At 46.1% G+C, this 72089-nt stretch overlaps 1 long non-coding RNA gene and 1 pseudogene across 1 annotated transcript; both read left to right on the top strand.

Annotated features, from left to right (window-relative positions):
• Positions 1-26380: 26380 nt before the first annotated feature.
• LOC140185176 (zinc-binding protein A33-like) lies at positions 26381-42041 on the top strand (annotated as a pseudogene).
• Positions 42042-54874: 12833 nt separating this feature from the next.
• On the top strand, positions 54875-61213 carry LOC140185208 (uncharacterized). Its single transcript, XR_011882522.1, has 2 exons — positions 54875-57754; positions 59552-61213. It is a non-coding gene; the product is annotated as an uncharacterized lncRNA (long non-coding RNA).
• The last annotated feature ends 10876 nt before the right edge of the window (positions 61214-72089 follow it).

Here is a 72089-nt window from a genome sequence, read left to right as displayed (position 1 = left end):
AGGAGGAGCTTCAAAACCCCAAGCCTCTAGCCTCGCCTCAAGTCTCTAGCCGAGTCTCGCCTCGTCTCCAGCCGAGCCTCGCCTCAAGCCTCGAGCCTCGCCTCGCCTCAAGTCTCTAGTCGAGCCTCGCCTCCAGTCTCTAGTCGAGCCTCGCCTCCAGTCTCCAGCCGAGCCTCGCCTCCAGTCTCCAGCCGAGCCTCGTCTCCAGTCTCTAGCCGAGCCTCGCCTCAAGTGTCTAGCCGAGCCTCGCCTCCAGTCTCCAGCCGAGCCTCGCCTCAAGCCTCGAGCCTCGCCTCGCCTCAAGTCTCTAGTCGAGCCTCGCCTCCAGTCTCTAGTCGAGCCTCGCCTCCAGTCTCCAGCCGAGCCTCGCCTCCAGTCTCCAGCCGAGCCTCGTCTCCAGTCTCTAGCCGAGCCTCGCCTCAAGTGTCTAGCCGAGCCTCGCCTCCAGTCTCCAGCCGAGCCTCGCCCCAAGTCTCTAGCCGAGCCTCGCCCCAAGCCTCGCGCCTCAAGTCTCAAGCATCAAGCATCAAGTCTCTGGTCTCCGGCCTCGCCTCAAGTCTCTGGTCTCCGGCCTCGCCTCAGGCCTGAAGACTCCAGCTCGTCCTGCCTGCCAGCCAAGTCTCGTCCTTGCCCAGTTCAGGGGTCCGAGCCAGAGGCAAGATCTAGTTACTAGTTCCTTGTCCAGTCTCTGGCTCGGAGTCCAAGCCCGGGCTCCTAGCTCTTTTGTCCAGTCCTGTTCCGGGTTCCCGGTTTTCGTGTCCATGTCCTTGCCATCACCCTGTATCCTAGTCCTGTTCCTAGTACTTCAGTGTCTGTGTCTTGCACTTGGGTTCGTCCCGAGCCAAGCCCTTATGACACCTTTACATTCAGCTGCCTATAAGATACACAAACACCCAATCTAAGATAGAATTCTCCTGAATATACTCAAGCAGAAACTGCTACAAAGAGCCATCTCGTAGGCATTCCAATAAACCCCTGTCTTGAGATCTGACACAAACCTGATTTTCCCAATCGATTTGAATATTGGACCCAAATACAACTGTGACATTACCGATTTTGCATGCCTTTTGAAGCTCAATACTGTGAATCAACTTAAAATCACACCCATAATGTTTTAAACCGCAAAGATTGAACTGAAGACTGCGTTTGCTTTCATACAAGCTTATATGCTTGACACTGGTAAAACCTGCCCGCAAGAATATTGGTCACCGTCTGTTTCAAGTGAAACCCGTCACTTTTGTGCAGATCACACCTGCCCCAGAAGACGCCCCAATTATCCCGAAATCTGAATGTCTGCCCTCTGCTCCAATTCTTCAGCCAGGCATTTATCTGCCACTTTATTCTATTCCTCTGCTCATTGTCGTGTGCGAAGACAACAATCCTGCTCCTCATCTGCCTTCCTAACTAACTATATTCTGTTTTCAGGACCTCCTCCCTTTTCTACCTATGTCCTTGGCACCTATATGTGCAACGACTTCTGGGTGCACACCCTCCCTTTTCAGGATATTGTGGACGCGTTCAGAAACATATTGGACGCCGGCACCTGGGAAGCAACGGAATTTGTGTTTCTTTTCCGTGTCCACAGAATCACCTATCTGTCATAACGATAGAGACCCTTACAATTGCTGTCATCCGATTCAGTTGCAGAGGCAAGGCAACTGTTGCTTTCCCCTGGTATTCGTCCACCCTCCCCCAAAAAAGTACTCAAAAATGGAGTACTTACTGCAGAACGGTATGGCTACAAGCTTGCTCTCCACTGTCCAATGTTATCACTTCCCTCCCCTGACGTTCACCCTTATTTCTGTCTCACGTAGGCAGAGGGTGACTACCTCCCTGTACAGTGGCATACAAAGGCTTGGGCCCCCTGGGCAAAAATTCTGTTACTGTGAATAGCTAAGCAAGTAAAAGATGACCTGATTTCCAAAAGGCATGAAGTTAAAGAAGACACATTCCTTTAACATTTTAAGCAAGATGTTTTTTATTTTTATTTCCATCTTCTACAGTTTCAAAATAACAAGAAACAGGAGAAAGGATCGAAACAAAAGTTTGGGCACCGTGCTTGGCAGTACTTAGCAACACCCCCTTTGGCAAGTATACAGCTTGTAAATATTGTTTTGTAGCCAGCTAAGACACCTTCAATTCTTGTTGGGGGATTTTCACACACTCTTCCTTGCAAAGGGCTTCTAGTTCTGTGAGATTCTTGGGGCGTCTTGCATGCACTGCATTTTTGAGGTCTATCCACAGATTCTCGATGATGTTTAGGTCGGGGGACTGTGGGGGCCATGGCAAAACCTACAGCTTGCACCTCCTGAGGTATTTCGATCCACCCCCGTGCTTAACAGTTGGAGAGGTGTTCTTTCCATGAAATTCTGCACCCTTTTTTCTCCAAACATACCTTTGCTCATCTCGGCCAAAAAGTTCTATTTTAACTTCATCAGTCCACAGGACCTGTTTCCAAACTAATGAAGTTAAAATACAACGGGGGTGTCTCGATCATGCTTTGGGCTTGTGTTACAGCTGGTGGCACGGGGAACATTTCACTGGCAGAAAGAAGAATGAATTCAATTAAATATCAGCAAATTCTGGAAGCAAACATCACATCGTCTGCAAGAAAATGAAACGAAGATGAAACGACAATGGCTTCTACAGCAGGATAATGATCCTAAACACACCTCAGAATCCACAATGGACTACCTCAAGAGGCGCAAGCTGAAAGTTTTAAACATAGAACATAGAATAGTACAGCACATTACAGGCCCTTTGGCCCACAATTTTGTGCCGACTCTCAAACCCTGTCTCCCATATAACCTCCCACCTTAAATTCCTCCATATACCTGTCTAGTAGTCTCTTAAACTTCACTAGTGTATCCGCCTCCACCACTGACTCAGGCAGTGCATTCCACGCACCAATCTCTCTCTGAGTAAAAAACCTTCCTCTAACATCCCCCTTGAACTTCCCACCCCTTACCTTAAAGCCATATCTTCTTGTATTGAGCAGTGGTGCCCTGGGGAGGAGGCGTTGGCTATCCACTCTGTCTATTCCTCTTATTATCTTGTACACCTCTATCATGTTTCCTCTCATCCTGCTTCTCTCCAAAGAGTACAGCCCTAGCTCCCTTAATCTCTGATCATAATGCATACTCTCTAAACAAGGCAGCATCCTGGTAAATCTCCTCTGTACCCTTTCCAATGCTTCCACATCCTTCCTATAGTGAGGCAACCAGAAATGGACACAGTACTCCAAGTGTGCCCTAACCAGAGTTTTATAGAGCTCCATCATTAAATCGCGACTCTTAAACTCTATCCCTCCACTTATGAAGGCTACACTCCATAAGTTTTCTTAACTACCCTATCTACCTGTGAGGCAACATTCAGTGATCTGGGGACATGTACCCCCAGATCCCTCTGCTCTTCCACACTACCAAGTATCCTGCCATTTCTTTCTACTCTGCCTTGGAGTTTGTCCTTCCAAAGTGTACCACCTCACACTTCTCCGGGTTCAACTCCATCTGCCACTTCTCAGCCCACTTCTGCGTCCTATCAATGTCTCTCTACAATCCTTGACAATCCTCTACACTATCTACAACACCACCAATCTTTGTGTCGTCTGCAAACTTGCCAACCCACACTTCTAACCCCACATCCAGGTCGTTAATAAAAATCACGAAAAATAGAGGTCCCAGAACAGATCCTTGTGGGACACCACTCGTCAGAATCCTCCAATCTGAATGTACTCCCTCCACCACCATCCTCTGCCTTCTGCAGGTAAGCCAATTCTGAATCCACCTGGCCAAACTTCCCTGTATCCCATGCCTTCTGACTTTCTGAATAAGCCCACCGTGAGGAACCTTGTCAAATGCCTTATTAAAATCTATATAGATCACATCCACTACACTACCGTCATCTATATGCCTGGTCACCTCCTCAAAGAACTCAATCAGGCTTGTTGGACACTATCTGTCTTTCACAAAGCCATGCTGACTGTCCCTGATCAGACCATGATTCTCTAAATGCCCATAGATCCTATCTCTAAGAATCTTTTCCAACAGCTTTCCCACCGCGGACGTAAGGCTTACTGGTTTATAATTAACCGGGCTATCCCTAGTACCTTTTTTGAACAAGGGGACAACATTCGCCTCCTTCAAATCCCCTGGTACCATTCCCGTGGACAACGAGGACATAAAGATCCTAGCCAGAAGCTCAGTAATCTCTTCCCTCGCCTCATGGAGCAGCCTGGGGAATATTCCGTCACGCCCCGGGAACTAATCCGTCCTAATGTATTTTAACATTTCCAACACCTCCTGTGCCTTAATATCAACATGCTCCAGAACATCAACCTCACTCATATTGTCCTCACCATCATCAAGTTCCCTCTAATTGGTGAATACCGAAGAGAAGTATTCATTGAGGACCACCCTCACTTCCACAGCCTCCAGGCACATCTTCCCACCTTTATCTCTAATCAGTCCCACCTTCACTCCTGTCATCCTTTTGTTCTTCACATAATTGAAGAATGCCTTGGGATTTTTCTTTACCCTACTTGCCAAGGCCTTCTCATGCCCCTTTTTTGCTCTTCTCAGCCCCTTCTTAAGCTCCTTTCTTGCTTCCCTGTATTCCTCAATAGACCCATCTGATCCCTTCTTCCTAAACCTCATGTATGCTGCCTTCTTCCACCTGACTAGATTTTCCACCTCACTTGTCACCCATGGCTCCTTCACCCTACCATTCTTTATCTTCCTCACCGGTACAAATTTATCCCTAACCTCCTGCAAGAGATCTCTAAACATCGATCACATGCCCATAGTACATTTCCCTGCAAAAACATCATCCCAATTCACACCCGCAAGTTCTAGCCTTATAGCGTCGTAATTTGCCCTTCCACAATTAAAAAAAAAATATCCTGTCCTCTTTGATTCTATCCTTTTCCATGATAATGCTACAGGCCAGGGAGCGGTAGTCACTGTCCCCCAGATGCTCACCCACTGAGAGATCTGTGACCTGACCCGGTTCATTACCTAGCACTAGATCCAGTATGGCATTCCCCCTTGTCGGCCTGTCCACATACTGTGACAGCAATCCGTCCTGGAGACACTTAACAAACTCAGCCCCATCTAAACCCTTGGAACTAATCAGGTGCCAATCAATATTAGGCAAGTTAAAGTCACCCATGATAACAACCCTGTTATTTTTGCACCTTCCAAAATTTGGCTCTCAATCTGCTCATCTATATGTCTGCTGCTACCAGGGGACCTATAGAATATCCCCAATAGAGTAACTGCTCCCTTCCTGTTCCTGACTTCCACCCATACTGCCTCAAAAGACGATTCCGCTACATTACCCACCTTTTTTGTAGCTTTAATAGCATCCCTGCCCAGTAATGCCACCTCTCCCCCCCTTCTCCCCACCCCTATCCCTTAAAAGCACTGAAATCCAGGAATATTGAGAATCCATTCCTACCCTGGTGCCAGCCAAGACTCTGTAATGGTCACTACATCATAATTCCACGTATGTATCCAAGCTCTCAGTTCATCACCTTTGTTCTCGATTCTTCTTGCATTGAGGTACACACACTTCAGCCCTTCTACCTTACTGTCTTTACACCGTTTATTCTGCTTCTCTTGTCAAAGCCTCTCTATATGTTAGATCTGGCGTTACCTCATGCACTTCTTTCACTGCTCTATCGCCCCAGGTCGCATCCCCCTTGCAAATTAGTTTAAACCCTACCGAACCATGCTAGCAAACCTACCTGCAAGGATATTGCTCCCCCTCGAGTTCAGGTGCACCCCATCCAATGTACAGGTCCCACCTTGCCCAGAAGAGATCCCAATGATTCAAAAATCTAAAACCCTGCTCCCTGCACCAACTCCTCAGCCAGGCATTCAACTGCCATCTCCTCCAATTCTTACCATCACTGTCACGTAGCACTGGTAGCAATCCTGAGAACGCCACCCTTGAGGTCCTGTTCTTCAGCCGTCTTCCTTGTTCCCGAAACTCACACTTCAGGACCTCTTCCCTCTTCCTGCCTATGTCGTTGGTACCAACATGTATCACGACTTCTGGTTGTTTTCCCTCTCGTACCAGGATGTCATGCACCCGGTCAGAGACATCCCGGAACCTGGCAACCGGGAGGCAACAAACCATGCGGATGTCCTTCTCACGTCCACAAGATCTCCTGTCTGCTCCCCTGACTATAGAGTCTCCAATGACGACAGCTCTCCTCTTCTCTGTCCCACCCTTCTGCACCACCGGGTCAGACTCAGTGCCGGAGGCCCTGCCACCGTGGCTTACACCTGGTCAGTCGTCCCTGCCAACAGTATCTGGGGCGGTAAACTTATTATTCAATGGAATGGCTACAGGGGTGCTCTGCACTACCTGTCTGCTCACCTTCGCTTTCTCTCCTCTGACTCTCACCCAACGACCTGCTTCCGACAGCCTAGGTGTGACTACCTCCCTGTTTTGCCATGGCCCTCATAGACCCCGACCTAAACATCATCTAAAAACTGTGGATAGACCTCAAAGGAGCAGTGCATGCAAGACGGCCCAAGAATCTCACAGAACGAGAAGACTTTTGCAAGGAAGAAATGGCGAAAGTCCCCCAAACAAGAATTGAAAGACACTTAGCTGCCTGCAAAAAAACGTTTACAAGCTGTGATACTTGCCAAAGGGGGTGCTGCTAACCACTGACCATGCAAGGTGCCCAAACATTTGCTTCCGGCGCTTTTCCTCTTCTGCTACAGTATTTTGAAACGGTTAAAAATGGAAGTAAAACAGTAATTTTGCTTAAAATATTAAAGAAATGTGTCGTTTTTAACTTTATGCCTTTTGGAAATCAGTTCATCTTTTACTCGCTTGGCTATTCACGGTAACAGAAATTTTGATAAGGGGTGACCACACTTTTGCATGCCACTGTATACTGGAAAGTCGTACTAGTGCTGGAACAGTCAGTCAGACTGGACTCGTCCAGTGGACATAGTTATTACAGGACCGTAATGTCGTTGTTAACAGAGTTAGCAGTACGAACATTCTAGCAGGCAATTTAACTTACCGGGTCAACCTCATGAGTGTCGGACGACAGTGGTACAAATATGGAGTGGACCACTCAGTCCCATTTTAAAATCAGGAGAGGAAAGTAACGTCATTCGACCAGGAAGTTCATCTTTAAGGATATTTTAAATTAGATTAGATTAGATTAGATTATGAGGACACGCAGTCCTCTTTTATTGTCATTTAGTAATGCATATTTGTTGCTGGATCGTCATCAATTCAGGATGGAGAGAGACTTACAGGATGTAGTATGTATGTGCAGGGTCAGGAAGGTGTAGAGATGGAAGTTGTTTCAATCACATTACAAACAACAATGAGTGCACAAGCGACAGAGTTTGCTGCTATAGCTTTTGTTGTCAGCCATCCAGACAGATATCCTTCAGGATCAGTCATACACTCAGATAGTATGTATGTTTGTAACAGTTTGACTGAATGGTTATCGTAATCGGAAGCGAGAGATTATGTCTGAGCAGATCGTACACCATTACCAGCAGAACCCTTGTTGAAGAACTTATTTGAGATGACAAGAAGAAAAACTGATGGAGTTAAAAAGGTGAGGCTCACTTGAAGCCATCCCCGTCAGGGAACAGGAATGCTGATGGGTTTTCCAAACTGAGAGCAAGACGTGGGAATGGAATCCAGATGTGGAGGGAGTGACGTCACTGAAACCAGCAAACAGTGTGTCCATAGACAGAGTCACGGTACAGCAACAGGACCAGCAGTGGGCAAAGGTGCAGAGAGGAGAGAATTCAGCAGAATATGGGAAATATTCGGGAATACGGATACGGAATAGATTGTACTTAATAATGGTAGATTTGTACTGCCAGAAAGTGAAAGAAACCAGATGATGCATTGGTAGCAGGACATTTTTGGGCACAGATAGAACTATGGAACAGGTGAAGAATCTGTGTTGGTGGCCAAAAAGGCGAAAAGATGTAGAACATGATAGAAATAATTGTTTGATTTGTGTCCAGTATAGCCCAGATTAAGAGTCAAAGTCTGTCCCCAGCCTTTGTGACCCATCAGGCCGGTGCTTATGCCGGTTTCTGTGGCGTGAAGCGACTGTGAGTACGAGACTTCCACCCACCCTCCCCACCACCGGATAGGACGCCGGTCTATCGCGAGGTAAACCCCTAGCATTTGCCGGTACCCATTTTCAGCTGGGTGGACTGGAGCAGTGTGTGGTTATGTGCCTTGTTCAAAGACACAACACGCTGCCGTGTCCGAGACTCGAACCCACGACCTTCAGATCATGAGCCCTACGCCCTAACCACTTGGCCAGGCGCCACACAGATAACCCAGATAAAACCTATAAAAAGCAGTTTTACACACATACATGGACCACGGGTTCACCTGTAGATCGATATTTTAGGACTTTTACCTCCATCCCGACGAGGACTGTAATATATCCCAATGATAGTGGATATTTCTACCAAGTGGATAGAGGCTTTCCAAACTAGAAATAAGGAACGAGATCATGGGTCAGCATCTATCCCAGGCAACTCAATCCCGGTCGCTGTTGAGCCACAAGATCTTCTGTATATACAGAACCTTGTCCCACGGTGGAGTCGACCACAACTGATACCACAGCCATTGCGGACCCAACTGTTCCTTGTTCCACGATCAGTTTCAGACAGATGCAGCAGGAGTTGGACTTGAATTAGAGGAAACGGAAGGACAAATTGCTCTAGTACCAACATGTAGGAATTACTCTCGTAGCAGAGTAAGGATTTTGCACCAGTCTTCAGTGCAGACAACACTGAGAGTACACCGGAAATTTGAGAGTATCAGGGGGCAGAAGTGAGCGCAGTTGCTGGCACGCCGCGCTGGATGCCTGGGAAGGTGAAAGGTCTGAAGGTAGATGGATCACCTGGACCGGATGGACGACATCCTATGGTTCTGTATGAGGTATCGGAAGAGATCGTGGAGATACTGATCCTTCAAATTCCACAATATTCTAGAATGCTTCCCGAGGTTTTGAAAATTGCGACCTGCACACTTTCAGAATGGAGGGAGGCAGAAGAAAATAAATTATAGGACAGTTGGCCTTGCCGGTGGTTGAAAAGTGACTGGATTATTTTATTCAGGATGAGCTTTCGGGGTACTTAGAGGCGCATGAGAAAATAGGCCAATCAGCAGCGATTTCGAAAGGGGGAATCTTTCCTAGCCAAAGTTCAAAGTGCATTTATTATCAAAGTGTGTGTAGATAATACAACCCTGAGATCCATCTTCTTGCAGACAGCCACAAACCCAAGAAAGGCAAAACACACTTTTAAAAAATCAGTGAACCACCGAAGGTAGCGAGAGAGAATTATAACAGATCATGCACACAATATAAGTGAGCAAATACCATTCAGGAAGTCTGGAGTAGCCGGAACAGGCCACGGCTCAGCCTCAGTTCACCACAGAGGCGAGTAAACATCGCGGAGCAGCTTATAGAACCCGCCCGTCTCTCACCTCTGGTTTCAACACCTCCTGTTTTCAGTCCATCTGGACTGGCATTTAAATCGTCTAAACATCGGTTCGTTCCTTTCTCCTGAACCCTGGCACTGCCGCTCTGGGACTAGATCTCGCCGTCACGTTTCAGCCCGTGCCCGATCTTTCCAAATCGGCCCTGTGCTTAGAGTGACCGAAGCTCGCTCGTGGTTTAGGTGGCTGTGCCTCCCTGGCTCTCCTCTGCTCTGACTTGCTTCATGTTCCTCAACCTCGCCGAGATGTCACGTCTCACACATATACTTCAACCCTCAACTCATCTTCACTTTCACTCACCTCTCCGTTGTTCGCGGTGATCGGCAACCATGAGTTCTACAAGTAAAACTATGATGAATAACGTTTTATTCGCAGTCTTCGTTTTATTGGCCGCCAGTAAGTAATTGCTGAGCTTCATGAGCACCATTGTAAACTGAAATCAGTCAGGGCATAACAGATAGGATTGACAAAGGAGAGTCAGTGCATGTTGTGCATTTGAATTTTGATAAGGTGCCATACGTGAGGCTATTTAAAATAAGAGTCCATGGTAACACAGGAAAGGCACTAGTATGCAGAGGAGAACGACTGACTGGTGGAAGACAAAAAAAATGCTGTGAAGGGTACCTTACTTGGTTGTCTGCAGTGACTAGTGGTGTGCTGCAGGGGTCGCTGTTGGGAGCGCTTCATTTCACATTATATATTACTGACTTGGATGAAAGAATCAGCTTCGGGGCCACGTTTGCAGACGATAAGAAGGTAGGTGAAAAGTCTAAACTTGAAAATTGCAAAGTTAATTTTATTGTCAAAGTACATACATGTCACCATATGCAACTCTGAGATTCATTTTCTGATGGGCATGCTCAACAAATCCTTCGATTAATAAGCATAACACAATCAATGAAACACTACCCTACTTGGGTATTCATCTAGAAAACAACAAAATGAGCAAATACAAACGTAAATAATGATAATAATAATAATAAATAAGCGTAAATATCGAGAACATGCAATGAAGAGTCCCTGAGAGTGATTCCATTGGTTGTGCGAACCATTCAATGATGGGGCGAGTGAAGCAGAGTGAAGTTTTCCCCTTTGGTTCAGAGACTGATGGTTCAGGATGTTGGATCTGTTTATTTTCTGAACCCTACCGTTCTTCCGGGATCAGGAATGACAACCAGAATTAATCACATCTATAGTTCACTGCGGACTACAAACTGCTCTACTGCTTTCTGCCGGTGGGTGGGGATGAACTACCACATACTGAAAAGTGCAGGACCTTCTTAAATAGTACAAGTCTTACAAAAATACTATTTAACAACAAGCAGTGTTTTCCAACAAGCTGTAAAAACTATTCCTGAAATGGAGGTGTGAGTTCAGAAGCTCCTGTACCTTCTTCCGGGTGTCAGCAGGGCAAAGTGAGAATGACCAGGGTGGTTGGTGTCCCAGATGGAAACTGCTTTCCGTGACAATGTTTCATGTAGATGTGCTGACTGTGGGAGAGGGCTTTATCAGTGACAATGTTTCATGCAGATGTACTGACTGGGGAAGAGGGCTTTACACGTGACAATGTTTTATGTAGATGTGCTGACTGGGGGAGAGGGCTTTATCGGTGACAATGTTTCATGTAGATCTGCTGACTGGGGAGAGGGCTTTACCCGTGACAATCTTTCATGTAGATGTACTGACTGGGGAAGAGGGATTTACTGTGACAATGTTTCATGTAGCTGTGCTGACTGGGGGAGAGGGATTTACCCGTGACAATATTTCATTTAGATGTGCTGACTGGGGTAGAGGGATTTACCCGTGACAATATTTCATGTAGATGTGCTGACTGGGGGAGAGGGTTTTATCCGTGACAGTGTTTCATGTAGATGTGCTGACTGGGGGAGAGGGATTTACCCGTGACAATATTTCATGTAGATGTGCTGACTGGGGGAGAGGGTTTTATCCGTGACAGTGTTTCATGTAGATGTGCTGACTGGGGAGAGGGATTTACCTGTGACAGTGTTTCATGTAGATGTGCTGACTGGGGGAGAGGGCTTTACCCGTGACAATGTTTCATGTAGATGTGCTGACTGGGGGAGAGGGATTTACCCGTGACAATGTTTCATGTAGATGTGCTGACTGGGGGAAAGGCCTTTACCCGTGATAATGTTTCATGTAGATGTGCTGACTGGGGGAGAGGGATTTACCCGTGACAATGTTTCATGTAGATGTGCTGATTGGGGGAGAGGGATTTTCCCTGTAACAATGTTTCATGTAGATGTGCTGACTGGGGGAGAGGGATTTACTGTGACAATGTTTCATGTAGATTTGCTGACAGGGGGAGAGGGAGTTAACCATGACAATGTTTCATGTAGATGTGCTGACTAGGGGAGAGGGCTTTATCGGTGACAATGTTTGATGTAGATGTGCTGACTGGGGGAGAGGGATTTACCCGTGACAGTGTTTCATGTAGATGTGCTGACTGGGGGAGAGGGATTTACCCGTGACAATATTTCATGTAGATGTGCTGACTGGGGGAGAGGGTTTTATCCGTGACAGTGTTTCATGTAGATGTGCTGACTGGGGAGAGGGATTTACCTGTGACAATGTTTCATGTAGATGTGCTGACTGGGGGAGAGGGCTTTACCCGTGACAATGTTTCATGTAGATGTGCTGACTGGGGGAGAGGGATTTACCCGTGACAATGTTTCATGTAGATGTGCTGACTGGGGGAAAGGCCTTTACCCGTGATAATGTTTCATGTAGATGTGCTGACTGGGGGAGAGGGATTTCCCTGTAACAATGTTTCATGTAGATGTGCTGACTGGGGGAGAGGGATTTACTGTGACAATGTTTCATGTAGATTTGCTGACAGGGGGAGAGGGAGTTAACCATGACAATGTTTCATGTAGATGTGCTGACTAGGGGAGAGGGCTTTATCGGTGACAATGTTTCATGTAGATGTGCTGACTGGGGGAGAGGGATTTACCCGTGACAATGTTTCATGTAGATGTGCTGACTGGGGGAGAGGGATTTACCTGTGACAATGTTTCATGTAGATGTGCTGACTGGGGGAGAGGGCTTTATCGGTGACAATGTTTCATGTAGATGTGCTGACTGGGGGAGAGGGATTTACCCGTGATGGACAGGACATTTTTTTTTTTGGCGTAATACCTTAAGACTCTAAACTAATTCAAAGGAAGATACAGAGTCCTAAATGGGAGTTGCACTTCGAGTTTCCTTCATTAGTATTATATGCTGGTGTGATGATGTTTGCAGTTCACGTATTCGTATATGTTACGTACCTCGCGGATATCTTGTGACCGTCTTATGAGGATGATTTAATGGTCCTGGGGAGTTCACATGATGTCATTCCCCCCCCATGTGAGGTCACGTGATGACCTGTTCTCAACAGGTATATTCTGTATAAGTGTAGACCCCTGGTGACACAGTTAGTTTTCCCAGTTGAGTTTTCAGTTAGATCGTCAGTCTGATACTCCGCTATGATGCTTATTATTCCCATGACGCAGTATAGTTTTAAAACGGAGTTTTACTTTCTATTATCATGTACAGAACTGTTGGGCCGGTAGTTGACCAATCGCTGCCAGGTTTGTTGACGTATCTTTTCAGTAGTATTGGAGAGTGAAGACGGGAACCTGAAGGAGTCGTTCGGTGGTTTTGGAGAGAATCGACCATTATTGAATTCGTTCAAGTAAGAGTGTTCTGCATGAGATAACCTCTGCTAAAAGCAGCAGAAAAGGTTGTGCAGTATCTATTCTACAGAGGAAAAATGACAGCGCCTTTAAAACGTTTTATTTTCGTCGTCGTGAGTCCTGCAGACAAGGCAGGTTTCGGCTGGGATCGGCAGTAACGTCGAGTCCTCGAGGAATTCTTTACTTCAGGAAAGTCAATCCTAATTGACTGTATAAATCTCTTGGACTTTCAAATTTACCATTCTAAGAACTGTGTTCTAATTTACCACTTTAAGACCGTGTTCGCATTTACCGCTTTAAGAACTAATACTGAGTTTAGAGGTTTGTTAAATAGCCGCATAGCAGTTTGCTTCTGGTTAAGGTTTTCGCTTGTTTGAGCAGAGTTTAATAAATGTTCATTTGTTTATAAAACCTGACTCATTTCTATATTCATTGTTGCCAGTTATGTGACATATACATAACCCATAACGAATTATTTAAACAAATAAGAAAGATAAATCAAACAACATATATGCAAGGTTAGTCAAATGTTTCTGAAATATTAAATACACAGCAGTATCCACCACTTTTGGAAGGATCCTCGTAACTGGATTTAAGTGCAGACACAGTACAGGTCCTCCATAATAATAACACAGCAGAATTTAAGGTTGCTGACCGCCTCCAACTGTAATCCCCCGATTAAGTTTGACTTGTGGACCTCCGCTTTCCTTCTACTGAAGTCCATAATCATTTCCTTTGTCCTGATGACATTCAGTAAGTGGCTGTTTTTGGCATCAGTCAGCCAGAGTTTCAAACTTCCTCTTCGATGCTGATTCATCCCCACCTTTAATCCGGCCAACGACAGTGGTGTCATCAGCAAACTTGAATATGGCATTGGAGCTGTGCTTAAATACACAGTCTAACGCTGTGGATCAGGATGTGAAGGGGACGACAGTACTGACAAGTAATTCCGTAGTTAGAGGAATAGACAGGAGATTATGTGGACGTGATACAGACGCCCCGATGGTATGTTACCTCCCAGGTGCTATGGTCATGGATGCCTCAGATCGGCTCCACAAGATTCTAAAGAGTGATCGTGAAGGGCCAAACGTTTTGGTACATATTGGCACCAATAAAATAGGCAGGAAAGCTGAGGAGGTCCTCAAGAGATATTTTCGGAAGCGAGGTAGAAAGCTGAAACCAGGACCTCAAGCGTAGTAATCCCTTGATTGCTACCTGTGCCATGTGCCAGTGAAAGTAAGAATAGGATAATTTTGCAGATGATACAGTGGCTGAGAATCTGGTGGGCGGGGGGGAGGGAGGGTGTTCAGACTCCTGGATCACTGGCGAACCTAGGACCTGAACAAAAGGGGCTGCTTACACCTGAACTCGAGGGCTTCGAATATCCAGATGGGTAGGTTTGCTAGAGCTGTTCGAAAGGGTTTGAACTAATTTGGCAGCAGATGGGAACCGGAGTGATAGGGCGGGAGAGCAGATGGTTTACAAACAGCAGCAGTGTGTAGTGAGACTGCCAGCTTGCAATGCAAAAGGGTGAGAACATCGAAAAGGATGATGATTACAGAACTGAAGGCGTTAAAATTGAATGTGGGCAGTTTACAGAATAAGGGAGATGAACTTGTGTCGCAGTTACAGATTGTCATTATGACGTTGTGGGCATGATTGAATAGTGGTTAAAAGAAGAATATAGCTGGGAGCTTCATGTCCAAGGATACAGATTATCAGGAGGCGTGTGGAGGATCTGTTGGTAAAATATGAAATCAAATCTTCGAAAGCGGTGACATAGTATTGCAAGGTGTAAAATACTGACTTGAAGGGGGTAAATACTTATGCAATCGATTATGCTGTGTTTTATATTTGTACTTAATTTCGATCACTTTGTAGAGAGTTGTTTTCAATTTGACACGTAAGAGTCTTATTTTCTGTTGATCAGTGTCAAAAAAGCCGAATTAAGTCCACTGTGATTCAATGTTGTAAAACAATAAAACATTAAAAAAAATCATGTCTGAGGGTGTGTTGTATCTGTTCACTGTTTGACATTATACTAAATGAAGAACATTGAATGGGAAGGAAGGTTTGAGTATAAGAATAAAGATCTCCTCTGGAGGTATATGGAGTCCTGGTGAGAGCGTACATGGAACACTGTGCACTGGTCTGGTCTCCCGTCCAGAGTCAGCCTGTGGGATGAAGGGAATGAAAACAAGTTTCCAAGATGTATTTGGGAGTGAGGTAGTGTCCCCGGCGAGATTACACTGACTGGGACTGTCTCAAAATTAGAGAAATGGCAAGTTGTCTGACAGAGACAGTCACGATCTCACTGAGTACGGGCTGGAATGATCTTTTCCTGGCTGGGATGAGGATCCAGGGATCACAGATTCAAAATCCAAGATCATCTCAGCTGGACGGAGATGAGGAGATTTTTATTAAATTCAAAAGGGAAATTTAAAGGCTCAGCGATGCTGGTAATGTTGCATAAAAGTCGAGTTGAGGTCAAAGATCAGACATGTTCTGAGTGAAGGATAGAACAGGTGCGAGGGGCCGAAGGTCACACATCTTCCTGTTTCTGATTTTCGCAAGCACGAGTTTACTTTTGCGCCTCGTTCTCCCTTGGCCTTCATCTTGTCGGATTACTCAAGTGCACGGTGAGGTCTCCGGAGACATCGGCAGCCGCTGCGGGGCATCTCCCTTCTCCCAGGAGCAGAGGACGAGTCTGGGACAAAGATCCAGACAAGAAGCCCCGATGCACGGCGGTAAAAGGCCGGGTACCCTCCGTGTAGATGAAGCATCTCACGGAATCACCGTCAGTCTCTTCACCTCTGCCATCGGAAGGTTTCAGCACCCCAGCAGATGTTGCAGCCTTTAACCGAAGTGCCGCTCCCGATCTCCGGCCTCTCCCTGAGTCCACTCGCTCCCGGTTCCAAAGCCCGATCCGCTCTGAACGCTCAGTGTCCCGCCCACTGACACTCCTCAACCAATGAGAGCATGCTTCTCCCAGCGGTGCTCGCTGATTGGCTGTGAGTGTGTCTGAGGACGGGTTGTTGCCGGGAGCTGGAGATGTCAGTCACAGTTTGTTCTCAGAATCAATGGAAGTTCCCCGAAACTCAAAGTTCAAAGTAAATTTTATTATCAGAGTACAGATATGTCACCGCATACAATCCCGAGATTTATTTTCCTGCGGACATACTCAGAAAATCTATAAACAGTAACTATAACAGATCAGTGAAAGATGAACCAGAGTGTAGACGACAACAAACTGTGCAAATGCAAATATAAATAAATAGCAATAAATAACGAGAACGTGAAATAACCGCAGCGGCTGCCGGTGGATCTCCGGAGCTCTCACCGCTCCCCTGTGCAATCTGATGGGCTGAAGGCCAAGGGAGAACAAGGGGCAAAGGTAACTCCCGCTGCTGAGAATAAGGAACAGGAGCAGGCGTGGCCATTCGGCCCCTCAAGCTAAATCTGCCCTTCACTCAGAACATGACTGGTATGTATGGAGGTGTATAGAGGGATATAGTCCGTGTGCAGGTCAGTGGGACTTAGCAGAAAATGGTTCGGCACAGCCAAGAAGAGCCAAAAGGCCTGTTTCTGTGCTGTAGTTTTTCTATGGTTCTGTGGTTTCTATGACTGATCTTTTACCTGAGTGCCAATTTCTCGCAACGTTCCCATCATCATTGAAACCCGAAATATGTCTTTTGAATTTAGAAACTTTGTGGAGAAAATCCCAAAGATTCACTGCACTGCGGTTGAGGAAATTGCTCCGCATCTCAGTCTGCTGAGGTGAACTCGGGATTTGAGTCTGTGACCCCTGGCTCCACACCCCAGCCGGGGGAAACATCATTCTTGCCGCAACCCTCTGGATATCATGTTAGATTGTGCTTGTCTCTTATTTCTCTAACTCCGAGACAGGCCCAGTGCGATCATTGGCTGTGGGAGCACCTCAATGGATGGGCAAGTCAGTGTATTTATTCTGTATTGTTCTGGAGCCTGGTGGTTGAGGGTAGTGACTGTTCCTGAACCTGGTGGTGATAGTCCTGACGCTCTTGTGCCTTTTACCTGATTGCAGCAGTGAGAAAATAGCTTGGCCTGGTTGTTGAACATCTCTGATGATGGATGTTGCTTTGCTACAACAGCGTTTCATGTCGATGTGCTCAGTGGCTGTAAGGACTCCACCCGTGATGCATTGCGCCGAATCCAATACCTTGTGTAGACTCATCAAGATGGAGAGGAACTGGTTCATTCATCGCGCTCTCGCTGTGAACCTTGTGGTAATGAAACTGGTTCCAGACCAGCAGCTTTGACTACAAGAACAGTGGTCAGTACTGACTGTCCTGCAGTTACTGCAGGAGAAGGAATGGATGGACACAGTGAGGTGGTTCCCTGAGCAGACAGTACAGACCATCAGGCAGAATGCCTCATCACCAGATCTTCAGTGAGCGATGTCTCAGAAAGGCAACGTCCATTATTAAGCCCTCCAGCACCAGGGCAGTCCCTTTTCTCACTGTTACCATCAGGTGCGAGGTACAGAAGCCTGACGGCACACACTCAGCGATTTGGGAACAGCTTCTTTCTCTCTGGCATCCGATTCCTAAATGCACATTGAATCTTTGGACACCACCTCATTTTTTTTTAAATACAGGATTTCCATTTTGCACGTTTTTAAAATCTATTCAATATATGTATACTGTAATTGTAATACTTGCTTATTTATTATTATTCATATTTTATTTCCCCCTGCTAGATTATGTATTGCATTGAACTGCTGCTGCTACGTTAACAAATTCACGTCACTTGCTGGTGATAATAAACCTGATTCTCATTCTGATTCACCAGCAGCCACCCAGTCCTCACCTGGATGGTGGCGAGAGGGCCCCTCCCAGTCTGATCCTTGCTGCATGCCCGGAGATCACTCCCACAGCGCGCTGCCCCGAGATTACTGCAGTGGAGAGGAAACGGTCACTCACCTGTTTGAGAACTGTGGGCTGGCGAGGATATGTGGAGAAAAATGAAAGGGCCTGTGCCACAGAACCTGTGTGACATCAACTGCTGCTGGAAGATCATCAACTCGGTGGAAGGCGGCCAAAACGTGTTGGTCTGACATCACATCGATTTGGCCGGAGAGCAGGGGCTCCCAGCCTGCGGGCCACCGCCAATGGTATAGGTCTATAGCATAAAAAATGTTGGGAACCCCTGTCGTATAGGAATGTGCCGACCGGTACATTCCAGGCTGCAGGGACACCATTGAAACTATAGGGGCCCTCTACTACTGGGCAGGGAGGGGCCGGGTTGGCTCAGGAAGTTTCTCAATTTTTGCAGGAGTGAAACATCCCAGGGGGCCACCAGAGCGAAATGAGAGTGGGGAGAGAGGGAAGACAGGGAAAGAGGAGAGGGGGGGGGGTGGTGAGAGAAAGAGAGAAGGGGAGAACTAGGTGGGGAGAGAGGGGGAGGGAAATAGGGAGGAGGGGAGAGGGAGAATGGTAGAAGGGATGGAGCGAGGGGAGGGGGGAAGAATGGGAGAAGGGAGGGAGTGAGGGGAGAGGAGAGGGACAGACGGAAGGGAGAGAGCGCAGGAAGAGAGGAGGGAGGAGACAGGGAGGGGAGGAGGAGAGGGAGGGGAGGAGAGGGAGCGGAGGAGAGAGAGGGTGAGGAGAGAGGGGGAGGAGAGAGGGTGGAGGAGAGAGAGGGAGAGAGAGGGAGAGGAGAAAGGGGGAGGAGAGAGAGGGAGGAGAGAGGGGTGGAGAGCGGGGGTAGGTGGAGAGCGATGGGGAGGAGAGGGAGGAGGAGAGAGGGGGGAAGAGAAGGGGAGGAAATGGGGGAGGAAGGAGAGGGGGAGGAGAGAGGATGAGGAGAGAGGGGAAGGAGAGAGTGTGGAGGAGAGAGCGGAGGAGGAAAGAGGGAGAGGGGAGAGGGGAGGAGAGGGGGGGAGGAGAGAGGGAGAGGAGAGAGGGGGGAGGAGAGGGGGAGGAGAGAAGGGGAGTAGAGAAGGGGAGAGAGAGGGGGAGGAGAGAGAGGGGCAGGAGAGGGGGGAGGAGAGAAGGGGAGTAGAGAAGGGGAGAGGGGGAGGAGAGGGGGGAGGAGAGAGGGGGAGAGAGAGAGGGGAAGGGGGAGGAGATAGAGGGGAAGAGAGAGGGGAGGAGAGAGGGGGATGAAGAGAGGGTTATAGAGAGTATGGGCAGAGGGAGAGAGAGAGCAGGGGAGAGAGGGAGAGTGGAGTGGGAGAGAGAGGGGAAAGGTGTAGAGGAGTAGAGATGGAGAGGGGTAGAGCGGTGGAGAGGGAGGAGAGGCGGGGATAGGGGAGGGGCAGAGGGTAGGGGGAGCAAAGGAAAAGTGGGGAGAGGGGGAGGACGGAGAGGAGGGAGACACCGGATGGAGACAGATCAGAGAGGAGAGAGGAAAGGCGAGAGGGGACAGAGGAGACAGGTGAGGAGCAATGGTGACAGAGTGGGGAATTGAGAGGTGGGAATTGAGAGAGGGGAAGGAGAAGGAGGGGGAGGAAAGAGATATGGAGTAGAGAGAGGGAGAAAAGAGGGCGAGGAGAGACAGTGGGAGTAGAGAGAGGGGTGGGAGGTTCGGGGAGGAGGAAGAGAGGGTTGGGAGTTGGAGAGGGGTGGTAATGGGAGAGGGAAAGAAGGAGCGGGGGAGGGAGAGTGGAGTGGGTTGACAGTGAGGGGGTAGTGGTGAGGGAGAGTGGTGAGAGAGGGGTAGGGACTGGGGAGAGAGGAGAGAGGGGAGTGTGCTGGGGCGAGAGTGGGGAGAGCGTGGGGAAAGAGGGGATAAAGGGAGGAATGAGAGGGCAGAGTGGGAGAGGGTGAGAGACAGGGAGAGGTGGGTAGAGCGCACTGATAGGATGGAGGGGAGGGAGAGGGGATGGAGAGAGTGGAGAGAGGAGAGAGAGGACAGGAGGAGGGAGTTGAAAGAAGGGGGGAGGATGCAACGGCGAAAGGGGAGGGGGGTGAGAGGTGCGAGCATAAAGGGGGTTGAGGGTGAGGAGAGTGGAAGAGTGGCGAGAGGGAGAAGAGGGTGGGGAGGGTGGAGAGAGAGGAAGCGAGAGGGAGAGAGTGAGAGTAGGGAGTGAGTGGAAGGTGAAGGGGAGAGGGGGTGAGAGGGAGTGAGTGTGTATAAGAGGGGAGCAGAGTGAGAGAGACAAAATGAGAGGAGAGGAGACCAATGGGAGAGAGGGGAGAATGAGGGCAGAATGAGGGGAAAATGAGGGGAGAGTAAGGGAAGTAATGGGAGCGACGAGAGAGGGATAGAGAGGGGAGAGAGGGCAGAGGAGAGAGAGAATTGGAGGGAGGGAAAGCGAGATTTCGAAGCAAGAGAGTGGGGAAGGAGGGAGGGAGAGAAATGGATAGATACAGATTGTGAGGAGACTTACCTCACCCTGATTTGATGATGAATGCTGTTTTCCTCATGTCAAGGGAGTGGTTGATAGATTCCTGATTGGTCCGGGCATGAAGGGATACCAGGAGATAGCAGGAAAATGTGGCTACGGAAAAATGGATCAACCAGAATAAAATAGTGCAGCATGGTCGATGGGCCAAATGGCCTAATTTTGATCCTATATCTTACGGTCTTATGGTCTGAAAGGAACCTCTCATTCACTGGTAGCAAGAACAATGAGCTGATTGTTGACTTTGGAGGAGGAATCTGGTGGTTCAAGAGGCAATCCTCATCAGGGCTCAAATTTGAAGATGATCAGCAAATTTAAATTCCCCAATGTTATCATTTCAGAGGATCTGTCCAGGGCCCGGGATGTAAGTGCAATTACAAGAAAACAGGAACTGTCTCTCCTTGCTTAGAAGCTTTCATGGATTCAGAATGACATATCAGACCTTAACAAACTTCGACAGATATGCGGTGGGGAGCATGTTCAGTGGTTGCATCATGGCCTGGTATGGAAACAGCAAAGCCCTTGACAGGAAACTCCTGCTAGAAATAGTGGATATGGCCGGTACTTCACGGGTAAAACTCTCCTCACAACTGAGCACATCTCGATGGAGTGCTGTGGCAGGAAAGCAGCATCCATCATCAAGGACCCCCACCACCCGGGCCATGATCTCTTCTCAATGCTGCCATCAGGAAGAAGCTGCCTGAGCCTCAGGAGCCTCAACACCAGGTTCAGGAACAGTTATTACTCCTCAACCAACAGGGTCCTCAACAAGAGGGGATAATTTTACTCAGATTAACTTGCCCCATCACTGAACTGTTCCCACACGCAATGGACACCATCAACAAAACTTCATCTCATGTTCTTGATATTTATTTCTTAGTTTTTTCTTCTTTTGCATTAGAATTTTGTTGTCTTTTGCACATAGTTGTTTTGTTTGTCCTGTTGGGTGCGATCTTTCATTTATCTTATCATCGTTCTTGAATTTACTGAATTAACAAAATAATCAAATCTCAGGATTACACGTTGACATGCGTGTACTTTGATAATAAATTTACTTTACACATTTATAATTGTGCATTTAATTTGTAAATATCTCTCTCAAACACAAGAGCGGGTTGTGAGCTCACTCTGCTGGGTAAATTATTTTGTTCTGATCTGAGTGGTCGGCCCAACACTGTGACCCCTCGTTCGAGGCACCCCAGTTACTGGAAACATTCCTGAATTGAACTGGAAAGCCTCGAATACTCTTTTTTCTCTGCTCAAGAGAGCACGCGCACGCACATACACACACACACACACACACACACACACACACACACATACACACACACACACATTTCAGAACGGGGACGATCATACCAGTGCCAAAAAGACCAGGGTGACCTGCCTCAACGACTATCGCCCAGTGACGCTCATTACTGTGATGAAGTGTTTTGAGGGGTTGGTCACGGCTGGAATCATCTCCTGCCTGTTCATGGACCCACTGCAATTTGCCAATCGCCACAATTTTTCAACAACAGATGTAATCTCACTGGCTGTCCCATCAGGATCAGCAGGATAAAAGCAATTCACAGTCAGGGTGCTCATTGCAGCTCAGCGTTCAACACAATCAGACCCTCAATTGTAATCAACAAGCTCCAAACCCTGGGCCTCTGTACCTCCTTCTGCCACTGGATCCTCACCAGGAGACCACAGTCTGTGTGGGTCAGAAATAACATCTCCTCCTTGCTGACAATCAACACTGACACACCTCAACGATGCGTGCTCAGCCCACTGCTCTACTCTCTCTACACCACGTCTGTGTGGCCAGGCTCATCTATAAACTTGCCGATGACACAACTATTGTTGGTGGAATTACAGATGGTGACGAGGAGGAGGACAGGAGTGAGATCGATCAGCAAGTTGAGTGGTGTCACAGTAACAACCTTGCTCTCAACATCATTAAGACAAAGGAATTGATTGTGGATTCAGGAAGGGGAAGTCGAGGGAACACACACCAGTCCTCATTGTGGGATCAGAAGTGAAAAGGGTGAGCAGTTTCCATTTCCTGACTGTCAACATCTCTGAGGAACTATTCTGGGCCCAACATATTGATGCAGTTACAATGAAGGCACAACATCGCCTATATTTCATTCGGAGATTGAGGGGAATCGGTCTGTCACTAAAGACACTTGCAAATGTCTACAGATGTACTGTGGAGAGCATTCTAACTGGTTGCATCACTGACTGGTGTGGAGAGGCCACTGCACAGGATCGGAAAATGCTGCAGAAAGTTGTAAACTCAGCCAGCTCCTTCATGGACACTGGACTCCACAGCATCCAGGACACATTCAAAAGATGATGCCACAAAAAGGTAGTAACCATCATTAAGGACCCCATAACCTAGGACAGGCCGTCTTCTCATTGCTACCATCAAGGAGGATGTACAGGGCCCCGAAGACACACTCACCGGTTCAGGAACAGCATCTTCCCCTCTGCCATCAGATTTCTGAATGGACAATGAACTCCAGAACACTTCCTCAGTATTTTCCCTCGCTTTTTGCAGTGCTCTTCAAATTTAATTTTATACATACTGATTGTAATTTGTAGTTTTTATCACTAGATATTGCAATGTACTGCTGTCACAAAACAACAAATTTCACCACATATGCCAGTGATATTAAACCTGATTCTGATACACAAACACACACAGCTGGGCTCAGACACACAACACTCCCACATTCCTCCCTTTGTGACTCCCTGCTTGCTCCGTGGCCCCCGGTATGAAGCTCAAACTGTTGCAACACCTGCCCTTTAAATTCATGTCTGAGGGTGTGTTGGATCTGTTCACTGTTTGAGATTGATATTAGAGATCTCAAACAGAATAAAGATCTCCTCTGAAGGTATATGGGGTCCTGGCGAGAGCGTGCATGGAACACTGTGCACAGGTCTGGTCTCTCTCCCAGAGTCAGCCTGTGGGATGAAGGGAATGAAGAGAAGGTTTCCCAGATTGATTTGGGGGCTGAGGTAGCATCCTCAGAGAGATTACACTGACTGGGCCTGTCTCAAAATTAGAGAAATAAAAGGTGGTCTGACTGAGACAGACAGAGTCTCACAGGTTATTGATCGGGTAGAGGCAGGAATGATGTTTCCTCTGGCTGGGCTGAGGAACCAGGGGTCACAAAATCTGAGGTCATCTCAGCAGGACTGAGATGAGGAGAAATTTCCTCACCCAGAGTGCAGCGAATCTTTGGAATTTGCTCCACAAGGTTTCGAAAATCAAAGAGCAAATTTAGGGGCCCTGCGATGCTGGGAACGTTGCCGGAAAGTGGCGCTGAGGTCGAAGGTCAGGCATGTTCTGAGTGAAAGGCAGAACAGGCACAAGGGGCCGAATAGCCTGCTCCTGTTTCTTATTTTCTGAAGTCCGACTTTACCGTTGTCCTTTGGCCTTCAGCCAGTCGGATTGCACAGCGGAGCGCTGAGAGCACCGGAGATCCATCGGCAGCCGCTGCGGGGCAGCTCCCGTCTCCCAGCAGCAGGGGTCAGGTCTGGGAGGCAGCTCCGGACAACCGGCCCCGATCCACGGCGGGAACGGCCGGGCACCCTCTGTGTGGCTGAAGCATCTCACTGAATCCCCGCCAGTCTCTTCACCTCTGCCATCGGAAGGGTTCAAGGCCCGGCCGGTGTTTCAGCCTTTACCCAAAGTGCAGCTCCCAATCTCCGGCCTCTCCCCAGTCCGCTCCGAGCGCACACCGTCCCGCCCACTGACACCCTTTAGCCAATGGGAGCAACATTCTCCCAGCGGGACTCGCTGATTGGCTGTGAGTGTGTCTGAGGGCGGGCTGCTGCGGTGAGCTGGAGCTGTCAGTCACAGTTTGTTCTCAGAATCAATGGAAGTTCCCCGAAGCTAAAAGTTAAAAGTAAATTTTATTATCAGAGTACATATAAATCACCACATATAACCCCGAGATTCACTTCCTGCGGACATACTCAGAGGATCTATACAATAGTAACTATAACAGGATCAGTGAAAGATCAACCAGAGTGCAGAAGACAACAAACTGTGCAAATGCAAATATAAATCAATAGCAATAGATAACGAGACATGAAATAACCGCAGCGGCTGCTGATGGATCTCTGGAGCTCTCACCGCTCCCATGTGCAATCCGACAGGCTGAAGGCCAAGGGAGAGAAAGGCTCAAAAATAAACTCGTGTTTTAGAAAATAAGAAATAGAAGCATGCGTGGCGATTCGGCCCTTTGCGACTGTTCTGCCTTTCGCCAGAAACATGCCTGACCTTTGATCTCAGCGCCACTTTCGTTCAACGTTCCCATCACCGCTGAGCGCTCAGATATGGCTGATCAATTTAGAAACCTTGTGGAGAAAATTCCAAAGATTCACTGCACTCTGGATGGGGAAATGTCTCCCCATCTCAGTCCTGCTGAGGTGAGCTCGGATTTTGAGTCTGTGACCCCTGGTTCCACACCCCAGCGGTATGAAACATCAGTCCTGTCACCACCCTGTCGATATCCTGTGAGACTGTATCTGTCTCTTATCCCTCTAATTCTGAGACAGGCCCAATGCGATCTGTCTCAGACAAACCACCTCTAATGTCACTAATTTTGATCCAAGCCCAGTGCGATGATTGGTTGCGGGAGCATCTGAATGAACGGCAAGTGAGTGTTGTTCAAGACCCTGATGCTTGAGGGGTAGGAACTGATCCTAAACCTGGTGGTGCGAGTCCTGAGGCTCTTGTACCTTCCACCTGATTTCAGCAGCGAGAAAAGAGCCTGGCCTGGGCGGTGAGCATCTCTGATGATGGATGCTGCTCTACTCCGACAGCGTTTCATGTAGATGTGCTCAATGGCTGGGAGGGATTTACCGTGATGTACCGGGCCGAATCCAATACCTTGTGTAGGCTCATCAGGAGGGCGATAAACTTCTTTGATCATCGTGCCAAATCTTACCTAGATGGCGGTGAGATGGGCCCTCCCAGTTTGATCCTTGCTGCATGCCCGGAGATCGCTCCCACAGCGCGCTGCCCCGAGATTACTGCAGTGGAGACGAGACGGTCACTCACCTCTTTGCGGACTGTGGGCTGGTGAAGATGTGTGGAGAAAGATGCAAGGGCCTGTGTCACAGCAGCTGTGTGACAGAAGGCTCACTGATCTTCGGGTAAAGGGATTGCACAGTTTATCCTTGTGTATATTTTATGGTGAATAACGTTTATTTCGATCAACTTCTGGGCTCTGTTCAGAGTTGTGGAAACTTGCCTTCCATTGGAGTCGGGACAAAAATGGGTAAATGGAATGTAGAGAGGTGTTTGCTGACCGCACCCTCAGGGTCAGTCGGGCGTTAGCAAATCTGACTGAAAATGGGAATTTTCTTCAGGACTTCACAAGACAAAATAACGTGGAATGTCCAGTCCTGTGCTTTTTTTCTGCAAGGTACTTCCGGGGGAAAGGACTTCCAATCGCAGGGTTGAGGCCTTTGGAGATTCACTTGACGTTTCTGTCGCTCTGGGATTTTACAGGATGCGGTTGCTCGCCCCAAAACCAACCCTCCTCCTTTTGCAGCCGGGCTTGGGTAGTCCACGGCCGAGTTTGTTTTTTTTTTTGTTTTTTGTTTTACTTCCGACCTGCTTAACGTGTTTCCGATCCACACAGGTGTGGAAATCACCACGATTCTTGCCCACTGACACTGTCAGCGACATGATGTTCATTCCCCGAGTCTGCAGCGCGCGTAGTGGACAATCGCAGTACTGCAGGGGATCAGCAGCTCCCCGAAAGTGAAAGCATTCTGAACCAGGAAGTGCTGGGAATTAAGATGGCTTCGGAAGGACGGGCCGAGAGTTTAACCGAGGAGGTAATTTGCCCCGTCTGCCTGGATTTCTTCACTGATCCGGTGTCACTGGAGTGTGGACACAACTTCTGTCGCTCTTGTATCACACGGTGTTGGGAAAGGGAGGAGATAAACTCCTGCCCGGAATGTAGAGAGGTGTCTGCTGACCGCACCCTCAGGGTCAGTCGGGCCTTAGCAAATCTGACTGAAAAAATTCGAAATCTAAACCTGAATCCGAAAGGGAAGGAAAGTAAACTTCACTGCGAGGAACATGAGGAAGAACTGAAGCTGTTTTGTGAAACGGACAAGACACTGATCTGTCTGATCTGTGCAGTTGCGCAGAAACACAGAGAGCACCGCTTCCTGCCGATTAAAGAAGCTGTTAAAATCTACAAGGTAAAACTAACCCGAATTTTATATTCACCCCATCCTCCCTTGTCCTATCCTACATAGCACACGCATATCTTTCACTCCCACAGCTCACCCCACCCATTCCCACAGCTCTCCGCTCTCTACGTAACCACCTTATCCACTCGCTCCTACCCGCTGATCTACCTCCTGGCATTGACTCCTGAAAGCGGGACAAGTGCTACATCTGACTCCAACACCTCCTCCCTCGTCACTATTCAGGCTCCAAACAGCCCCAGTTCCTCCCGTTTCTTCTATGTTCGATTGTCCTCTAGTATTAGATTCCTTCTTCTTCAGCTCTTTACCTCCTCCACATGTTCCCTCTCAGCTTCTCACTTCATCACCCTCCCCCACGTCACCCCTCACGTTGTCTCACCCATCACCTGTCAGCTGGTTCTCATCCCCAACCTTTTTATTCTGGCTTCTGCCCCATTCCTTCCCAGTCTTAATGAAGGGTCTCATCCCGAAATGTCGACTGTTTATTTCCGCTGCATAGATGCTGCCTGACTCACTGAGTTCCTCCAGCATTTTGTGCGATAATCGGGTTTGATCACCTGTTTCTTTTGATCCTTTTTTTTTTACTTTTCCCTTCGCTCTCTGACTTCCAGGTTCAGTTGAAATCTTCCTTTAACTCTCTCACAAAAATGAAATCAGACTTCCAGGAAAAGGAGCAGCAACAGAAAGAGAAGATTTCCGGAGTTCGGGTGAGGCTTCATGAGCGGAATTTCTGATATTACTGTATAGTTTTGCTCCCTTTAATGCAGATTAGCAGAGTATCGCAGCTCCAGTGACCTGGGTTCGATCCTGGCCCCTGGTGCTGTCTGTGTGGAGTTTGCATGTTCTCCCTGTGACCGCGACAGTTTCAGACACATCCCAAGGACATGCTGGAAAAATGGTTAATTACAATTAACCCCGTTAAGGTGGGGGAGGGTGTATGCGAATCAGGTGGGAGTTAATGGGTCAATGAGCGAGAATAGGTTTCAGGAAAACGCGAGGGAATGAGGTTGACGGGAATGCTCTCAGAACTAGCATGGTCTTCAATGGACCGAATGGTCACCTTACTGTCATAAGGAAATACAACACAGCAATACAGTAAATTAATCTTCACCTTTCATTCGACAGGAACAGTCACACAGCCTTCAGTCCCACGTCACATCCCAGTTTGCTGAACTGCGCCAGATTATCACTGAGAAAGAGCAGAGCTTACACAGGGATCTCAGGGAGGAAGAGGCGAGGATTCTAAATCCAATGGAGAAAAATCTTCGAGAGATTCAAAAGAATATTAGGATTATTCAGGAGGAAATCTCAAAGATAAAGGAACAGATGGATCAAAAAGACAGTGTGATATTTCTCAAGGTGAGGGATTATATTTCAATTTATTTCTGTCAAAGGACACTAAATGAACAGTGGAATATTTGAAGTAAACAGTGGCCATTTCTAACAAATCAGTTGCCGCTGCTGGCGACCTCGCACAGATTGTTACACTTGTATGTTGCACCTCCCGATCACTCCAATAATCATGTTCCAAAATGTCGAAGATATGTATTCGATCCTTCAATAGCAACATACAATCTTGAAGCGATGAAACTTCAGCGTTATTGACAGTAAATTAAACTGCAACGAATTGGTCAACAAATGGTATGACATCTGCCCGTCCGCAGCTCAAAACAGCCCAGAACAAAGCCCGAATACCAAACCTTTTCTTTTTCCTTTTACCACACCCCACTCACGTGACTAGTTACCATAATAACCATGTAACTCAGAATACAATGCAGAGAGAAAACAGGTGCGTTGCTCCTACACACAACATTTACAAACGACAGTAAACTGTCTCACCAGACAATTGATACAACTATTCAGCGCTGCTATTGTTTCAAAACTGGACTTCCACAACTTCTGTACATCCCAGGATGGAATCCAATCTTCTCTGAAATGATTTACTCTGATTATAATGCAGAGCTGCTGATTGTGTCCTTGATTATCATGGGACTGTATCCCATTCTCCATCATTAACAGGCCATTCGGACCATATTCTGCTATCAATTTCCGTGCTTCACAAGCCTCCTCCCACCTACTCACCACACCCGGCGACAGTGCTCTGAACTCCACGGTCCCTCATCTGTTTCTCTAGTTTACCCGTGACATTCAATCTCTGCTGTTCCGCTTCAACCACTCCTGTGCCAGTGAGTTCCACATCCTCTTCACTAAATTTCTTATCGGATTCATTATCAAATCCATCACTGATTTGAGTTCGCCCATCTCATCATTCTAACGCTTCATCCAGATGAAAATGCATGACCTGTCCTGTCTTCCTTGCAAGTTTCATCCTCTCAGTAATGGCCCAGCTTTCAGAGAAATACCCTGTAATTTAACCCCTGGTTCTGCATTGTCTGTGTGTGTGAGTGACTGCAGGAGTGGGAATTTTCAACCCCTGGTTCTGTATTGTCTGTGTGTGTGTGTGAGTGACTGCAGGAGTGGGAATTTTCAACCCCTGGTTCTGTATTGTCTGTGTGTGTGAGTGACTGCAGGAGTGGGAATTTTCAACCCCTGGTTCTGTATTGTCTGTGTGTGTGAGTGACTGCAGGAGTGGGAATTTTCAACCCCTGGTTCTGTACTGTCTGTGTGTGTGAGTGACTGCAGGAGTGGGAATTTTCAACCCCTGGTTCTGTATTGTCTGTCTGTGTGTGTGAGTGACTGCAGGAGTGGGAATTTTCAACCCCTGGTTCTGTATTGTCTGAGTGTGTGAGTGACTGCAGGAGTGGGAATTTTCAACCCCTGGTTCTGTATTGTCTGTGTGTGTGAGTGACTGCAGGAGTGGGAATTTTCAACCCCTGGTTCTGTATTGTGTGTGTGTGTGTGAGTGAATGCAGGAGTGGGAATTTTCAACCCCTGGTTCTGTATTGTCTGTGTGTGTGTGAGTGACTGCAGGAGTGGGAATTTTCAACCCCTGGTTCTGCATTGTCTGTGTGTGTGAGTGAGTGACTGCAGGAGTGGGAATTTTCAACCCCTGGTTCTGTATTGTCTGTCTGTGTGTGTGAGTGACTGCAGGAGTGGGAATTTTCAACCCCTGGTTCTGTATTGTCTGAGTGTGTGAGTGACTGCAGGAGTGGGAATTTTCAACCCCTGGTTCTGTATTGTCTGTGTGTGTGAGTGACTGCAGGAGTGGGAATTTTCAACCCCTGGTTCTGTATTGTGTGTGTGTGTGTGAGTGAATGCAGGAGTGGGAATTTTCAACCCCTGGTTCTGTATTGTCTGTCTGTGTGTGTGAGTGACTGCAGGAGTGGGAATTTTCAACCCCTGGTTCTGTATTGTCTGAGTGTGTGAGTGACTGCAGGAGTGGGAATTTTCAACCCCTGGTTCTGTATTGTCTGTGTGTGTGAGTGACTGCAGGAGTGGGAATTTTCAACCCCTGGTTCTGTATTGTGTGTGTGTGTGTGAGTGAATGCAGGAGTGAGAATTTTCAACCCCTGGTTCTGTATTGTCTGTGTGTGTGTGAGTGACTGCAGGAGTGGGAATTTTCAACCCCTGGTTCTGCATTGTCTGTGTGTGTGAGTGAGTGACTGCAGGAGTGGGAATTTTCAACCCCTGGTTCTGTATTGTCTGTGTGTGTGAGTGACTGCAGGAGTGGGAATTTTCAACCCCTGGTTCTGTATTGTCTGTGTGTGTGAGTGACTGCAGGAGTGGGAATTTTCAACCCCTGGTTCTGTATTGCCTGTTGTGTGTGTGAGTGACTGCAGGAGTGGGAATTTTCAACCCCTGGTTCTGTATTGTCTGTGTGTGTGAGTGACTGCAGGAGTGGGAATTTTCAACCCCTGGTTCTGTATTGTCTGTGTGTGTGAGTGACTGCAGGAGTGGGAATTTTCAACCCCTGGTTCTGTATTGTCTGTGTGTGTGTGTGAGTGACTGCAGGAGTGGGAATTTTCAACCCCTGGTTCTGTATTGTCTGTGTGTGTGAGTGACTGCAGGAGTGGGAATTTTCAACCCCTGGTTCTGTATTGTCTGTGTGTGTGAGTGACTGCAGGAGTGGGAATTTTCAACCCCTGGTTCTGTACTGTCTGTGTGTGTGAGTGACTGCAGGAGTGGGAATTTTCAACCCCTGGTTCTGTATTGTCTGTCTGTGTGAGTGACTGCAGGAGTGGGAATTTTCAACCCCTGGTTCTGTATTGTCTGTGTGAGTGAGTGACTGCAGGAGTGGGAATTTTCAACCCCTGGTTCTGTATTGTCTGTGTGTGTGAGTGACTGCAGGAGTGGGAATTTTCAACCCCTGGTTCTGTATTGTCTGTGTGTGTGAGTGACTGCAGGAGTGGGAATTTTCAACGCCTTGTAATGGTTTGGATGAAATTCAGGATGTCGAGAGTCTCAGTCTATTCAGATTTGTGTTTTATTTCTTTCAGGAGGAAGCTCGTCAGAACAGGAGGTAAGACATGCTCTTTACTGAAACCCTGTATGGATTTGTAAAATAGTTTAGAATAGCAGTTTATCACCATCAGTTTACTATTTACAGGATTAATGATGATGTCCCAGAATTGTCAGTGACAGATGAGGCCCTACCGGTGGAAAAATTTGATCACCTCTATTTGCTGAACACAATGCTGAGAGAAACACTTGATGCCATTAATCGAGGTAAAACTTACAAAGATTCATTTCTTCTTGTTTGTGAGATCACAATTAAGTTCAATTTTGAGGCAAAGATTGCTGTAATATTGGGTTGAAGTGGAACTGAAGTCTATTCCACATCAACCCCACCGACTGGGGGGGGGGGGGGGCGTCACTGTCACATGGTCAGCTGGAGATGTCAGACCCCTGAACACACCAGCACAGGGCCACAATACAACCAATACACGGGACTGGCAGATGAACCACTGTGTCCCGATCCCAGGCCACTGCACTTACACACCAAGACATGAGTTTGCATCCTACCACAGGAGCTGAGAAATTAATACTGACTTGATGATATTGTAGGGAATAAAAGTGGGCATCAGTGTGGTCACCGGGCTTGTCAGAAAAATGCACAAGTCCTTTGTGTGCTGTGAGTGCAGACTCTGATTGACGCAGGTCTTCCCCCTTCTGGATCTGCAACTCTCACTGTTGTTCGAGGGAAAAGAGGGGAGCGGTAGTGATTGGGAACTCAGTCGGGAACAGACAGGAGAATCAGTGGATGTGAATGGGACACCCGAATGGTATGTTGCCTCCTAGGTGCCAGAATCAGGGATGCCTCGGTTCGTGTCTGCAGCATTTTAGAGAGTGAGGGAAAACAGCTGGATATGTTGGTATATTTTGGGACAAATAACATTGGAAGTAAAAACAAAGAGGTCCTGAAAATAGAATTTGGAGAGCTTGGTAGAAAGCTCAGAAGCAGTACCTTCAGGTTTATAATTTCTGGACTGCTGCCTGTGCGACGTGCTGGTGAGGGTAGGAGCAGGATAATTTGGCAGATTAAAGCATGCCTGAGAAGCTGGTGCAGGGGGCAGGGCTTCAGGTTTTTGGATCATTGGGATCTTTTCTGGTGGAGAAATGACCTGCTCAAAAGGGATGGGTTGCACCTGGACCCGAGGGAGAACAATATTCTCACAGGGAGGTTTGATAGAGCTGTTGGGGAGGGTTTAAACTAATTTGTTGGGGGGGGGGTGGTTAGGAACGAGTGAAGGGGTAGGATTGATGGTAAAAATGCAAAGATAGTGTGCAGTCAGACTGTCAGATGGGGCAGCCAGATACGAGGACAAAACTGCAGCCAGCTGGGTGAGTATCGGTTCATTAGGGATGCAGAATGAAAAAGGATAGGAAATACAGTACCCAAAGCGTCATATCTCAATGCATGGAGTGTGAGAAATAAGGTGGATGATCTTGTTGCTCGATTACAGATTGTCAGGTATGATGCTGTGGCCATCAGGGAATCATGACTGAAGGATGGTTGTAGTTGGGAGATGAATGTCCAAGGTTACACATTGTATCAGATGGTTAGGAAGGTAGGCAGAGGGGGTGATATGGGTGGCCTGGTAAATCAATAGAAAGATGTAACATAGGATTGGAAGATGTTGATTCCTTGTGGGTTGAGTGAAGGAACTGCAAGAGTAAAAATGACACTGATGGCAGTCACATACAGGATCCCAACAGTAGCTGGATGTGGACCACAGATTACAACTGGAAATAGAGAAGGCCAATGAAACAGACAATGTTACAATAGTCATGGGAGATTTCAACAAGTAGGTCAATTGGGAAAATTAGATTGATAATGGATCTCAAGAGAGTGAATTTGTTGAATGCCATGTGATAACTTTTTAGTGCAGTTTATCATTGAGCCAACTCGGGGAACAGCTCTACTGGATTGGGTGTTATGTATTGAACTGGAGATGATATCTTTGGAAAAAAACCTGAGGAGGCAATGCTCACAACATGACTGAGTTCAACTTGATATTTGATAAGGAAAAAAGTAAAGTCTGACGTTGTAGTATTCCAGAGGAGTAAAAGAAATTACAGTGGTCTGAAAGAGGAGTTGGCCAAAGTAAAATGGAGGGAGATGTTGTCTGGGATGACAGCAGAGCAGAAATGATGTCAGATTCTGGGAAAATGAGGAAGGTGAAGGATAGATATATTCCAAAAATAAATAAATGCTCAAATGGCAAAATAGTACAATTGTGGCTGATAAGGGAAGACAAGTTAATGTAAATGCCAAAGAGTGGGCATACAACAAAGTGAAAATTAATAGGAAGACAGAGAATTGGGAGGCTTTTAAATACCTACTGAGAGGAACTGAAAAAATGAATGGGAGGGGAAAATTGAAATATGGAATTGAATTGAATTGAATTGACTTTATTACTTACATCCTTTCTATAAACGAGCAGGAAAAATCTTCTGTCTAAATGTGCAGTTTATAGTAATTGATGATAAATAATATGTATAACATTCCAGTCAATATAACATAGAAATACAGTTGTCTCAGCACGAGTTAATCAGTCTGATGGCCTGGTGGAAGAAGCTGTCCCCGGACCCTATTGGTCCTGGCTTTTATGCTGCCGTACCAGTTCCTGTATGGTAGCGACTGGTACAGTTTGTTGTTGGGGTGACTTGGGTCTCCAATGATCCTTCAGGCCCTTTTTACACACCTGTCTTTATAAAACAAGTAAGCAAACAATATTAAGCAACACACATCAAAGTTTCTGGCGAACGCAGCAGGTCAAACAAACAAACAATATCAAATTGATTTTCAAGTATGCGAAAAAATAAAATAGAGATGAGAGTGGATATAGGACCACTAGAAAATGAGGCTGGATATATAATAACAGGGGACAAAGAGATGATAGATGAACTAAATGAGTATTTTCATCAGTCTTCACTGTGGAAGACACTGGCACTGTGTCAGGTGTTGAAGAGTGTGAGGGAAGAGAAGTGAGTGCAGTTACTGTTACAAGGGAGAAGGTGCTCACAAAAGGACATAAGTCACTCAGACGAGATGAACTGCACCCTAGTGTTCTGAAAGAGGTAGCGGTAGACATTGTGGAGGCATTTGAAATGATCTTTCAAAAATCATTGGACTCTGGTGTGGTGTCAGAGGACTGGAAATTACAAATGTCACCCAACTCTTAGTCATGAGGAAGGCAGCAGAAATGAAGTTATAGACCAGTTAGCCCCACCTCTGTGGGTGGGAAGACATTAGTGTCAATTGTTAAGTATGAGGTTATGGAATACTTGGTGATACTGGACCAGATAGGACACGTTGGCGTATAATAAGATTGGTGGAGGGGCCGGTAGTGTTGAGGAAACAGGTAGGCTTCAAAGGACTTGGATGAGGAGACTGGGCAAGAAAGTGGCAAATGATACACAATGCTGGGAAATTCATGGTCATGCACAATATGCAGATTATTTAAAATGGGGAGACAATTCAAAAATCTGAGATGCAGATGGATGTGGGAGTGTTTCTGCAGAGCACCCTGAAGGTTAACTTGCAGGTAGAGGCAGTTGTGAGGAAGGTAAATGCAATGTTAGCATTCAGTTCAAGGAGTTTAGCATACAGGAGCAGGGATGTGATGCTGAGGGTTTATAAGGCACTGGTGAGGCATTACCTTGAATATTGTGAACAGTTTTGGGCTCCTCATCTGAGAAAGGATGTGCTGGCATCGTAGAGGGTCCAGAGGAGGTTCACAAGGATGATTCCAGGAATGAAAGGGTTATCAGACTTGAAACGTTTGATAGCTCTGTGCCTGTACTCACTGGAATTTAGAAAGATGATGGGGGATCTCACTGAAACCCTTTAAATGTTGAAAGGCCAAGACAGAGTAGATGTGGGAAGGATGTTTCCCATAGTGGGAGAGTCTGGGACAAGAGGGCACAGCCTCAAGATATAGGGGTGTCTTATTTAAAAACAGAGACGCAGAGAAATTTCTTCAGCCAGAGGGTGGGGAATTTGCAGAACTTGTTACCACAGGCAGCCGTGGAGGCCAGGTCGTTGGGCATATTTAAGGCGGAGCTTGACAGGTTCTAGACTGCACACAGTATCAGAGGTTGTGGCGAGAAGGCCGGGGAGTGGGGCTGAGGAGGAGAAGAAAAAGATCAGCCACGATTGAATGGTGGAGCAGTCACAGTGGGCCAAATGGCCAAATTCTGCTCCTATATCTTATGAGCTTATGGTTATCAGACCACAACATTGAAGCATTGTGAGAATGAGCCCAGACAACGCAACCAGCATTGACATCATTCAGGATTTCATCTCAGGAGAAGCACACACAGCATAACCAGACGGGCAAAACAGCCCGACACACGCATACACAGGAAGGATTGGCAGATTGCAGTCAGAGACGCAGCAATGTACGTTGATATTTCCTTCAATAATCTAGAAACTATTCTCTTCAGACACGGTAATTTATTTATTTAAACAACTCACACATGTCACACATTGTCAGCACACACCAGACATGTAATGACACGCTGTGCCATACAAATATTTCAATGTGCACACTCTCCTTTGAGTGTGTACACACAAGCACACTGATATTTACCACAAACACACACACACACACACACACACACACACACATAATATCTGAGTGTGACACATGGTCAAAGAAATAGGCCCACGTTCCGACTTAGGAATGAAATCTGCCGTCCTTACCCAGTCTGTTCTGTGCACTGAGCTGCCCCCTGATGCGACGTCACATCAACAGTTCACAGACAGACTCCGGGGTGAGATTCCTCAGGAGGATGATCTGGGAGGGTTTGAACCCACGAACCACTTCATACATCTGCAAGACCAAGATGCCTTCTTGAGCATGTCCCCCTTGTGTGTGTTTCCCCATATCCCTCTAACCACTTCCAATCTCTGTACCTGTGTAAGTTCATCTTAAACTATTTTAATTTTACCTGTTTCTACAGCATCTGACAGCAAATTCCATCTGCCCACCCACCTCTCTGTGGGAATGTTGCCCCACAGATCCCTCATAAAAACTTCCCCTCTCACTTTCAATCTGAGCCCTCTGGTTCTGTACTCCCATTTCTCAGAAAAAGGCTCACTTTATCTCAGCCCGTTGTGAATGTATTTACCTCGATAAGGGGTCATTCCTCAACATCCTACACTACAGCTAAATAGCCCAAGCTTAAACACTCTCTACTTTTAACCCAAGCCCCCCAGTCCCGGTAACATCCTCCTGAACCTTCCTGTCCAGTGTAATGACATCCTACACGGGTTGACTCTGTGGTTAAGAAGGCATACGGTGCACTGGCCTTCATCAATTGTGGGATTGAGTTTAAGAGCCGAAAGGTAATGTTGCACGTATATAAGACCCTGGTCAGCCCAATTGGAGTACTGTGCTCAATTCTGGTCACCTCACTACAACTACAGGAAGGATGTGGAAACCAATAGAAAGGGTGCAGAGGAGATTTACAAGGATGTTGCCTGTTTTTTTTTGGGGGGGGGTATGCCTTATGAGAATAGGTTGAGTGAACTCGGCCTTTTCTCCTTGGAACGACGGAGGATGAGAGGTGACCTGATAGAGGTGTAGAAGATAATGAGAGGCATTGATCGTGTGGACAGTCAGAGGCTTTTGTCCCAGGGCTGAAATGGCTAGCATGAGAGGGCATAGTTTGGAGGTGCTTGGAAGGAGATACAGAGATGTCGGAGGTATGTTTTTTATGCAGAGAATGGTGAGTGCGCGGAACGGGCTGCTGGTGGTGGTGCTGCAGGTGGAAACGACAGGGTCTTTTAAGAGACTCATGAATGGCTACATGGAGCTTATAAAAATAGAGGGCCATGGGTAAGGCCTAGGTAGTTCTAAGGTAGGGACATGTTCAACACAGCTTTGTGGGCCGAAGGGCCTGTATTGTGTTCTATGATTTCTGTGTTTCTATGTTTCACTATATTCGAGGAAGTGGACATGCAGACAATACCCGAACTGTGGTCTATCATTGATATCATAGATCTTGCTTAAGTTCATGTGGACAGTGTCGAATAGGCTGATGAATACAGGACTGAAGGTGTTATATTTGAATGCTCCAGTATACGGAATAAGGTAGATGATGTTGTAGCACAGGTAGAGATTGGCAGGTATAACGTTGTTGGCGTCACTGAGTTGTGGCTGAAAGGAGATGCTGGTTGAAGCCCAACATCCAAGGATACACCTTGTATTCAAAGGACAGGCAGGTAGGCATCGGGGCTGGGGAGGCTCTGTTGTAAAAAATGAAATAAAATCCTTAGAGAGAGGTGACATAGGATTGGAAGATGTTGAGTCATTGTGGGTAGAGTTAAGAAACTGCAACGGTAAAAAGACCCTGATGGTAATTATATGCAGGCCTCTAAATAGTAGCCAGGATCGAAATGGGATACAAATTACACTAGGAAATGGAAAAAAAATGCAATGTGACAGTCGGAATGGGGGATTTCAACAAGGAGGTAGATTGGGAAAATCATGTTGGTGCTGCATCCCAAGAGAGGGAATTTGTAGAATGTCCCCAAGATGGATTTTTAGAACTGCTTGTGGTTGAGCCCAATGGAATAAAGGCAATTCTAGAGTGGGATTTGTATAGTGAACCAGATATGATTTGGGAGATTAAGGGAAAAGAATCTTTAGGAAGCAGTGATCATAAAATGATAGAATTCACCCTGGAGTTTGAGAGGGAGATAAAGTCAGATGTATCGGTATTAGAGTGGAGTAAAGTTAGTTACAGAGGCATGAGGGAAGAGCTGACCAAGGTAGATTGGGAGGGGACGCCAGCAGGGATGATTGCAGAACAACAAAGACTGGAATTTCTGGGGGCAATTTGGATAGATAAATCCCAAAGACGGAGGAGTATTATCCACGGAGAATGAGGCAACCTTGTTTAACAAGGGAAGTCAAAGACAGCATAAAAGTGAAAGAGAGGGCATACAATACAGCAAAAATCAGCAGGATGTTGAAGTATTGAGGAAATTTTGATAATCAACAGAAGGCAATTACAAAGCCCGAAGGAGAGAAAATGAGATATGAGGGAAAGCTTGCCTACAATACTCAAGAGGACACAAAACTGTAAAGAGTGAAAGAGAGGCAGGAGTGGATATTGGACCCCAAGAAAGTGACACTGGAGAGGAGACATGTGACAAAAGACATTGTAGAAGTATTTATTTAATATTTTGTGCCAATCCTCACTGTGGAAGATACCAGCTGTATGTCAGAAATGTGAGAGTGTCTGGGGACAGAATTGAGTGTTGTTGATGTTACTGAGGAGAAAGTGCGTGGGAAGATTGAAGGTCTGAAGGTACCTGGACCAGATGGACTACACCCCAGTGTTCAGAAAGAATTAGCTGAAGAGAATATGGGGGCATTAGTAATGATCTTTCAGGAATCACTAGATAATTGGACACTCAAGACGAATGGAAATTGCAAAGGTCACTTCACTCTTTATGACGGGAGAGCAGCTGAGGAAAGAAAATTACAGGTGAGTTAGTCTGGATGTGGTGAGCTTTGAAAGATGCTGGGAGTCCAGTATTAATGGAACTGCTTTTGGGTACATGGAGGCACATGATAAAATAGGGCAAAGACAGCGTGCCTTCCCTGAAGGGGAAATCTTGCCCGACAAATCTTCTGGAATTCTTCGAGGAACACAAAGCCGAGATAGACAAAGAATGATTTGGATGACAGAATTGTTGCCTTAAGTTTGCAGATGATATGAAGTTAGGTGAAGGGGAAGGTAGTGGTGCAGAAGCTCAGAGTCTGGGGAAGGACAGAGACAGATTCGAAAATGGACAAAGATGTGATAGATGGATTATCGAGTAGGGAAGTCGTGCATGCAATTTGGCAGGCGGAATAAAGGCATAGACGATTTTGTAAACAGTGAGAAAATTCAAAAATCAGAGGTGCAGAAGGGACTTGGGTGTCCTTGTGTAGGATTCCCTGATGGTTAATTGCAGTTTGAGTCAGTGTTAAGCTCAGCAAGCTCAACGTTAGCATTCATTTCGAGAGGATTCGAATAGGATGTCATTCTGAGGTTTTATAAGGCATTGGTCAGACCACATTTGGAGTATTGTGAGCAGTTTTGGGTCCCTTATATCGGAAAAGATGTGTTGGCATTGGAAAGGGTCCAGGAGGTTCACAAGAATGATTTTGGGAATAAAAGAGTTAACATATGAGGAGTGTTTGATGGTTCTGGGCCTGTACTCATGGGAGTTTAGAAGAATGGCTCATTTATTATCCCTCTCAACTCTACTCTCCCGCCTCCTCCCCATTAACATTTGACACTCTGACTAATCAAGAAGTTTACATATCAACTTCTGCTTTAAAAATCAAACATGAGAAAATCTGCAGATGCTGGTAATCCAAGCAACACAGGTCCTGATGAAGGGTCTTGGCCTGATCTCACTGAAACCTACCCGGAGAGAGTGGATGTCGGAAGGATGTTTCCTATAGTGGCTGGGTCGAGAACACAAGGCACAGCCTCCGACTAGAGGGTGTCCATTTAGAACAGAGATGAGGAGGAATTCCTTTATCCACAGGATAGTGAATCTGCCGCAGGGAATATATTTCAATGACTATATTTAAGGTGAAGCCACACACACAAAATGTTGGAGGAACTCAGCAGGCAAGGAAGCATCTATGGAAAAGAGTGAACTGTTGATGGTTCAGGCTGAAATCCTGCATCAGGACCTGTGTTGTTTAAGGGTCCCTGCAAATTCTCCCCCGTCCAAATGAGGGGCTGCGGTCGATGGGGTTGTGGGAAAGGGGGCAAAGAGATCCTCATCTCCATCTTTGTCCCCGCCAGCTTCTCGTTACGTCTACACGCACAGTTCACCGACAGGCTTTCCACCCTCCCCCATCTGGTTCTGGTTCAATCTGACATTTATCTCTCCACTGCTGGTTCCCATTATCACCTTCTTTACTGTCTCGAACCTTCACACTCCCCCACTCCACACTTCACACTCACAAATGAATGTTAACATTGAATGAAGTGCCTGTTCCTGTGCTGTACTGTTCTATGTTCTCTGTTCCCTGTTCAGAAGAATGAGAGGAGATCTCAGGGAAACAAAAAATTCTTCTGGGGTCAACAGGAAGGATACAGGGAGGATGTTTCCCCTGTCTGAGGAGTCAAGGGTCAGGGGTCACTGTATGTTTGGAATTCTCAGCACCCGTAAGGAGAGCGGGGTTTGGGCGTTCTTATCCATTCAGTTCACAGAGCCATCGCCGTACAGCATAGAAATGTGCCCTTCGACCCATCACATCTGTGCTGACCTATTTACCCATCTACATTCATCCCATTGGCCAGTATTAGGTCAGTCTCCTTCTGTGCCTTGCCTATTGAAGTGTCTGTCCAAGTGTCTCTTAAACAGAGGGGACATGAGGCCTGTGACCTGCAGAGGTCAGTGCTGGGGCCGGGGTTGTTTGTCATTCCTATTAACGATTTGGATGATAATGTCGGTGACATAGTTAGTAGGTTTGTTAATGACACTAAAATTCATGGTACAGTGGACAGGGAAGAGGGTTATCTCTGTTTACACCGGGTCTTGATCAACTGTAGAGATGGGTACAGGGAGAATGTTTTAAAATACATCTTGGCAGGGCCGTGGATAAGAAAAGGTGAAAGGAGTAATGGGCAAATGGGACTAGCTCACTAGAGCAAGTTGGTCAGCACAAACGAGTTGGGCCGATGGGCCTCCGTGACCTCCAGTTTAAATCTATTCACCCACCCCTTTCCCATCTTAATCCACCCCTTTCCCGCAATCGTTTCTGCTGTCTATTTATTTCTGTTCTTGAGGGAAGATGTCGACCTGAACCGTAGACTGTCCATCTCTCTCCACACACGCTGCCTGACCCGCTCGGTTCCTCCAGCATTTTGTGTCTGTTTGATCTGGAAATCTCTGCTCTCCGTCCAGTGGAAAACCCTTGGGGAGATATTAGTTGTCCACCCGGTTTCGTTCGGTCAAACCACGGGAAAGGTTCGTGTCGGCCACCCGACCGCGCCTGAGCCCTAGCGGCCTTTCCCCCGATCTCGTGGCTGCGCTGCCCGAGTCTCCCCGCTATCTCCGGGGCCGCGCTGCCCGAGTTTCCCTCCGATCCCCGGGGCCGCGCTGCCCGAGTCTCCCCCCGATCCTCGGGGACTCTCTAATTCTCTGCTTCTCCCCCCAGTCTCTGTCACCCTGGATGTGGAAACGGCGCATCCGTGTCTCGAGGTGTCTGAGGATCGTAAGAGTGTGAGATGGACCGGGACCCGGAGGAATCTCCCTGACACCGTGAAGAGATTCACATTCTGGGCTTGTGTGCTGGGATCGGAGGGATTCACATCGGGGAGACATTACTGGGAGGTGGAGGTGACGGGGAATCGGGTCTGGTTTCTGGGAGTCGCCGCAGAGTCTGTGGAGAGGAAGGGACGGGTCGGTCTGAGTCCGGAGACCGGATTCTGGGTCATCGGACGGGTTTGTGACGTGTTACTTCGGGATTGTGACGTGTTCATCTCCCCTGGGCCCCGTCTCCCTGCCGGTCCCATCCCCGGGAGGGTGGGAGTTTATCTCAGTTACCAGTCCGGGACAGTTTCATTTTACAACGCGGAGACCAAGTCCCATCTCCACACCTTCACTGGGAATAAATTCACGGGGAAACTTTATCCTTTCTTCCGGACTTGGGATGGAAACCGGTGGCTGAGAATCTGCTCCGGTTCCGCTCCGGGCCTGTAAACGGGTCGGGTCCCGGGACCGGCGTCAGGAGTAAAGTCGGTGTAAATATAAATGTGCGGAGAGTGAAATAAACACGAAATGAGAATTATCGATCCGTTAATTTTAACTCGTTCACCACATCCGACAACGGAACAGAAACACCACGGATTCAGCAGCAGCCGCGGGGCGGCGGGTCCTGAGCTCCCCCGGGTCCTTAAGTCCATCCGCACTGAGACAGGTTAAATCGGACAAGTGGGGGCGGTGCTGACTGGGAGAGGGGGGTCAGGGTGAAACTTGGTAAGACCATAACACACAGGAGCAGAATTAGGCCGTTCAGCCCATCGACTCCGCTCCGCCATTCCATCATGGCTGATCCCGGATCCCACTCAACCCCATACACCTGCCTTCTCACCATGTCCTTTGATGGCCTGATCGGTCAGGAAATGATCAACCTTCTCCTTAAATATACCCACAGACTTGGCCTCCACCGCAGTCTGTGATAGAGTATTCCACAGGGTCACTACTCTCTGGCTAAAAATATTCCTCCTGACCTCTGTTCACAAGGTCTCCCCTCAATGTTGAGACTGTGTCCTCTAGTCTGGGTATCCCCACCACATGAAACAACCTCTCCACATCCACTCTATCTAGTCCGTTCAACACTCTGTATGATTCAATGAGACTCCCCTTTCCTTTCTGAGATATGGGACCCAAAACGTTGATTAAACTCCAAGTACGGCCTAACTTGTGTCTTATAAAGGCTCAGCATTATTTCCTTGCTTAAATATTCTATTCCCCTTCAGAGAAAAGCCAGCATTGCATTTCCCTTCTTTACCACAGACTCAAAATGCGAAATAACCTTCTGGGACTCTTGCAGGAGCACTCCTAAGCCCCGGGCACCTGTGAATTTTCTGTCCAGTAAAATAATACTGAGTAATATTATTCCTTGGATCAAAATGCATGATCATATATTTCCCAACACTGTATTCAATCTGCCATGTTTTTAACACTTCTTCCAATTTGTCCAAGTCCTGCTGTAATCGTATTGCTTCCTCAGCACTACCTACCCCTGCACCTTTCTTTGCATCATCCACAAACTTTGCCACAAAGCCATCAATTACATTATCGAAATCACTGACAAACAATGTAGCAGTCCCAACACTGACCCCTGAGGAACACCACCAGTCACTGGCAGCCAACCTGAAAAAGCCCTATTTATTCCAACAGGCTGCCTCCTGCCTGTCAGCCATTCCTCTGTCCATGCCAGTATCTTTCCTGTAATGCCATAGGATTTTATAGTGTTCAGCAGCCTCGTGTGTGGTACCTTATCAAAGGCCTTCTGAAAATCCAAGTAAATGATATCCACTGCCTCTCATTTGTCCACCCTCCTCTTCACTTCCTCAAAGACCTCTAAAGGTTTGTTAGGCCCGGTTTTCTTTCACAGAAATCATGCTGACATTGACTTATTTTATCATTAGTCGCCAAATACCTTGAAAACTCCTCCTCAAAAAAAGACTACAATACTATCCCAACTACTGCGGTTCGGCTAACTGGCCTATAATTTCCTTTCTTTTGCCTTTCTCCCTTCTGAAATGTGCAATTTTCTATTTTCCAGTCCTCCTGGACCATGCCAGGATCAAGTGATTCTTGAAAGATCGTGACCAATGCATCCATTATCTCTTCAACATCCCTCAGGACTCTGGGATGTAGTCCATCTGGTCCAGATGACTCATCCACCTTAAGACCTTTGAGTTTGATCAGCACTTTTTCCTTTGTAACAGCAAAGTCACTCAATCCTGTTGTGTCTTCCACAGTGAAGATTGTTGCAAAGTATTCATTAAGTTCATCTGCCATTTCTTTGTCCCCCATCAGCATCATTTTCCAGTCGTCCAATGGCAACTCTCGTCTCCGTTTCACTCCTTATTTAACTGGGGAAAAAAAAAACTGAGTGTCCAGCTTTATATTATTGGCTCATTTGCCTCATATATCATCTTTAACGTTCTTATTGCTTGTTAGTTGCCTTTTTTTGGATTTTCAAAGAATCCAATAATCCAGCATCCCACTCACTTGTGCTACCTTATATGACATTTCCTCAGGTTTTAAGCAGTCCCTAACTTCCCTTGTCAGCCACGGGTGCCTACCCCTGCCACTTGAGAACTTCTTCTGTGAGACATGTCTATCCTGCACCTTGTGAGCTATTCCCAGATGCTTCAGCCACCTCTGCTCACCGTCCTCCCACCAGTATCCTCCTCCAATTCACCTCTCTCATGCCTCTGTAATTCCCTTTATTCCATTGTGAGACTGATACATGTGACTTAAGCTTCTCCCTATGAAATTGCAGTATGAATTCAATTATATTATGATCACTGCCTCTGACGGGTTCCTTTACTTTAAGCTCCTGAATAAGGTCAGGGTTATTGTACAACACCCAATGAAGGGTGACCTTTCCCCAAGTCGGCCCAAACACAAGCTGCTCTGAAAAGCCATCTCGTAGGCATTCAACAAATTCCCTCTCTTGTGATCTGACACCAACCTGATTTTCCCAATCCCCTTGCATATTGAAATCCCTCATTACAATTGTGACATTACCATTATTACATGCCTTTTCCCACTAAATGCTGTGAATTAGCTTAAAGTCACTCCCATCTGGCCCCCAAAGTTCATACTGAGACTGCAATTGATTTTTCAGCCTGATATGCTTCACACTGAAATAGTATGTGTTTAACAGTTTCATAATGTCAAAATGTACATGACACAGAATGAAGTTTTCCAATTAGATACAAGGTATAATTAAGCATAGTGTGGACAATTCCAAGTTCTGTCAATATAATTCCTTCCCCCTTCTTGTTTTCAGGCCTTCATCTATAAACCCAGCAGGTTTATGTATTCTGTAAAGGTGTCTGTCCTTGTGTCCATTATCTTACAAGTCTTGCCATAAGCCACTAATTCTTAACCCTTAGCTTCTGATTTGCTAAGTGGAAGGTTGATTTCCACAGCTGAACTTTTAACAGGTGTTTTTGCTAAACAGTCAGCCTGATCATTTCCCTTAACAGTGCGCTGTGCAGGATCCATAATGTGTAGACATATGAACCAAACCTTGTATATGAAATACTGTTTGATGAGTTTCTAACAGCAAATCTGACCTACTGCTAGAATAACCTGTTTTAAGTCTTATCGAAACCGAAAAGGATTCTGAAGAAATTACAAATTAGCATGGACCAATTTCTTCCACCCACTGTAAGCCTAAAAGGATGACAATGAATTATGCATCATGTACTGATTAGTGGCTGGTAAGTCATTTCTTTATCATTACCTGCAATTCAGACACAAAGAAAGAAAACAGCCACACCAACATTCCCAGTTAAATTATCATTTCATCCATCTGTAAAAATGGTTTCCGTATGATAACAACTTTCATTAATATACCGATGAACCAGCAGACTCTCAGGCAGAACATAATCCTATTGTGTTACCGAACATCAACTGAAGTCATTGGAAAAACAAGGTGGTGCTACAGAGAAAGCTACAGTGGGAGATGTTGTATCATCCAATACACCCATATTCCCAGCTTGATAAGAACCCAGCCACCCAGAACTAAAAACATTCTTCTTGTGATGTTCCCAACAGTCCTCTATCACACCTTTAACATGATGATATTTCTTTACCCCTCAAATTAATCCAGTATGTTAACAGCAACTTCACCCTCTGTCATTGTGAGGGCAATTATCCTATTTCAACCAGTAAAGCCGAAAAAGGAGACGACCTTACTGCACCACAACACAATCTTAAAGCCTGTGCTGGTATCACACCCAAACAGAATAAAGTTGAAGATGAAGCTGATCCTTAAGCCACATAACCAGAATCAAGAACAGATTGAATTAAACAAATATAGAAAATCAACAAAGATTTTCCTGTTGCACCCTAGAATAGCCACACATATAAATTATTTTACTGATAGGGTGCTTCCATGTCAGTTTATTATCCATCCGCATGTCTGGAAAACTTATGACAGACTATTCCTCAAGAATTTAATCATATAATTTCATATCATGTGCCCACCCATTCCTGCACAGTCCGTCCAAATAAAAAACTCAGATAAATTATGCAATCTCCCCTCATTCCTAATCTCCAAAATTTGATCAAAAGTCCTTCCGTCCATAACATATCATATGTGGTAACAATAGCAAATAATACTGCTATTACAACATCTTTATTTAACTGTCCTTTCCTAATATCATCTTCCAAATCTAAAACTGAATCTAATGTTTTTCTGCCCTTCCAAGATCCACTCTGATAAAATGCTATATCACCTCTCTTTTCCAAAATATAACTCAAGCACTCGATTACCATACATTCCATCAGTTTACATGAATGAGACATTAACGATATAGGCCCAAAACGAGAAGGATCAGACGGGGATCTCCCAGGTTTCAGAACAGGCACAACTGCTGCCATATTGCATGAGGGAAGAAGATGGCCTGATCTCCAAACACAATTCAAAAATTTAATATTTTCACAAGAGAGAATTACAATTACATATATCACACTTTCCTGGGGTGCCTGACCTGAATTAATAATAGATTTCTTAAATTTCTGCAAAGAAAACTCTACATCAGTGATACTATGACTGGGTTCCAACACATCAGGGTATTTATTCACTGAAAAACATATCCCTACATTGTTTAACTTCTTCACTTAAATGGTCTTGATTTTGAATGACAGCAAATGACCCAGCCAGTAACACAACCTCCCCTGTTTCAGTCACAATCATTTTGCCCTCATTAATCAACACTGGAATAATATGATCATTTCAAATCCCCCCATTTCCTTAACCACATCGCAAACATCTCCAAGTTTAATATCCCTTCAAATATTATCTCAATATAATTCCAGTAAATCACCGTCTTCCTCATCACGGCCTGTGCCCTTCTATTATTAATAGTGTTACTCGGAGACTGATGCATCGTCACATAAAAACTTACATTTCTCCCAATTTGCTTTACCAAACACATTCAAATATATCGGCTTCCAGTCCCCGATATACAGTAAATCCAAACTCAAGCGCGTCAGGACAGGAGGCTGACTGACGTTCATATTAACTAATCACCGTCTGAGTTCTTATTTGACCGACAGGCAATATAACCACTGACAGCAGAGGTTAGTGGAGGGTCTGAGCGACGATAGGCTGGCGGAAATCTGCCCCATGTTCGGCCCCTCCTCTTCCGCTCCATGGCCATGGCGAAGTTCAGCGAGTCGCTGCTGTCGATGGTCGCCGGACTCGGCGTTCACAAGGACGGGCGCGGTTCCCCTTCGTCGCCTCAGTCAGTCCGTTCCGGCAAAGCTTGTGGCAGCTGATGAAAAATGTCTTTGCAGGGAGCGTGCGAGGAGGCGAGGGTTATGACTACAACTCCCAGAAGGCCCCGCTGATTACAGACATTTACACCACACGCTGCCCCGCAAAGCTAACAGTATTGTGAAGGGCCCCACGCACCAGTGGCAGGTATTTCTGGCAATAATACAGAAGGTGCAGGGTCAGTTCATTCCAAAGAGGAAGGAAGATCCGAAGGGGAGTAAGGGGCGTCGGTGGCTGACAAGGGAAGTAAAGGACAGTATACAAATAAAAGAGAAGTATAACATAGCAAAGATGAGGGGGAAGCCAGAGGATTGGGAAACTTTTAAAGAGCAACAGAAGATACCTAAAAAGGCAAAACGGGGAGAAAAGATTAGGTAAGCAAGCCAAGAATACAAAGGAGGATAGTAAAAGCTTTTTAGATATGTGAAGAGGAAAACATTAATTAAGACCAAAGTTGGGCCCTTGAAGAAAGAAACGGGTGAATTTATTATGGAAACAAAGAAATGGCAGACGAGTTGAACAGATACTTTGGATCTGTCTTCACTGGGGAAGACACAATCTCCCAGATGTAATAGTGGCCGGAGGACCTAAGGTAACGGAGGAACTGAAGGAAATTCACATTAGGCAGAAAATGGTGTTGGATAGACTGATGGGACTGAAGGGTGATAAATCCCCAGAATCGATGGTCTGCATCCCAGAGTACTTAAGGAGGTGGCTCTAGAAATCGTGGACGCATTGCTAATCATTTTCCAATGTCCTATAGATTCAGGATCAGTTCCTGTGGATTGGAGGGTAGCTAATGTTATCGCACTTTTTAAGAAAGGAGGGAGACAGAAATCGGAATTATAGACCAGCTAATCTGACATCAGTGGTGGGGAAGATGCTGGAGTCAATTATAAAAGATGAAATAGCAGCACATTTTAATAGCAGTAACAGGATTGGTCTGAGTCAGCATGGATTTACAAAGGGGAAATCACACTTGACTAATCTTCTGGAATTTTTTGAGGGTGTAGCTATGAAAATGGACAAGGGAGAGCCAGTAGATGTAGTGTACCTGGACTTTCAGAAAGCCTTTGATAAGGTCCCACGTAGGAGATTAGTGGGCAAAATTAGAGCACATTGTATTGGGGGTAGGATACTGACATGGATAGAAAATTGGTTGGCAGACAGGAAACAAAGAGTAGGGATTAACTGGTCCTTTTCAGAATGGCAGGCAGTGACTGGTGGGGTACCGCAAAGCTCGGTGCTGGGACCGCAGCTATTTACAATATACATTAATGGTTTAGATGAATGGATTATAAGTAACATTAGCAACTTTGCAGATGGCACAAAGCTGAGTGGCAGTGTGAAATGTGAGGAGGATGTTATGAGAATGCCGTGTGACTTGGACTGGTTGGGTGAGTGGGCAGATGCGTGGCTGATGCAGTTTAATGCGGATAAATTTGAGATTATCCACTTTGGTGGCAAGAACAGGAAGGCAGATTATGCTCTGAATGTTGTCAAGTTCGGAAAAGGGGAAGTACAACAAGATCTGGGTGTTCCTGTACATCAGTCACTGAAAGTAAGCATGCAGGACAGCAGGCAGTGAAGAAAGCTAATGGCATGTTGGCCTTCATAACAAGGGGAATTGAGTATAGGAGCAAAGAGGTCCTTCTGCAGTTGTACAGGGCCCCGGTGAGACTACACCTGGAGTATTGTGTGCAGTTTTGGTCTCCAAATTTGAGGAAGTACATTTTTGCTGCTGAGGGAGTGCAGCGTAGGCTCACAAGGTTAATTCCCGGTATGGCGGGACTGTCATATGTTGAAAGATTGGAGCGACTGGGCTTGTATACACTAGAATTTAGAAGGATGAGAGGGGATCTGATTGAAACATATAAGATTATTAAGGGATTGGACACACTGGAGGCAGGAAACATGTTCCCAATGTTGGGGAGTACAGAACAGGGCCACAGTTTAAGAATAAGGGGTAGGCCATTTAGAACGGGGTTGAGGAAAAACATTTTCACCCAGAGAGCTGTGGATCTGTGGAATGCTCTGCCTCAGAAGACAATGGAGGCCAATTCTCTGGATGCTTTCAAGAAAGAGTTAGATAGAGCTCTTAATGATAGCGGAGTCAATGGATATGGGGAGAAGACAGGAACGGGGTACTGATTGTGGATGATCAGCCATGATCAAAGTGAATGGTAGTGCTGGCTCGAAGGGCCGAATGGCCGACTCCTGCACCTATTGTCTATTGCACCCCTCACACAAACTCTTCTCCGTCCTGCCATCTGGCAAAAGGTACCGAAGCATTCGGGCTCTCACGACCAGACTGTGCAACAGTTTCTTCCCCCCAGCCATCAGACTGCTCAATACCCAGAGTCTAGACTGACATCTACATCATTTATTATTATATTGTAATTTGTCCTCTACTGTGCTTATTGTCTTGTGTATTAATTATTGTACTGCCCTGCACTGTTTTGTGCACTTTATGTAGTGCTGTGCAGGGCTGTAGTCTAGTGCAGTTTTTATGTTGTTTTACGTAGTCTAGTGTAGCCTTGTGCTGTCTCACACAGTCTAGTGTAGTTTTGTGTTGTTTCATGTAGCACCAGGGTCCTGGAGGAACGTGGTTTTGTTTTTACTGTGTACTGTACCAGCAGTTTATGGTCGAAATGACAATAAAAGCAACTTGACTTGATGACACAAAAGTTGGGGGTGTTGTGGAGAGTCTGGAGGGTTGTTAGAGATTACAGCGGAAAATAGATAGGATGCAGAACTGGGCTGAGAAGTGGCAGATGGAGTTCAACCCAGATACGTGTGAAGCGGATCAGTTTGACAGGTCAGTTTTGAACACAGAATATAACATTAATGGTAAGACTCCTGGCAGGTGGAGGGTCAGAGAGATCTTGGGGTCCGTGTCCATACGACACTCAAAGCTGCTGTACAGGTTGGCAGTGTTGTTAAGAAGGCGTCTGGTGTGATGGATTCATCAACCGTGGGACTGAGTTCAAGAGCTGTGAGGGAATGGTGAAGCTATATTAGGAGACATTTAGTCCCCACTTGCAGTACTGTGTTCAACTCTGGTCACCTCACTACAAAAGGAATGTGGATATGAAAGAGGGAGCGAAATGACTAACAGGAGGGGACATAGTTTTCAGGTGCTTGGAAGTCGGTACAAGGGGGATGTCAGGGGTTAAGTTTTTCACACAGAGTGTGGATGGTGTCTGGAATAGAAACATAGAAAAACATAGAAAATAGGTACAGTAGGCCATTCGGCCCTTCAAGCCTGCACCGCCATTCAGTATGATCATGGCTGATCATCCAACTCAGAACCCTGTACCTGCCTTCTCTCCATACCCCCGATCCCTTTAGCCACAAGGGCCATATCTAACTCCCTCTTAAATATAGCCAATGAACTGGCCTCAACTGCTTCCTGTGGCAGAGAATTCCACAGATTCACCACTCTCTGTGTGAAGAAGTTTTTCCCAATCTCGGTCCTAAAAGGCTTCCCCTTTATCCTCAAACTGTGCCCCCCCCCCCGTTCTGTACTTCCCCAACATCGGGAACAATCTTCCTGCATCTAGCCTGTCCAATCCCATTAGGATTTTATATGTTTTAATAAGATCCCCCATCAATCTTCTAAATTTCAATGAGTATAAGCCTAGTCGATCCAGTCTTTCATCATATAATAGTCCTGCCATCCCAGGAATCAATCTGGTGAACCTTCTTTGTACTCCCTCTATGGCAAGGATGTCTTTCCTCAGATTAGGGGACCAAAACTGAACACAATACTCCAGGTGTGGTCTCACCAAGGCCTTGTACAACTGCAGTAGTACCTTCCTTCTCCTGTACTCGAATCCTCTCGCTATAAATGCCAGCATACCATTCGCCTTTTTCACCGCCTGCTATACCTGCATGCCCACTTTCAATGACTGGTGTACAATGAAACCCAGGTCTCGTTGCACCTCCCCTTTTCCTAATCGGCCACCATTCAGATAATAATCTGTTTTCCTGTTTTTGCCACCAAAGCGGATAACCTCACATTTATCCGCATTAAATTGCATCTGCCATGAATTTTCCCGCTCACCTAAACTATCCAAGTCATACTGCACTGCCAACAATGGTGGTAGATGCAGTTACAATAGGGTATTGTAAGAGACTTTTAGATAGGCACATGGAGCTTAGAAAAATTGACGGCTATACGATAGGGAACTCCTAGGCAGTTTCTAGAGTAGGTTACATGGTCGACACAACATTGTGGGCTGAAGGGCCTGTAATGTGCTGTAGATTTCTATGTTCTGTGTCAAAGACAGGCAGAGGGATTTGTTTAAGTGTACCGCAGTACAGCATGGAAAGGTTGGGCCGAAAGGTCTGTGTCAGTGCTGTAAGAGAGAGGTTCTGTCCCAAACATCGACTCCATTCCCCCCAATAGATGGTGCCTGACTTGCCAAAGTTCTTGAAAAGTTGTATTCAGTTCTTCTTAGCTTTCCATACAAAGGATGTTTAGTGCTGGAAGACTGCAGAGGAGATTCATCATGATTAAGGGGGTTTGTGTCCATAAGACCATAAGTAATTGGAGCAGAATTAAGCCATTCACCCCATCGAGTCTGCTGCCTTTCTGTCATGGCTGATCCCGGATCACACTCAATTCCATACACCTGACCTCTCACCATATCCTTTGATGCCCTGACCGATCAGGAAACAATCAACTTCTGCCTTAAATATACCCACAGACTTGGCCTCTACCGCAGTCTGTGCAGAGCATTCCACAGATCCAATACTCCCTGTCTAATAAAAAACTATAAACTTACCTCTGTTTGAAAAGGTGAACCCTCATTTTTTGTGGCTGTGCCCTCTGGATTTTGATAGCCCCACCATCGGAAACATCCTCTCCACATCCACCTTATCTGGTCCTTTCATCATTCAACAGGTTTCAATGAGATCCCCTCTGCATTCTTCAGAATTCCAGGGTGTACATGCTCAAAGTTGCCAAATGCTCTTCATATGTTAACCACTTCATTCCCAAAATCATCCTTTTGAACCTCTTTTGGACTCTCTCCAATGACGACCGATCCTTTCTGAGATATGGAGCCCAACACTATTGACAATACTCCAAGTGTGGTCTGACTAGAGTGTTATAAAGGCTCAGCATTACCCCCTTGCGGTTATATTCATGGGGCGGGATTGGACAGTATTGATCTACTGAGGGAAGTTGGAATCCGAGTTCACAACTCCAGATACTGGTTCCAGTGTCAGGCAGTAATGTTGTATCTGGAGAATTGCATTCTAATGTAGGAATAATGCGGAGGTTTTGGATGGTGAGTGGAAGAGGCTAAACAGGATGCTGCCTGGATAAAGTGAGAATGGACAATCTCGGGATCTAGTTTCTCTGGAGCGGCTGAGGCTGAGGGAGGTCTGACAGACGTTTACAGGAACGTGAGAAGCACAGACAGAGTGGACAACCCGTATTTTGATCTCTATGGAGGAAATGTCTAATACCTGAGGGCATGCACTTCAGGAGAAAAGAGAAAAAAACTACCTCATTGGTCCTTTTTGCACTATTTATGAATTTTGTAATTTAGTGTAATTTTGCATCTTTTCTCGGCACAGCTGCTGCTTAAAAAAACAGTTATAAAAGATGTTAAAAACCTGACTCAGAATTGTAAGGGAGATTTGTGTTTCAAGTTCTGTTTTTTATACTCATAGTGACAGGTGTCTGGAATGAATGTCAGGGGTGGTGGTGGAGGCAGATGTGATGGAGTCTATTAGATACCACCTGAATGTGTGGAGAATACAGGGATGTGTTCCTTGTGTAGGCAGAGGGATTGGTTTAGTAAGGCATGAAATGTCCGGTTCAGTTGGTTCAGAACAACACAAGGAGCAGAAGGGCCTGTTATGGACAAGTACAGCAAGCAGAGCAGGTAAACTGGATAAAGTGTTCCCAGTCAGAGCACAGACTGTGACGTCAGTGGATATGCCAGCATCACAGTTCTCCCACCAAAGATACTTCACTGCCGGATAAAATGAAGTTTGTGATGTTTATAAATGATGTGGTGAATTGTACTGCTCAGGCATCCCATCCTACTGAGTAAATTAAAATTATTGTGAAAGCTGCAGAAAGGTATCTTGGTGTAACTGGTGTTTTGTTGGAGGCTTTAAAAATGAAGATTTGTTGGGTGGGGTGTCTCTATCCCAGTCTACTTGTGAACATACATAACAGGATTAAAATATTGCAATGAAATGCGAGAACTCTGATTTATAGTGGTCACGACTTTAAGAAGTTTTCTTCTCATTTGTCAAAGTTTTCCAATGTTATATCTATTCAGGAAACCTGCACATTTTAAGTTTTTATTCCTGTGTAGGATTATATTGTCGTTCGGCTTGACAGGTTAGTTGGCAGAGGGGTGGGGTTGCCAGTTTTATAAGGAAAAGGGCAGAGTAGAGAGTTGTGAATGGGAACAAAATGTATCAGGAACTTGTAGAAGAAATTCTTGATTCAACAGGTATGTATCAAATTTCCTTTTTTGAAAATATTAACATTTTGAATCGTATTTTGAGGTTTGGCCATCGACTTTCCTCATGGAAAATGGTTGTAGTAGTGCCCATTCTAAAACCTGGAGCTCCCCGTCTGATCCTCCTTGTTGTAGGCCAATATCAACAACATCTCCTTTATGTAAAAGTGTGGAATGTATGGAAACATGTGGAATGTATGGAAATCGAGTGTTTAAAAACATAAAAACATAGAAAACCTATAGCACAATACAGGCCTTAGTTCTCTAATTTTGAGACAGGACTAGTCAGTATACTATTTCTGAGGACACTACCTCACCTCCCTTATCAAGCTGGGAAATCTTCACTCATTCCCTTCATCCCACAGGCTGACTCTGGGAGGGAGACCAGACCTGGGCACAGTGTTCCACGTACGCTCTCACCAGGACCCCATATACCTTCAGAGGAAATCTTTATTCTTGTATTCAAACCCTCCTTCCCATTCAATGCTTGTCATTTAATATCGATCTCAAACAGTGAACAGATATAATACAGCCTCAGACATGAATTTAAAGGGCAGGTGTTGCAACAGTTTGAGCTTCATACCGGGGGCCACGGAGCAAGCAGGGAGTCACAATGGGAGGAATGTGGAAGTGTTGTGTGTCTGAGCCCAGCTGTGTGTGTTTGTGTATCAGAATCAGGTTTCATATCACTGGCATATGTGGTGAAATTTGTTGTTTTGTGACAGCAGTACATTGCAATATCTAGTGATAAAAACTACAAATTACAATCAGTATGTATAAAATTAAATTTGAAGAGCACTGCAAAAAGCGAGGGAAAATACTGAGGAAGTGTTCTGGAGTTCATTGTCCATTTAGAAATCTGATGGCAGAGGGGAAGATGCTGTTCCTGAAACGTTGAGTGTGTCTCCAGGGTCCTGTACATCCTCCTTGATGTTATCAATGAGAAGACGGCCTGTCCTGGGTGATGGGGGCTTAATGATGGACGCCACCTTTTTGTGGCATCATCTTTTGACTGTGTCCTGGATGCCGTGGAGTCCAGTGTCCATGAAGGAGCTGGCTGAGTTTACAACTTTCTGCAGCATTTTCCGATCCTGTGCAGTGGCCTCTCCACATCAGACAGTGACAACACCAGTTAGAATGCTCTCCACAGTACATCTGTAGAAATTTGCAAGTGTCTTCAGTGACAGACCGATTCCCTCAATCTCCGAATGAAATATAGCCGATGTTGTGTCTTCATTGTAACTGCATCAATATGTTGGGCCCAGGATAGTTCCTCAGAGATGTTGACAAGCAGGAAATGGAAACTGTTCACCCTTTTCACTTCTGATCCTACGATGAGGACTGGTGTGTGTTCCTCGACTTCCCCTTCCTGAATCCACAATGAATTCCTTTGTCTTAATGATGTTGAGGTCAAGGTTATATATGTGTCTATACACACAGACGTGGGTGTGGAGAGAGCAGAGCAGTGGGCTGAGCACGCATCGTTGAGGTGTGTCAGTGTTGATTGTCAGCAAGGAGGAGATGTTATTTCTGATCCACACAGACTGTGGTCTCCTGGTGAGGATCCAGTTGCAGAAGGAGGTACAGAGGCCCAGGGTTTGGAGCTTGTTGATTACAATTGAGGGTCTGATTGTGTTGAACGCTGAGCTGTAATCAGCAGCCTGACTTGTGTATTGCTATTGTCCTGCTGATCTAAGGCTGAGTGGAGAGACAGTGAGAATGCATCTGCTGTGGACAGATTGTGGCGATCAGCAAATTGCAGTGGGTCCAGGTCCATGCACAGGCAGGAGTTAATTCTCGTCATGACCAACCGCTCATATAACCGTATAACAATTTCAGCACGGAAACAGGCCATGTCGGCCCTTCTAGTTCGTGCCGAACTCTTACTCTCACCTAGTCCCACCAACCTGCACTCGGCCCATAACCCCCCGTTCCTTTCCTGTCCATATTTCTATCCAATTTAACTTTAAACGACAACATCGAACCTGCCTGAACCACTTCTGCTGGAATCTCGAGATTCGTTTTTCTGTGGGCAAGCTCAGTAAAGCAAAGAACCATAATAGAATTCACAAACAGGCATCCGTTAGTCTCGCGAGACCATGGATTTGCGCCTTGGAAGGTTTCCAGGGCGCAGGCCTGGGCAAGGTTGTATGGAAGACCGGCAGTTGCCCATGCTGCAAGTCTCCCTTCTGCTCGCCACCGATGTTGTACAAGGGAAGGGCACTAGGACCCATAGAGCTTGGCACCGGTGTCGTCGCAGAGCAAATGTGTGGTTAAGTGCCTTGCTCGACGACACAACACGCTGCCTCAGCCAAGGCTCGACGAGCGACCTTCAGATCACTAGACGAAAGCCTTAACCACTTAGCCACGCGCCAACATTAAAAACTGTACTCAACAGGACAGACAAAAGAAAAAGGAAATCATATGCAAAAAAACACAACAAACTATGCAAATACAAAAGAAAATAAATAAATAAATATAATAATAATAATAATGCATATTAATAACATGAGATGAAGAGCCTTGAAGGTGATTACAAAGGTTTGAGATTGGTGACCCTGTCCACCTTTGATCCCCGATGAGGACTGGCTCATGGACCTCCAGTTCCCTCCCTCTGGGGTTAATAATCAGCTCCTTGCTCTTGCTGACATTGAATGAGAGTTTGTTATGAGACCACAAGTTACAGGAGAATAATTAGGCCATTTGGCTCACCGAGTCTGCACGGTAATTTCAACACGGCTGATTCATTATCCCTCTCAGCTCCAGTCTCCTGCTTTCTCCCTGTATCCCTCCATGCCCTGACCAGTCAAGGATCTATCAACCTCTGCCTTAAATATTAATAATGACGACCTCCACCCCTGGCTGTAGCAAGGAATTTCACAGATTCACTAATCTCTGGTTTAAGAAATTCTTCCTCATCTCCATTTCAAAAGGACACTCCCACATCCTTTCCACAGGCCTTGCAACAGGGCCGGGATTCTTGTGATGTCTGCATGTGTATTTGAGTCTGTGTGCTTGTTTGCTTCTATTGATGTGTGTGAGTGTGCATGTACTGTACACAGCATGTGTCTGTGCGAGCACGTGTGTGTCTGTCTGCGTTTCGTATGAGTCTCATGGCCTGTGTGCACATTTATGTCAATGTGTGCCTCTCTGCGCGAGCACGTGTGGATCGGTGTTTGAGTGTGTGTGTCTGACTGTGAAAGTGAGTGTGTGTGTCTGTGTGAGTGGGTGTGAGTGAGTGTGTGTGTGTGTGTCTGTGTGTGTGTCTGTGTGAGTGAGTGTGTGTGTGAGTGAGTGTGTGTGTGAGTGTGTGTGTCTGTGTGAGTGTGTGTGTGTGTGAGTGTGTTTGTGTGTGTGTGTCTGTTAGTCTGAGTGTGTGAGTGTGTATGTGAGTATGTGAGTGTGAGTTTGTGAGTGTGTGTCTCATTCTGCCTTTGGATGGATGTCTGTGTGCTTTTGCGTCTTTGCTCAAATTTGAAATTAAACTTATTATGAAAGTACATATACATAACCATGTACGACCATGATATTCATTTTCTTACGGGCATGCACAGTAGAACAGAAAAATGTTATAAAATAAAAATAAACTACACACGAAGACCGACAGACTCATAATGCTGAGACGATGAGTTGCAGAGGCCTGGAAAATGTGTCCATGCGTGTGGGACCTCCTTCCCCAAGGCAGCAGCGGGAAGAGAGCGTGGCCTGAGCGGGTGGGAGGTGTTATCATTGATGCTGCTTTCTTGTGGCAGCACTTCTTGTCGATGTGCTGAATTTTTTTTTTGCTGGCTGGGAGATGTCCAGCACTTTCTGTAGAATTTTCCGTTCATCGGAACCGGTTTCTGTCCCAGGCTGTGATGCAACCAGTCAGGATACTGTCTATCATGCATTTATCGAAGTTTGTCAGAGTTTTAGACGACAAGCTGAACTTGTGAAAACTTCTAAAGCAGTAGCAGTGCTGTGCCTTCTCTGTGACAGCAGGTACGTGTCAGCTCTCTGAACTGGCAGCGCCAAAGCATTTATAGTCATCAGCCCTGTGGAAGAACATTTGAAATATGAAATCAAAAGAGCTGTGTGTTGTTAAAGCTTTGTGGCCTTGTGGATTTTTCCTAGATAGAAACACAAGCTGATTTCCCTGTAATCAGAGGGAGGAGAATGGAGAGAAGGGGAGGGGGGCGGGCAGAGACAGTGAAAAGAGCTGTGTGTTGTTAAAGCTTTGGGACCTTGTGGATTTTTCCCAGATAGAAACATGAGCTGATTTCCCTGTAACTCAGAGGGAGGAGAATGGAGAGAAGGTGAGGGGGCGGGGGAGAGAGGGTTAAAACAGTTGTGTGCTGTTAAAGTTTGTGACTTCGTCGATAGCCTGTATTTATCCAATTCAGTTGCAAGTCTGCAGAACTAAGATCATTGTGCTGACCACAACCCCTCAGTAGAGCGATAATACAGCTGTACAAATGAGATAAGTGTGGACGGTTGGGAAAGAACGTTCTGAATTAACTCCTCTGTTCTGATAAAGTCATACACACTTGTCTGCTACTGGATCCGAACTCAAGCTGAGCTCCCTCTAACTCAGAGGGTGGAGAGTGGGGGAAGGGTGGGGGGAGAGTCGGTGGGGGGAGAGATGTAGTGAAAGAAGGGTAGGGAGGGGGAAGAGAGGGTTAAAAGTGTTGTGTGTTGTTAAAGCTTTATGATTTTTTCGATGGCCGGTATTTATCCAATTCAGTTGCAAGTCTGTTAACTAAGATCATTGTGCTGACCACAACCCCTCAGTAGAGCGATAATACAGCTGTACAGATGAGATAAGTGTAGACGGATGGGAAAGAACGTTCTGAATTAACTCCTCTGCTCTGAGGAGTTCATACACACTTGTCTGCTACTGGAACCAAATACAAGCTGATTTCCCTCTCATTCAGAGGGCGGAGATTGGTGGGAGAGATATGGAGAGAAGGTCAGGGTGGCAGACAGAGAAGGGAAGTGAGGGGGAAGAGAGGGTTAAAAGAATTGTGTGCTGTTAAAACTTTGTGACTTGACAGCCTGTATTTATCCAATTCAGTTGCAAGTCTGTAGTACTAAGATTATTGTGCTGACCACAGCCCCTCAGCAGAGCGATAATACAGCTGTACAGATGAGATAAGTGTGGACGGTTGGGAAAGAACGTTCTTAACTAACGCCTCTGTTCTGATATGGACACATACACTTGTCTGCTACTGGAACCAAACACAAGATGATTTTCCTCAAACTCAGAGTTCCACAAATGTGGACTCTCTATGATCTCATGGTAAAATAAATGATTTTCCACAATGATTGTGGACAGAGGTTAAAACACCTGCGACATATTCACTGGAATTCAGAAGAATGAGACGAGGTCTTATGGAAACATATAAAATTATGAAAGGGATAGATAAGATTTAGGCAGGAAAGTTGCTTCCACTGGTAGGTGAGACTGGAACTTCCGGACATAGCCTCAAGATTCTGAGGAGTAGATTTAGGACGGAGATGAGATGGAACTGCTTTTCCTGGAGTGGTGAATTTGTAGAATTCTCTGCAAAATGAAGCAGTAGAGGCAACCTCAGTAAATATATTTATGACAAGGGTGGATAGATTTTGCATCGTATGGGAATTAAGGGTTATGGAGGGTTAAGGGACAGGTAGGTGAAGGTGAGTCCTTGGCCACATCAGCCATGATCTTATTGAATGACGGAGCAGGCTCGATGGGCCAGATGGCCGAGTCCTGCTCCTAATTATTATCTTCGTATGTTCTTATATACCCACCTACAGAGTCTAAGACAGCCCGAGTCCAGCCCGGATCCAAGATTCTGGATGAAGTTTTAATGTTAGCAGACGACAGAACAAAGAGCTCGAATCCCAGCGTGACGTGCAGTAGAAAGAGCTTTTGAACTCCATCGACGAAGAGATGGAGATTGGACACGAACAATTAATGACATTAATAATGTTACCATGGAAACGTGGTTAAAGGGACTGTGTAAGGCTGCCACTGATGGGACAGCACGTCAGCATAGTGATTTTGTAAATGTCACCAGGTGCAGACAGACAGCGGGATACGCTATTACTGACTTTATTTTCCATTTCCAGGACACATGGGAGTCTTCTGCTGGAATAGACTTGCAGGACAGCTCTGCTTTCGAGGTACAGACAGTCTTGAACTGCACAGCGACGCTGATTATCTACGACACCTTCTCCTGACATGTAAACCTCTGATGTATTTACATTCTACCACCCTGTATGCGGAACTATCTCAGCTGATTTATTATCAACTGGTCCTTACCGAACACAGAGCAGAAACTCTTTCTTTAACCGGACACATCCATTACGTACGGTCCAGAGGGTGTATCAGCAGAGATGTCATTGAGTGAAGAACAGAAAGAAGAATTTGAAATACCAAAAACAACCCATCATGCTATCCATCAGATGGTCAGGATGTACAACAGTTCCTGTCTCCTGTCCTCCTCAGCACAGTGTCCGCACGGCTGTGTGCTGAGCCCATTGCTGTACACTCTGCTCACACATGACTCCACAGTCAAACACCTGAGTAATCACACCGTCAGGGTCGCCTGTGACACCACACTTGAGGGGCTCATCGCCAACAACTGTGAGATGGCCGACAGAGAGGAGGTGGAAGAGCGCTGAGCCTGATGCCTCTTCCTCAATGTCAGCAGGATAAAGGAGATGGTTATTGACTTTGGGAGAACTCGCACCTCTCACATCGCTCTTTACATCAGTGACGTGGCAGTGGAAACTGTCAGCAGTCTCAAGCTTTCATGGTGCCAGAACACATCCTCCACCGTCACAGTAAACTCACCAACCCTCTGCCTTCTGAGGAGGCCGCAGAGAGCTGGGCTGTGCACTGTATATCCATACTCATTTCAATCTGCAGGTGCGCAGTGGAGAATATCCTAACTCGTTGCGTCACTGCACAGTACGGAAACTGCACTACAGCTGACAGGAAGGCTCTGAACTGGCGGTCCAAACTGCCCAAAGCATCAGTGACATCAGCCTGTCCACCATCAGGGAGATGGATACAAAAAGGTGACTGACAGGAAATGATGAAGTAGTGGTGGTTGCGGGTGTGGAGGAGTGGGTTAATGGGAGGAGGTGTCAGTTACTGCTTCTTGTAACATCATGAAGGATCCCACCCACCCGACTCACGGGCTGTTGCCCCAATCCCGTCATGGAGGAGGCTACATTGCATCCACACCAGAAACGCCCCAGTTACTCAAAACAGTTACTCGCCCCAAGAAGCAGTAACTGACACCTCCTCCCATTAACCCACTCCTCCACACCCGCAACCACCACTACTTCATCATTTCCTGTCAGTCACCTCATGTACAGCCAGGTGTCACTTTAAGGACATACAATCAATCTGTGTATATAAGCTATCCTATGTATTTATATTTATTGTATTTTTATTATTGTTCTTTATCATTGTGTGTTTCCCTTTTTATTGCTGCATCAGATCCGGAGTAACAATTGTTTTATTTTCCTTTACAGTTGTGAACAGAAAATGACATTAAACACAGCTGCTCTGATAAACATACCGGCAACATCATCACAGACACATGGCAAAGCCGCGCTCACAACAACAGAAACACAAATCATTCACACATTTTACGAGATGCAATACAAATAGAACAAAACCATGTAGAGTGTAGTGGTCAACATATTCATAGTACAACATCGCACTCATAGTGTTAAAAACTAAAGTGGCCAGTTCCAGATAAAATGTTAAACCAGCCTTCCTGTCCGTAAAAAATGAATGCAATTGATTGTCACAAACAAGAGAAAATCTGCAGATGCTGGAAAACCGAGCAACACACAGACACAATGCTGGAGGAACTCAGCAGGTCAGGCAGTATCTATGGAAAAGAGTACATTCGACGTGTCGGGCCGAGGCCATTCGGCAGGACTTGCCTTTAGATAATCCAATAGATTTAGCACTTCTGATGTCAGCCTCACCGCCCTATAATTGCCTGGTTGAGAACAGTAGGTGGTGAATCTGTTCAATTCGTTGCCACAGGGGGCTGTGTTGGCAGGTTAGTGGACTATAAATATGGCGGAGGTTGACAGGTTCTTGATTACTCCGGGCGTGAATTGTTCTGGTGGGAGGGCAGAAGGATGAGTTCAGGAGGGAAATGGATCAGCCATGATGAAATGGGGGAAGCAGACTCGATGGGCCGAATGACCTGATTCTGTTCCAGTGTCTTGTGCTCCAAACACATATTTACCACCTCACCAATACTTTCCGGTTTCTGCAGAGATCGCTCCCTCCATTTGTCCTTCTCCACTAATGTTCCTCCTGGCAGCTTTCCCTGAAAGCGAGATGAGTACGACACCCGGTGCTCCTGATGCAGCTCCTCCACGTTGGTGAGGCCCGGCGTAAACTGGAGGGATCGCTCCGTCCAGCACCTCCGTTTCATCTGCCAAAACTGGAACTTCCCTCTGACCAAACAATTTTATTCCTGTTCTCATTCCCGTTCCAAAAGGTCGGTCCAAGGCTTCCTGTTATGCCATGATGATGCCAACCACTGGGTGGAAGAGTAACACCTTATAGTTTCTTTATATAAACTCCAGCCAGATGGTATGAGTATCGATTTCTCCTTCCAGTAAACGTTATCCTTTCCCCTCTCCTCATCATCTTTCCCCCACTCTGGCTCTTCTCACTTGCATATCACCTCCTACTGTTAACACTCCTCTTGCCCTTTCTCCCATGGTATATCCTCTCCTTTCCAATCAGATGTATTACTCTCCATCCCTTTATCTTTCCCAGCTGAAGGACTTCACCTTACAGCTATCCTCCTCCTTCTGCCCCGCCTTTTTATTCTGGCCTTCCCCCTTCCATTCCAGTCCTGAAAAAAACGGTCTCAGCTCGGAACGTCAATTGTTGATTCATTTCCATAGACGCTGCCTAACCCGCTGAGTTCCTCCAACATTTTCTGTGTGTAACTTTCCTACCCAGCGGCGTCCTGGCGGAATGGCAGGTCCTCTGTGGACGGCACTCTCGCCTGGTGGTTTTCTGCCGCAATGGCCGGTAACTTGTTGATAACACTGCCACCTGGTGGTGTCCTCCCGCAATGACAGGTCCGCTGTGAAGAACCCTCCTACTTGATGGTGTCCAGCCGCTCTGGACAGCACTCAACAGTCCACGTTTTGTAAAGTGACACTTCATCGGGACCGGAAAGGACGGGGATAGATGCTAGAATGATCAGTTGAGGAATGTCGTAGATGTACAAGCTGGCAGTTAGTCGGTGAGTTTGGCAAGCTTGGTGGGAGGGGATGGAATTGATTTCAGAAGCTGGGAGATGAGGGTTGGAAAAGTTAAAGAGCTGCAGAAGAACAAATCTAATGGGAGAGTAGAGTGTAGCACTGACGAAAGGAAGAATGATTGGAACCAGAGAAAGTTGATGGAACCGCGGTAAGAAAAAAAGGTGGCAGGGTAATTAGTAACACACATATAAAATTGCTGGAAGAACTCAGCAGGCTATGCAGCACCTGTGGAAGAGAGTACAGCCGACGTTTCCGGCTGGGACGCCAGCAGGGCTGGTGGAATAAAGATGAGAAGTCAGGCTTACAGGCTGTGGAGTTGAGAGGGAGAAACAAAAGCTGAAAGGTACAACCGGAAGGAGGGGGTATGGGTGAAGTAAATAAGGTAATGGACGAAAGTAAAAGAGGGTGGAGCACCAGATGGAGGTGATACCCATCTGCCCTCTATTAGATTTCCCTTGTTCAGTCCCGTACCTCTTTCCCCAATAAACTTCCCAACCCTTTGCTGTTCTGACGTTCTCCCATGAAATGTCTTGATACAGCTTTGAATTTATCGTTCCCTCAGCGATTACAAGCTGTCAGGAGCTTACGCAGCGAAGAAGTCCCAAAGTATAATGCTCCTTCCATCATGCCTCAGAGTTATGATGAGGTTCTGGTGTTGGTGGGCAGTGCTGTTTTCCCTCCAAACAAAGCAATGCGCATTTCTGCCAAAACCTTCAACATTTGTCTCACCTGTCCGCAGAACATTGTCCCAGAAGTCTTGTAGAGCATCCAGGTAGTCTTTTGTAAGCTTGAGACGTGCAGAAAGGTTTTTTTTTTTGAAGAGCAGTCATTTCCTCCGTGGTGTTCTTCCATGAAAACAATTCTAGCTCACTGTTTTTCTAACAGTGGACACACAAGACTTCAGCAAGTTCTAGAGATTTCTGCATGTTTTTTTTTCCCTGTTATCCTTGGGTTATTTTTCATCTCGTTAAGGATTCCCTTGTGATCTTTGCAGGACGTCTAATCCTAGGGAGAGTGGCAACAGTACTGAATTTCCTCCATGTGTAGATAGGTTCCTTTACTGTGAACTGAAGCAACACTCGGGACTTTCGAAATGTTTTTGTAGCCTTTTGCATCTTCGTGCATCTCTACAGTACTTCTGCTGAAAGTTATTTTTTTGATCGAGATATGGTCCACATTAACAGGTGCAGGCTCTGACGGTAACTCGACTTTGTGAATCTTTATATATATATATATAGGGCAGGACACCTCTACAACCAACAATTCAATCTGATCTCATTGAACACGGGACTCCGAATAGATATTGTAGACGGCATTATCCCTGAGGTTCACATACTTTCCCCAGCAAATGTAAGTATTATTGCTTCATTTTTCTCATTAAATAAATGAACAAGAGTTGTTTTCTCTGTCTAGTTTTATGAGATTAATGAAGATCAGATCATGTTTATACAGAAGTTGAGAAAACTCTGCGGGGTTCATAAACTTTCTAGCACCACTCTAAACCTGGCCCTCACAGCTACAAAAACCCTGGCCCACACGGCGCCACAGCACCTGGCCTTCTCACCCTTCAGCCCTTGCCTAGACACTACCGATAAGCAATAAACCCACCACAAATAGATAGTTCTGTAAGGCTCAGGGCTACCGGCTCGTGTTTGTCTGGGGGAAAGCCTGTCCGGCCGTCAAACCGTGTCTCCCGTTTGCGTAGTCGCTGTGTAATGCCCCCTGGTACAAACTCACACAACAAATATCAGACAGCACACAATGTACGATTTACAGATTACACTTTACAGATCTTACTGGAACTGTGTAATTAACACAGATACAATATAAAAGGAAAGTTAAAGGCGCCAAACTTATCAGAGTTCAACCACTTCGTGCACAACAGTTGGAGCTCAATTAACGGGGTCTTCTTTCCACCAGTCGATCTCCTCCGACCCGCCGCCTGGGACCAACCACGGTGGTCGATCAGAGGGCGTCCAGCACGTACTTCCTCTTCGGTTCTCCTCCCGACAAGTCGGTCCACTTACCCAGACTCCCACACATACAGATAGAATAACACAGCTTCCATTGGTTAGTTCCTCTGTTATCTATAACTATAACCCAAGCATTTCAACGACGGAGAACATTACCTAATAGTTAGCATTGCAAAGAAGCCATTTCAGCATACTTAGCAGTTAACAGTTAACATTACAGTTAATATTACTGAGAACCCTACAGTTATAAACATACACATTAAAATTTGTGCAAAGACGAGGAAGACCCCAGTAAAGGTAAGTGTTGACTTAGTTAGTGAAGGCGTGGGGCAGAGCAATATGGCAGGTTTCGGTGATGATGAACGACCAATTATGAGATCAGGAAACACCAGATCATTTCCCACTGCCCGCAGAACTGCATCTAATCAAAGGCGACACGCTTTTCCTTCTCCTTTTCCACGGGATGGCAACAAAAAAAAAAGCCGAGATAAAAAGAAAGAGAAAAGGAACCAGGAGGTTAAACACAAGCTGGGATTGCAGAAAATATGTCACCCCTAAGCTCCAGGTTGCAGGGTTAAGTAACACCAAATATCCAGTAAATTCTGTTAATTTAATCCTGAGTACACCCCCACCCCCACACACACATAACATAAAGATCAGAGAAAACCAAATGTGGGGAGGTTACATCTTAATACGAGGTGAAGCCAAATAACCAGGCCTCGGGACATAATCTATTCCCCAGATGGTCAAAATAAAACCTAACACTGCGGTCTTACATACCTTAACCCTCACAGTGGAAAGCCTTTCATTATCATGGTCCATGGAGAAAACATAACCTCCACAAACGACCACCCACCATCACAAACACTGCTCCATACGTCACTATAATCCTGACCCACCCACCACCAAAAACACTGCCTCACACGCCACTATAATCCTGGCCCACCCACCACCACAAACACTGGCCCACAGACGCATATGCGGCCTAAAGCGTCTGGGGGTCCATTTCAAGTGTTATTGTGGGGCCCTACCGCCGATTCCCCCTCCCCCCAAAAAAAAATAAAGAATAAAAACTAATATTCAAGTTGGTTTGCATCAATAATGGTATCATTTCGGACTTAAACGTTGATGCATTATATGCACTTTCAGCATAATGGACAGAGAGCTCAACATAATCCAAACAATTATCTTAATTAAAAACTGAAACAATGACATTTTTTACTTTGGAATGAGAAGCCTCGCCCTTTTCAGCAACTAGTCTGCATCGAATGGCACTATGTGTTAGGTATCAGCTGACATAAGAACAGACAGCTTAAAGAATGTCCCTCTAATTAAATTAATGACAAAAGCAATGTCATATTTAATAAAAAATCACACTTTATTAATTCAATAAACAGTGTCTGAAAGTGAACTTCTGGAAGGTTACAACAAACTGCCTCTCGCTCTCTTTAAGCACCACGGACAGCTCACGTAAGACCTGGAGAGCGAACAGGAGGAGAGTCAGAGAGAGAGGGGACGCAAGCGGGAGAGCGATATTACGATTTGTGGAAACGCCGCCAAATCACCTATACACATTTTGAGTGAAATATGTGGCTTATTTTATTATAATTATAAACTTTATTTCTGCTAAAAATGTGTTAAAGGACTTATCACTAGAACTTCAACACCCTCCTGTGCTTGAGTGCTGAGAATGCTTTAATGAGCTCATCTTTGTCCAGTGATCTTGCTATTTCATGCTGAATTGATACCTGAGCAAGAGCTGACGGACGCTCCTGGAGCATTGTTGTCCTCAGATGCGTTTTCATGAGCTTTAGTCTCGGAAAACTTCTCTCTCCACTCACTACAGTCACAGACACTGTCAGCATGAGTCTCAGAGCAATGGTGAGGTTAGGATACAGTTCAACCAGCTTGTTGCTGTAAATGTAGCTCAGAATTTGCAGGCCAGTTTTTTTTTTTTTTTTTTTTTGCAGGCACAACAGCAGCCGACACCTCGCGCAGAAGGTCCTCAGCATCCACATCACCAAGTGTCCTCTCCATGTTTACGCAGCTGTCTTTCAGTGTGCGACTTTGGGTGGCTTTTTTCATTTCCTCTCTTCCATAAATGAAGCCAAACAGACTGTAAAATGACTCCATCAGCTTGAAGCGCTCACTGATGCCTGTGATGGCAGAGTCCACTAGTGGAAGGAAAACTTCTCTCTTGTACCGTTCCTCGGGTGCCACTGTCAGGGAAGGATCTGCACTTTGGGACTCGCACTGGAACTGGCGTTTTGGTTTTCTGATTCATGCAGTAGGAAAGACCATTGGTATCCCTATCTCTTCAGCTGTGTCTCTGGCATCTGTTTGGGCGGATGAAAGGCCGTTCTCTCTGTATTCCTTGAGAAATTTCAGAACATATTCCACCTCGCGCTGTAGCACATCGATTCCCACTTGTGGGCTCTGGAGCAGCTTGCTGACACGATTCACCTCATGTAAAACGTTGTACCAGATGATACCAGTCAGCAGGAATTTCCATGACATGATCTCCTGTTCTAGGCCTCTGGCTGCAGATGTGGTTTCACTGTCACATTTCTGTGTGGCATGTTCAATCAGTCACAGGAGCGCATTGCCAACATCGGGAAGCTGGTAGCGCAGGACTTTCACACTTTCCACGCGGCACTCCCATCGCGTGTTGGATATGGCCTTGAGGGTCATCTGTGGCACGTTCTCTTTGAAAAGCTCCCATCTCTGTGTCGCTGAGCTGAGTAGTGTGTATAGACGTTGCAGCGCCCCAAAGAAGCTCACAGACTCCACTGTTGATTTTGCAGCATCGACAATGACTAGGTTTAGGCTGCGGCTGGCGCATGGCATGAACAGAGTTTTTTTGTTAGTACCTAGCACCCTCTTCTGCGCCCCGCTATTTTGCCCCGCATATTGCTCCCGTTATCATATGCCTGCCCGCTGCATTTTGAGATATCTAATCCTAACTTCTCCATATGCGTTAAGAAAACGTCGGTTAGGCCTGCGCCTGTTCTGCGCCCTCCACAATCGTACTGAACCTCCTTTGCAGTCTTCCAGCACAAAAGATGCTTTTTATAGAATGCGATCTAGAACTAAATGCAACTTTTCACGAAACTTAGCAACTCAAGCAGCATCTATTGAGAAGAATAGAGTCGAGGCTTCGGACGAGACCATTCCATTACATTACGGTGAGTCAAAGCGTCTGGCAGCGACACCTGCAAGAAGTGCGTCCAGCTGCAGCTCCTAACAAACCGCATTGGGGAACTGGAGCAGGAGCTGGATGACCTCCGGATCATTCGGGAGAATGAGGAGATTATAGAAAGCAGCTTCAGGGAGGTAGTTACACCAAAGGAGCAGAGCACAGGAAATTGGGTCACTGTCAGGCGAGTGAAGGGGAAAGGGAAGGCAGAGCAGGGTTCCCCTGTGGCCATTCCCCTCAACAATAAGTATACCGCATTGGATACTGTTGGGGGGGATGACTTACCTGAGAGACGCTGCGGCAGCCGGATCTCTGGCACTGAGTCTGGCTCTGCAGTGCAGAAGGGAGAATGGAAGAAGAGCAGAGCGGTAGTGATAGGGGACTCGATAGTTAGAGGTACAGTTAGGAGGTTCTGTGGTCCTGACAGAGAATCCAGGATGGTTTGTTGCCTGCCTGGTGCCAGGATCAAGGATGTCTCTGATCGATTGCATGACATTCTGAAGTCGGAGGGTGATCAGCCAGATGTGATGGTACACATCGGTACCAATGACATAGCAAGGAAGAGTGAGGAGGTCCTGGAGAGTGAGTATAGAGAGCTTGGTAGGAAGTTGAAAAGCAGGACCTTGAAGGTGGTAATCTCAGGATTGCTACCTGTGCTACGTGCCGGTGAGGGTAGGAATAGGATGCTCTGGAGGATGAACAAGTGTCTGAGGAACTGGTGTAGGGGGGCAGGGTTTCAGATCTCAGGATCATTGGGAACTCTTCTGGGGCAGGTGGGACCTGTATAAGAGAGACGGGTTACACTTGAACTACAAGGGGACCAATATCCTTTCAGGGAGGTTTGTTAGTGCTACTGGGGAGGCTTTAAACTAGATTTGCAGGGGGATGGGAACCAGAGTGCAAGAGCTGACAGTGTGGCTGGGGTGAAAATAAATTATGTTAAAAGTTCAAGCAAATCCGCTAATAGAAAGGTTGCGAGTGGTGGTAAAAATCTTCTGAGGTGTATATATTTCAATGTTAGGAGTATTGCGGAGAAGGCAGACGAGTTGAGGGTGTGGATTGACACGTGGAATTATGACGTTATAGCAATTAGTGAAACTTGGCTACAGGAGGGGCAGGACTGGCAGCTTAATATTCCAGGGTTCCGATGTTTCAGATGTGATCGAGGCAGAGGAATAAAAGGTTGTGGGGGGGTGGGGGGGCGGCGGTAGCATTGCTTGTCAGGGAAAATGTTACGGCAGTGCTTAGGCAGGACAGATTAGAGGGCTTGTCTACTGAGTACTTATGGTTGGAGCTGAGAAACAGGAAAGGTATGGCCACATTTCTGGGATTGTATTATAGAACACCCAATAGTCAACGAGAATTGGAGGAGCAAATCTGCAGAGAGATAGCAGGCAACTGCAGGAATCATTAAGTTGTGGCGGTAGGGGATTTTAATTTTCCACATATTGATTGGGACTCCCATACTGTTAGGGGTCGAGATGGGTTAGAGTTTGTAAAATGTGTTCAGGAAAGTTTTCTAAATCAATATATAGAGGTACCACCTAGAGCGGATGCAATATTAGATCTCCTGTTATGAAACGAGTTAGGACAGGTGACGGAAGTGTGTGTACGGGAACATCTTGGTTCCACTGATTATAACACCATTAGTTTCAACATGATCATGAATAAAGATAGTTCTGGTCCTCGGGTTGAGGTTCCTAAACTGGAAAAAGGCCAAATTTGAAAAAAAAATGAGAAAGGATCTAAACAGTGTAGATTGGGACAGGTTGTTCTCTGGCAAAGATGTGTTTGGTAGGTGAGAAGCCTTCAAAGGAGAAATTTTGAGAGTGCAGAGTTTGTATGTTCCTGTCAGGATTAAAGGCAAGGTGAATAGGAATAAGGAACCTTGGTTCTCAAGGGATATTGCAACTCTGATAAAGAAGAAGAGAGTTGTATGACATGTATAGGAAACAGGGAGTAAATAAGGTACTTGAGGAGTACGAAAAGTGCAAGGAAATACTTAAAAAGGAAATCAGGAGGGCTAAAAAAAGACATGAGGTTGCCTTGGCAGTCAAAGTGAAGGATCATCCAATGAGCTTTTACAGGTATATTAAGAGCAAAAGGATTGTAAGGGATAAAATTGGTCCTCTTGAAGATCAGAGTGGTCGGCTATGTGCGGAACCAAAGGAAATGGGGGAGATCTTAAATAGGTTTTTTGCGACTGTATTTACTAAGGAAACTGGCATGAAGTCTATGGAATTAAGGGAAGCAAGTAGTGAGATCATGGAAACTGTACAGATTGAAAAGGTGGAGGTGCTTGCTATCTTGAGACAAATTAAAGTGGATAAATCCCCAGGACCTGACAGGGTATTCCCTCGGAACTTGAAGGAGACTAGTGTTGAAATTGCAGGGGCCCTGGCAGATATATTTAAAATGTCGGTGTCTACGGGTGAGGTGCCGGAGGATTGAAAAATGGCTCATGTTGTTCCGGTGTTTAAAAAAGGATCGAAAAGTAATCCAGGAAAATATAGGCCGGTAAGTTTGACGTCGGTAGTGGGTAAGTTATTGGAGGGAGTACTAAGAGACAGAATCTACAAACATTTGGATAGACAGGGACTTATTAGGGAGAGTCAACATGGCTTTGTGCGTGGAAGGTCATGTCTGACCAATCTATTGGAGTTTGTCGAGGAGGTTACCAGGAAAGTGGATGAAGGGAAGGCAGTGGATGTTGTCTACATGGACTTCAGTAAAGCCTTTGACAAGGTCCCGCATGGGAGGTTAGTTAGGAAAATTCAGTCGCTAGGTATACATGGAGAGGTGGTAAATTGGATTAGACATTGGCTCAACGGAAGAAGCCAGAGAGTGGTGGTAGAGAATTGCTTCTCCGAGTGGAGGCCTGTGACTAGTGGTGTGCCACAGGGATCAGTGCTGGGTCCATTGTTATTTATCATCTATATCAATGATCTGGATGATAATGTGGTAAATTGGATCAACAAATTTGTTAATGATACAAAGATTGGAAGTGTTGTGGACAGTGAGGAAGGTTTTCAAAGCTTGCAGAGGGATTTGGACCAGCTGGAAAAATGGGCTGAAAATGGCAGATGGAGTTTAATACAGACAAATGTGAGATATTGCACTTTGGAAGGACAAACCAAGGTGGAACATACAGGGAAAACGGTAAGGCACTGAGGAGTGCAGTAGAACAGAGGGGTCTGGGAATACAGATACAAAATTCCCTAAAAGTTGCGTCACAGGTAGATAGGGTCGTAAAGAGAGCTTTTGGTACATTGGCCTTTATTAATCAAAGTATTGAGTATAAGAGCTGGAATGTTATGATGAGGTTGTATAATACACTGATGAGGCCGAATCTGGAGTATTGTGTTCAGTTTTGGTCACCAAATTACAGGAAGGATATTAATAAGGTTGAAAGAGTGTATAGAAGGTTCACAAGGATGTTGCCGAGACTTGAAAAACTCAGTTACAGAGAAAGGTTGAATAAGTTAGGACTTTATTCCCTGGAGCGTAAAAGAATTAGGGGAGATTTGATAGAGATATAAAATTACGATGGGTATAGATAGAGTGAATGCAAGCAGGCTTTTTCCACTGAGGCAAGGGGAGAAAAACACCAGAAGACATGGGTTAAGGGCGAAGAGGAAAAGTTTAAAGGGAACATTAAGGGGGCTTCTTCACACAGAGTGTGGTGGGAGTGTGTAATAAGCTGCCAGACGAGGTGGTAAATGCGGGGTCTTTTTTAACATTTAAGAATAAATTGGACAGATACATGGATGGGAGGTGTATGGAGGGATATGGTCTGTGTGCAGGTCAGTGGGATTAGGCAGAAAATGGTTCGGCACAGCCAAGAAGGGCCAAAAGGCCTGTTTCT

Source organism: Mobula birostris, chromosome 20 (assembly GCF_030028105.1).
Source record: "Mobula birostris isolate sMobBir1 chromosome 20, sMobBir1.hap1, whole genome shotgun sequence".
In the NCBI taxonomy this organism is placed as follows: Eukaryota; Metazoa; Chordata; class Chondrichthyes; order Myliobatiformes; family Myliobatidae; genus Mobula; species Mobula birostris.
Note: the sequence above shows the minus strand (reverse complement) of the source record. Positions and strands in the feature narration are given on the sequence as shown.